Source organism: Medicago truncatula, chromosome 2 (genome assembly GCF_003473485.1).
Source record: "Medicago truncatula cultivar Jemalong A17 chromosome 2, MtrunA17r5.0-ANR, whole genome shotgun sequence".
Classification (NCBI taxonomy): Eukaryota; Viridiplantae; Streptophyta; class Magnoliopsida; order Fabales; family Fabaceae; genus Medicago; species Medicago truncatula.
In genome coordinates this window covers 37,687,421-37,758,124 of record NC_053043.1, presented here as the reverse complement: position 1 = coordinate 37,758,124, position 70,704 = coordinate 37,687,421, and the positions used below count along the sequence as shown (strand labels likewise).

Below are 70,704 nucleotides of genomic sequence, written 5' to 3'. Positions count from 1 at the left end.
TATTTTTCACATGATTATTGGATTGGGATCTGTCTTTTAATGTGTCTGACTGTCTGTAAAATATTTATGTTATTTAGTATAAGTGTATAAGGTGATAATATTGATATTTCTTAAGCGTGTATATGATAGCTTATGAAAACAACTTATAACGTACTATTAAATAATTCATCACTGATATGGAATATGTAGGTATGTTATATGTGATAGTAGTGACTTAGAGTTCAATGGCAAACAAGGATATCCGAATTACGGGTGCATACCGCAAAGCTAACATATGTGCAAACATTTTTGGTAATATAGGACGTACTCCTAACATAGTAACCTTAGATTATGCTCAACCTTCTTGAAAGGTGACACTAGTTCTAGCTTACTCCTAGAATGAAATATAAGCAAATAGGGTAGTTGAAAAGTCGATGTATATGGATGGAATTTTTAACCACATACATGGAAATTCCAATCACCTCTTTTGCTTATATTTTATTCTGGAAATAATATGATTTCAATCAACTTTCTTAAATATTCTAATAATTGATAAGTTTTATGTTGTCAAAGCCAAATTTTTAAGTTTCAAGATGTTGAATACATTGTGTTTTTAATAAAAAATTCTCTTTAAAATCTTAACAAATGCCCTCAACATTTTTCTTTATTGGACTTAGGCCCCTTTGTATTCAACTAAAAAATCAACGATTTTATAATGGAAGACAAAACTCTCACATATGATCTTTAATGCTTAGTGCACTTTTAAGATTGAATTTAAACTCATCGGAATAAATTTTGATTTTATCTCAATATAAAAGATAGTATGGTATGGTAACCAAGTTGCTTGAACTTCGGTGGTAAGGAGCTCATTCCAAGAACGTACTTAAGGAATACCAGATTCGATTATCAGGGATTACAACGCTTGGTCAGTGCGAATGCTTCTAGGCACGAGTCAGACTAGTCGTCCACCTTTGGTGGATCGAAAACTGGTGCGAGAGTAAAAAAAAAATAAAAAATAAAAAATGGTTTGACTGTGAATGAGGAGGAGTAAAAGCGTTTCCTTTTGATCACTGTCCTAACCTCCTCGAAAAAGTTAAATCACAGAAAAAAAGCACTTTTTTAGAGAGAGAGAGAGATGCAAAGAGTGTTGTACAGTTGAAGAAGAAGTACTGAAGAAAACTCCACTTGCCATAACTTCTTCTCAAACTAAGATGAAGAAGAAGAGTACAACTCATTCTCTACTCTTCTATACTCTCATTGTACTTGTTTCCATTTTCTCTCTCCATTTTCAACCAACTCACGCTGCTCCTGCAGGTAACTAATACAACCAACCCATTTCTTTAACTACTTCAATTTTTCATTTTTACCAAATGGGTGTTCTAAATTTCCAACCTTTATGCTTTCTGTAGCTCAATTCCAAACTGGGTCTGTTTTCATTTATTTATTTGTTTAATTTATTTGGTTAATTTAGTTAAACAATGTTTATGAATCAGGACCATTGATTAAGCATTTGTCTTCACTCATCAAATGGACAAGGTCTGCCACTACTAAGACACCACACTCAGGTCATTCTTCATTCTTTGCTCGTAACTTTTCTAGTCATAATTAGGCCATGTTTGTATAAATAGCTTAATTAAGCACTTTTAGTATAAGTGCTTATCAATACTTATGTATAAAGCTATTTCTATAACTAAAGATAAAATAAAGTCAAACTATTTTCATATAAGCTATAAGTTGTTCTAGAGAGCTTATGGAAATAATCTGAAAACAGCTTATGATCATGTCATGAGTTGTTTCTATAAGCAATCTCACAAGTGTTTATGTTAGTAGATAAGCTCAGGTGACTCAATGCAAATGCTTAATTAATGTGTCTGAATGTAATTTGTTGTTTCTTTGTTTTTTTTTTCTTTTTCAGATGGGAATGTTCTTCAGTTTGAGAATGGTTATGTAGTTGAGACTGTTGTGGAAGGAAATGAGATTGGAGTTATACCTTATCGGATCCGTGTCTCTGAAGAGGATGGTGAACTTTTTGCTGTTGATGAAATTAATAGCAACATTGTTCGAATTACCCCGCCACTGTCTCAATGTATGGTTACACTCTTGAGTTTATAATATTAACTATTATGTTTCTCGCAATAGCATTAATAGGTGAAAATTATCTGGCAAGTTAAGCAGAATTTTGGTTTGATTACAAATTAGGAAGAATTGGTTTTCGTTCATTTGGCTTACGGATTACCTCTTAATTTCGTCGGTTATTTTTTTTATTGTATTGCAGATAGTAGAGGAAGATTGGTAGCTGGGTCATTTCAGGGTTACACTGATCATGTGGATGGAAAACCGAGTGATGCTCGGTTTAATCATCCCAAAGGCATAACCATGGATGATAAAGGGAATGTTTATGTTGCTGATACTCAGAATCTTGCCATCAGAAAGATTGGAGATGCTGGTATGTGTTAATTTAGCTACATCATTTCAGAATCTAGTCTGGAGTAGTTAGGTGTATGTATCTTACAACATTAGAATAGTTTAATTTCGGTACACTTTTTACACGGTCAGTAAGACGAGAATGGTGAAAAGATATTGTTACTAATATCCGTAAATATTTTTTAGGTGTGACAACCATCGCTGGAGGAAAGTCAAATGTTGCTGGCTACAGGGATGGGCCTAGTGAGGATGCTAAGTTCTCAAATGATTTCGATGTGGTATATGTTCGACCAACCTGTTCCTTGTTGGTCATTGATAGAGGAAATGCTGCTCTTCGGAAAATTATTCTTGACCAGGAGGACTGCGATTACCAATCAAGTTCAATTTCAAGCACAGGTTTAAATTCTTATCTCATATTTTCTTATGCTTTAGTATTTAATGCAATAATTTGTTTTGATATTAAATGATACTATTTTGGCACTTTTTTTTTTATCTGCAAAGCGTGTGATACTATAAGAGTATTCTGAATGATTTATGCTCCACTGAAAAATAAAAACTTCCGCCCCTTTGCAACACGTGATTCTGATGTTAAAGTTCTGGTTTGAAATTTGAATAGCATATGCATACAGACAGAATGAAAGGAAACTAAGTGTTAATACTTCCAATCAGCAATGAAGAAAAGACGAAAATACTGTATGTTAATTGTATCACACTGTCTGTGGACTACTAACGTTCTTGCTATGATTACTTGCATGTCTGTCATGTCATGTTTTAGTAAAGTTAGGAACTATGATAGAATTGGAAAAGAATTGAAGTTAAAGGGAAGCCTTTATTGACAGAACCCACAATCTCTGAATTAGTGCCATGGTAACGATGTACAGTGATTAAGAAAGACATATATACAATGAATAGTTGAAACTCTCCCGTTCTAGGTATTCGAGAGCGAAACGGGTAATTGTCAAAACCCAGATCCGTTTTTGGGATACTGTTTAATTGGGTTGTGTTGTAAGAGAGCAAAACAAAAAGGGTCATAGTGAAAGTGAAAGCTAGTAGTAATAGAGCTACGAGAGGGTGGAGCTACGTTTGGTGATTTTCTTTATCATATTGAAAGGCGAGTTTATGGTTCATTTCATTGTGGTGGTGATGCCAGATTCTAAGCCGACCCATGATAGTTGGAAAATGTGCTGTGGCGGAGGGAGAAAATCGGTGACGACGGAAGTTGATCCTTTTGCAAAAATAATCAAAAAACCGGAAAGATCTCATGGAGAGGATAAAGAAAATGATATTATTTCTTTTGATCGGTGAGCATGGTGGTCGGAGTTGCTTCAAGAATGTTCTTGGCGGTGGTGGATTAAGAAGAGAGAAGGCTTTTTGGGTTCTTTGTTCTTCTTTCAATTTGAGTTTAGTGTTAATATTTTTTTAATTTAATTAATTTCCACGTGTGCGTGTAGTTGGCAAGTGTTGACCGAGTCAAAATCATGGGGGCCAGACTTGTGCAAAAGGGCTAAAGTTAGGGGCCTAGACTTTTTGAATAATAAATTAGGATTATTGTGCCTCTTGCTAACCTTATACATCCCATACACCTTATTTTATTTCTGCTCATATCAAAACCATTTAATTCCAAAGTTTACCTGCTTAGGTCAAACTTTCTATCTATTTATTTGCTCAACTCTTCAACTAGGACATTATCATTTGGCAAACAAATGCATTGTGGTGCTTGATCTTGGATATATGTTTAGTCGGCACATCCAACTCTCAAGTTCATTTCTTATGATCCCATTTCAAATATAAGGGAACATCTTTTGGCCATACGGACTAGATTTGTAGATAACACATCACCGATAAATGGAAAGGTTATCAGAGAAGTTATCTAAGTTCGATATGTTGTTCTTGTTGGATCTGATTTTTCTTTATCAGAAAATTATTAATTAAATTTGTAGAACATGTAATATTTAAAATTTATTTTTGTTAAAATAAGTGAATTTTCTGTTCAAAGAAGTGAAAACAATGGGAAACTTGTAAATTTGAGAACAGTGTATGTGACTGGATCTTTTTATTAAATGTATTAGATTCTCTCTTTCTCCAATTAACCGATTTAAGTGCATTGTGTTTTTCTGCAGATATCCTTATAGTTGTTGGTGCTGTTTTGGTTGGATATGCCACATGCATGCTTCAACAGGGATTTGGATCCTCTTTCTTCTCAAAAACAGTATGTTTTGCATCCACAGAATTCGTAAATATATGAATTTTCAGAATTACATGAGTTGCATGATGTAACCGAAGTTATAATGTTATAATGATGGGTACTGGGTAATGTTATTTTGGGGTATATGTAGCAGTTCTCCGCTTCTTGATGTGCCAAAACTTCTGGAGTTATTATAAACTGCAAGTAGTTCAAACTAAGTGGTTGGACTCAAGTAGTTATGAGTTTTAGTTAAATTTGAATCGATGGGAGTAACCGACCTTCATCCTTGACTAGAATAATCTTAGGTAAGATTTTACTTATTTTCCGGCCGAATTCCGTATTACTTGAGAAGCAGCGGGCGGACAAAAGAAACTGCAAGGAGTTCAATTCAAAGTTAAAACTTCAAAATTACTGTGTATTCATTTTTTAAAAGGAGAAAACTTCTTTAGTTTGTCTTTTCCTTTATTGTCAAACCTTTGGAGTTGTGGTGAAGAAAAAAGGGAGAACTTTTACCCCTCATTTAACTTTTCATTCTTTTGTTATGAAATAGCATTTTCTTTAGGCCTTAATACTTGTACTTTCATTGTTACATTATCTGATGTTCATATTTTGACCATGCTGGTTGCTAATTACACTGTATAAATGACGCAGAGATCATCAGGACAGGAGTTTAAAGGGCGAGAAAGCAATGACAAACGAATGCCAATCCCGGAGAGCAGTAAAGAGGATCCTGGATGGCCTTCTTTTGGACAACTTATTGCCGATCTTTCTAAGCTATCCCTTGAAGCTTTGGCTAGTGCATTCACTCAATTCATGCCCTCACATTTCAAATTTAACAGCCGGAAGACCGGACTAACACCGCTGAAGGATCGTCTTGTGATGCCAGAAGACGAAGTCCAGCCTCCATTAGTCAAAAGGAAAACCACGCCTGTGACTGTTACCGAGAATAGGCAAATGCCGCAGGTACATACTGCAACCATTACCGAGAAATATTCAGAAGCAAAGCCTCCAAAAGTGAAATCGAGCAGTTTCAAGGACCCTAGTAAGCACCGATCTTCAAAACGATCCGAGTATGCTGAATTCTATGGTTCTGGTGAGGTTCCATCATCATATGCTAAATCTAAGAGCCAAAAAGAACGGCCTAGACATCGGCACCGAGAAAAGAGCGGAGAAGTTGTTTTTCCGACAAATGGAGCTGAGGCTAAGCCTGTTGAGCCGAGGGCAGCTGTTGATCATAGCAATTCAAAATTTGATCGTTATAGTATGAGGACTGGTGGGTATGTACCAGGAGAGTCCTTCCGATTCAACTCTCAGTAACAAGTTTTGCATCATATATTTTTCTCTAGTATTCTGTTTTCCATTACATCGAATATGTGCACTTGCATCTGTTTGAAGTTAGTATGTAATTGTAGTTGTACAATCATATGTTCTGTGCTTAATGTTGACCCATACCGGAACACTTGTGAGTTGTGATGAAAATTGTATCCCCCTGTTACGAAGCTGGGTATGACCACAATGGACAGAAGAACTCTCCCTCATGAGTTTTAAAGTTGCATTCTTAGATTTGAATTTGAATTCAGGACCTTTGGTTAAGTTGAAAGAGACTCAAGTCATCTCATTCAAACGCTCTCGGAGTCACAATTTTTGTTTGGCATATGCATCCAGTCAATATCATAGGTTTCTGTTTGCAATGGGAATTTTTATGAGATGTTTATAGCAGTGACTTTACTCCCAGCATGAGTAAATGCTTTTGTATTAACTGAGTTATGATATTATGAATATATTATGGAGGAATACAATGGCATATTTTAACTTTACCTTGTGAGTTTCTCCTTGATGAGTGGTTGTTTTGAGTCAACGTGAGTGCCCATTGGGTTAATAAGTGTAGCTATGTCCTTAGTGAATGTTCTAAATTCTTCTCTCCAATCAGATTGCACATAATTATGGAATAAAATTGACTTATGATAAAGTTGTGAGCTGATTGAGTGCAGATAGTGCATGGAAACAAGAAATGCAGAATTCTACAAAATCTTTCTTGGAAAAATGTTTACTTACACAAGGAACTGTAATATTAGTAAATCTGAAATCATATTTTTGTAGAAAAAAAGAAGAAAGAATAAAAAGGTGAAAATAAAAGAAGGGTGGAAGCACATTATTGTGAAATGATTAAAGGCGCCGCATAAAATAAAATAAATGGAATGGAAGGCAGCTTGTGTTTGACCCCTACCCTTAATAATGAGAAGTTTGAGTAGCCACCCTTCTCAACTCAAGGTGGCAATCCACTATGGCACGTAGATAGAGGGAGAGAGATACACATCACACTCCATTTCACAAAAAGATAGTAAATGTTAATATACTTCAATTTACTTTTTAAATTTATTTAATAAATGATATATTTAATTTATATGGTAAAAAATATTATCAGACACAATCATATAACTAAGATTGTTTTATTTTTGACAGAACTAAGATAATTTTAGATTTTCTTTTTTAGGATTAACTTAATGGTTAGATAAGATTTGTTTGATTTGAAATTTAAATTATGATTAGATCAAATTTGATTTGATTCAAGCTTAAAAGTAGGATAAAGTTCAATTATTTAGTTAGATAAAAGAAGAAGAAGATAATATTGTAATCAAGAGAGTTTAGATGAAGAAGAAAATTGAAAGAAAAATTTACGCTAAAAGTTGACATTTTCATTATACTTTTTTGTTCTTAATTATAAGTAAAAATTCAATAGTTAATATTTTTTGGTTTATAATACAGATAAAATGCATTAGTTATTGAGTGAATCTAAAATACATATATTTATTTATAATTATAATATGAGGGGTCTTTGTGGAGTTCAACAAAATCATTGATGATTTGAAGAACATTAAGTTGCGTCTTGAGAATGCGGGTGCTCTGATGGTGTGGTGTTGTTTGGAGGATAAAGAAGGTGATGTTTCTCACCTTGGGAATGATGCCTAGTGGAGCGGTGGTCGTCTGGAGAGACGTTAAACACTCAACATCAACCTGGAGATGTGGTGATAAGAATACTCATGATCAGTCTGGAGAGGCGGAGGTAACAATACTCATGATCTACCTGTTGAGGTGGAGTTTCAAGGTTGAAGACATAGTGGGATGTACGCATTTGCTAGTTGAGGTAGAGTACACTCAGCTTGAGGTGGAGTTGAACACATCGGTAATGGTACGACTATGGAAGACCTTGGGTGCTATGCTCTATGGTGAGCAAGTGATTTCTTCATGAAGACGAAAGACATTCCGGAGGTTGAAGAATGTATAGCACGACTTGCTAGATTACCCTAAAAAGCCAAAGGTGATTGGATGCAAGGAGATCTTCAAGGAAGCGGGAGATGTCCTGTGTTAAAGATTTTATGGTGGATACTTGTGGAACTACCTCAAATTTCTAGCGTAGTTGGACTGCAAGGACCTTTGAGAAGGAGGAAGACATTCCGATGGCTAAAGAAGTTAAGATGTGTATTTGTGGATTACCCTAAAAGCCAAGGGTGATTGGGCACAAATAGATCTTCAAGGAAGCGGGAGATGTTCTGTATTGAAGAGGTTATGATATAGTCTTGTAGAACTACCTGAAATTCCTAGTGTAGTTTGGATACAAGGTTCTTCGAGAAGGCAGAAGACATTCCGATGGCTAAAGAGGTTAAGGTGTGTACTTGTGGAGCTTCCTAACATTCTTAGCTTAGTGGGAAGCAAGAATCTTCAAGAGGCGGAAAGCATTCCGATGGTAGAAGAGCTAACATGTAAACTTGTGGAGCTACATGGTGTAGTGGAAAGCAAGGGAAAGAGCAGCAAAATGTTGATGTTAAATTGAAATCATCACTAGTTTAGAGTCAAGGTGGAGATTGTTGTGAAAGTGACTCAAAATTGGAGAAATTGAAGTTTGGTGAAGCTGTCAAAATTGGAGTACGATTTTTGAAGCAGAATTGACACTTTCCATTCGTAAAAAATCGGAGCACGATTTTGTGCAGAAGAGTAAAAATAAAACGTATTTTTATGGGCCTGATTTGGTTCCAATTTATGAGGGATGCTTTTACTATAAATATAGACTTTGTAACAGAGTAAACATTGAGATAGAGGGGGCTGAAACAAGGGTTTAGAAAGGCAACAACAAAACTAGAGTTTGTATAGAGTTTGTCTCTTGGCAACAAACACTAAGGTTTGAGGGTTGATTCACGTTGGGAAACACTGTTAGGATTGAGTCTCTTGGTTTGGGACTTTGGGTAGAATTAGGTGGGAGACTTATTCTTGTAACCCATTGATATCTCTTTTGTAAAGTTACTCATCATTATTGTGAAACGGAGGACTGCTCTCTCCCCCAGACTAGGTCAATTTGGACCGAGCTGGGTAAACAAATTCGTGTGTTCTCTATCTTTTCTCTCGCTGTTTTCTACTTTTGGTTTGTGATTATAACTTCCATACACTCTGTTTTGGTTGCTTGATTATAACTTGCTTCACACATCAAATTATTCGTGTGATTTTTTCATCGAATTCACAACATTATGGTAAAATTTAGTTCGATATTTACAATTGGTTTGATTTAGTTTCAGTTCAGCTGACTCATATCAAGGACCGTCTACTTCAATTTGGATCTTTGGGTGGATTCTAAAAAAAGAAATTTGTTCTGTCCTTAACTTAATTTGGTTATCCTGTGTCCGGACCGTTTGACGCGAAAGAAATATAAGAGTTTTTTAACAAAAGAGGATTCTTTACGACATTTTCTTATGCGGAAAGACTATGATTTTCGGTTAATACGTTCCATTTGAACTTTTTTTTAAAAAAAAAACTATTCTAATTATAATTTTATCTTTTTATAGTATCACTTAAATTTTAATAAAAAAAATAAATTATATCTCATTATAATAAGGATCATTCCACTAGAAACAATAAATTAAATATCTATTTGATTATGTTATATTCCAAAATATTTATAATCAAATACGATCATTAATGAATTTTGACCAAATAAAATATCATTAGATTTTCTCTAAAAAAGAAAGAAATTTGAATTTATTTTTTTGAGGTAAAATTTGATTAAATTTTGTATTGGGTGACGTGTATAATGATTAAGTAATGAATTAAGAAGAGGTTCTCCATTTCACAACAACAAAAAGCGAGCTTGTAGAGTGTACAACCGATTCTTACTCCTTCTCAAAACCCCTTACGTCATTGACTCTCTCTCACTCTAAACAAAAACTCTCTCTCTCTCTCTAGAGCTTCATCTTCTTCTTCTTCTTCAATGGGTTGTGCTGGATCCTCTCAAGCTAAAGCTGATGGTAACTTTATCTTCTTTCTCTATTTTGCATTGTTATTTGCTTAATCTGAACTCACATATTTCATCTTGGATTCTTTTCAAAATCTCTTCTTTATGAATTATGTTTCATAATCAGTTCTTTCTCAATGTTGGGTTGCTTTCAAAATCTGAATTTGATGATAGCTTGAAAAATTTCATTTTTAACATCAAGAACAACTCAATTCTATAGATTCTTGTATATTTACTTTATTTTATTTTAACAACTTTATTTTTTTTAATATTTAATACTATTGAAAATTATACCCTTTGTGACTATATTGATAACATTTCTTTTTAATGTTCATTTATTTATTTATTTATTTTTTCAATCTAATTTTGTTTGGTTGCTGCTAATGGTTTTCTTTGATAACTTGCAAATATTTGAATTTTATAATGTGCTAAAATTAACCGTTTTACTTTGTCTATTTCTCTTATTTGTTTTTTTGTAAAAAATAAATAAATCTGATTGGTAAGTTTTTAGTTAATTGTGGATTGAAATTGGTTTATCTTGATTTTCATGTGAAACAGGCATTGAAATTTGGATTAGTGTAATTGGAAAGGGTAAATATTATTGATTAGTTTAATACCTTTGATATTCTAAATTATTGGTAGTTTTCTGGATTGGATTTTTGATATTTTTGTTGAATTGCAGTAGTTTGTTTTAAGCATTTCATAAGAAGAAGAATGACGATGATGATGATAAACAACTTTCACATTGTGTAAAATGTCTTTAGATAATGATGATGATAGCGATTGTTCTTGTCATTCGTTAATTCAAATGCTTGTTCCTGATGCAATGTTAGTTTTTAGAATAAAGTTTAATTTCGGCTTCCTTTAACATAAACTTGAAACAATTTTAACAGGGACTGTAAAGAAGATCCGTAAGCCTAAGCCATGGAAGCATCCTCAGCCAATAACAAAGACTCAGCTAATACAACTGCGCGATGAGTTTTGGGACACCGCTCCTCACTATGGTGGTCGGAAAGGTACTAAATTGACTTATTTTCAATTCCTATTTGTAATTAAATTGACTTGGAATATAAGGAGTTTAAATAGAAATGATTGCTTGCTATGAATTAGTTCACTTCTAATGGTTAACTGCATTGCTCTGATTTCTCTGTTTAGATTACTTTTCCTGATTAAAATTCATAGCTTGCCGTTTCGCTTCGATCTCATCAAGCATGGTCATCTCTTAAGTTGCCTCTACCTTTATAGACCTGATTTTGTACAATAGGGCAGTGTTTTCAATTGGGGATTACAAAAAATAACGGTTTGTTCAAATTCTACCGGGCTACAGTGCTACAGTGCTCTGCTAAAGCCACTAATTGACGATACATTGTACTAAATAGTATGTCAGAAGAACAATAGCAATTTCTTCAAATTGATATTTGACAACTCTGCAATAGGGCTGGTAACTATTAAAGATATAAGTTAACATGTAATCTCAACCACAACTGGTAATTCTATTAGTTCATATTCCAATCAGAGAATGCATAGAAAGCTGACCCTTAATCTCGAGTTATATTTAACCAACAACAAGAAATATGTCAAAATATAATTTTATTCGTAAGATTTTTATTTAGAGTCTTCACTATTGTCTGCTGTTCACACACATGATAGTGTCATGAATTTGGAATAAGATTGAAGTGTTTTTATCTGGAAAAATAAGTTGGACATGAAGCTTCAGCTTAAAGAGACTAAAGGGCTGGTTGTGTTAGAAGAGATTGAAGTTGAACTTTGTAGATTGATTAATTTGAAGTTCTTCATGTTGCGTTAGAACTGGGTTTCAATATTTTTTTTTATGGCTTATTCTTTTTTTTAGCAAAAGGGGTCCAAGTTTTTTTGTATTTATCAATTGCAAGAATGACCATGGTGTTCACTTTGACTTGAGTTGAGTTTTTTCCACTACAAAGGTGAAAATTGGCTTCCATAGCCACGGTGATGAGGAAGGAACGAGGGATTATTTCCTTTGGGTCAGTGTTCCTTTTGAAGCCATAACTCTCACTTTTAAGATGAAAAAACGAGAGAGAAAATCAAGAAAACAAGTAATCAGCCTTTGTATTTGGTTTTCAAAAATTATTTTTTTCAAATAATCAACTCTTCCTGTAAATAATAAAGTATTAACCAGTATATTTCCTGTAAACTATTTTGTGCGGCCAACCATTTCGCTTTGTTTCATTTGTACCATAATTACTGTAAGTAAACTGAAATCTGCATTTGATTTTCCGCACGCTAGAGATTTGGGATGCTCTTCGAGCTGCTGCAGAAGCTGATCTATCTTTAGCACAAGCAATTGTGGATAGTGCTGGGGTCATTGTCCAGAGTTCTGATTTGACAGTATGCTATGATGAAAGAGGTAAGTAATTAGTTCATCTTGCATTCAACTATTTACTATGTTTTGAATAAAACTATAAATAAAAACAATATAACATGATTTGGTTTCTATAATCTAAATCTGTCTTTAATAAAAAGTTTAAGAATTCTGTTGATTCAATTTTCTTTGATTTTAAAAGTTATTAAGAAATTGGTAATTAAAATGAAAAGGCTGGAGCAACTTTTATGCCATTCCTATGAATCATGTGGGCTTCCAACAGCACCACCATACTTTTCGCCTTAATTAAATGTGGTCCAGGTATGCTGGCTTGGTTGTATCATGTGACACCCTTCTTTATTGTGGATTATGGTGGTGGAGTACACTGCACTTTTTCAGAAATCCCGGTAGCCCGAGACTCAGATTCCCTACAGTCGGGATAACCACGTATTTATGCAATAACGAATCTGATCTCAAATGTCTGATCATAATCATACAGCATGAATTCCTATTTTTGGAACATGGCTTGTCTGATGTTGATCCACATAATGTGATTGTGTACAATCCATTTCCCTGGAGCCCCACCATTACCTTTCTCACCCTGGCTGCCCTACCACATAAAACATGTTTTCTCACTATCAGAACTCTTTCATTTTAAACGTCTCGTCAGAATTTATTACCCAAAAATGTAAACCAACCATTTGGGGGGTCTTTAAGATTCTTTTACAAATTCCAAACAGGCTTTTGAAAAGTATAATCAGGAGAAGTACAGTAAAAGTGGTAACACTAGCTTGGCTTGAGAGTAGTGAAACTACAAAAGCAAAATTCTTTGAAATTTGGAAATACTATTGCGCCTTGTGTTTGTTATGATAGGGCTAGAAAAACATGTTAATTTCTTGCAGTATTTTCCTTCATCAATGTTTCCTTGTTCTGATTCTTGTTATAATATTTGCAGGCGCAAAGTACGAGCTACCTAAGTACGTTTTGAGCGAGCCAACTAACATGATTCAAGAAAGTTAATAACAAGGAATAACTATAGTAACATTCATCTGAAGCATATTGTAAATCATGTATATTTTTATCTCATTGATTTGGTAACTTTCATAGGGTAGCAACTTTTTTCATGTCCAAATTTGACTTTATGTTTCCTTATTAAACAACAAATTATGTCTGTTCTGTATGAGATGATGTTGATAAGTATCATCACTCTTTGGCAAATACAAACTCCATCTTGTATCTTCCTTGATGAATTAAGTGAAATTTGACCATTACTCAAAACATTGGTTTTATCTGTATTTGATGAAAAAAGACTTGCTCAACAGCGCTAGGCCAACACAATTTCCCAAATTGGGTTTCTTGCCATAATCATTTTTTATCAAAAAACTAGTTTAAAAACATTCTTTTTCTTTCCAAAATCATATTTAAACTTGAAAATTTGGTTTTAAAACCAGATTTGTAAATTTTAAACCAAGTTTAAAAACTAAAAGAACGATTTCATCACTCTTATATATTTTATTTTTTATGATAAAAAGGTTGCGTGAGATTGATCATGCTCACCCAAGCTAGGGCATGACTCAAGGTTTATAGAGTGCTAACGGATTATAGTAATCTATGAAGCATGGACGCTCTTTGGATTAGGCGTGTGATTTTCTCAAATTATTAGTAGTGTCAGCGTGTCAGTATCTGTGTCATGTTCGATGTCTGTGTTCGTATCAGTTTTCGTGTTTCATAGATAGCAATTGACAAGTACAAATATTCAGGTAGACGATACATAAATACAATACAACAGAACTATACATAAGAATAATGTTGTCTAAATCTTATAATTATGCAGTTGGATAAGATGGTTGCATTGCAATGCCACATAGTCCTTCTGAAGCATCCACACCCCTTTGCATCCTAATGTACCCTTCTTCACCCCATTGAGTTCCCCATGAATTCTTCACCAACCAATACTCAGTCTCATCTTCACCAACACCATAACCTACAACAGCTACACCATGATCCAACTCAGTTCCACATGAACCAGTAAATACACCACTTTTGTAAAATTGGAAGTCAGAGCCACTAGCATCAATGGCCACCGAAACCGGTTGATTAGCTACGGCTTTTTGCAATGCCTGCTCATCATTTACGGGGACATTCTCGTACCCGGAAATGGTTGCAGCAGAGCTGCCTACTTCAGTTTTATTGCATGTTCCATCAACACCTTGATAAGGGTATTCAGCTTCAGTGCTAAGTCCATTATTTTGGATGATGAATTCAAAAGCATCATCCATAAGACCACCCTCACAACCTTGGTCTTCACCATTTGTGTCACAATCAACAAGTTCTTGTTCTGATAAAGAGACCAAATTTCCTGTGGTCAACTTATGAATTCCTTCGGTTGATGCAACCGCAGAAAACGCCCAACAACATCCTACAAATATAGTTATATGAAATTGTTAGGCCAAACAATGTGACCAAGCTTCGAACCTCGACTCATTCACTAGTGTGTGCAAGCCATTTTGTCTATCTATCCAAAAAAAATTACTATTTTTTTAATTGAGAAACCGAATTTACTTATTGTATAAATTAAAAGGATATAATAAAGTAATCACATCTATTATCACTCCCTCTGGCCCTATATATTAAAGAAAATTGAATCAACAAAGTTTATGTATCTGATATAAAATTTGAACAAGATACATCAACTTTTGTTGACCTAACTTTATCTTACATATAAAATTGGAGAAAATATTAAAAAGACACTTACCACATTGGCCTTGATTTTTCACAGGTGTCACTGCTCCTTCCTGCCTCCAATCCACTGCAGATGGAACATCACTCACATTTTTGTACTTGAAAGTAGTTATGATTGAGCCATGCAAATATCCATTGAATTTGTTTCTAGCTGCTATAAACTCATGGTTGGTAAGATCAGCAAAATGGTTAAGTCCTAATTTATAAGATTTATTTCCAACATTGTTGAAAGCTTCAATGTAATTCACATTTTCTTTGAATATTCCAAAACGTTTTTGCTTTTCATGTGCAGCCTTATAGACTTTGCCATGTTGTACCATCCATTGCTCATGCATTTCATACATAGGGTCATTTTGGAGAGTTCGAGATGTAGCTTGAAAACTCAACAATCCCAAGCAAAGAAACAATGCAAATGGAATATAATGCAATTGATTATTCATAACCATGGTAGCTAGGGCAATGTGACAATAATGGGAACAAACAAGGTTGAATAATTGGTAGATGAATGTGGGAAACAAGTGTTGTGTATTTACCAAGTTTTTTCATGTATTTATAGCTAAGTTAATGCTGAATTGTATATTAGTTAATCTTTTAGTGCTTAAAACAAATTTCTTTTCAACGTTCATGTGAGAATGTTCTGAATAAGACCCTCTTGTGGCAAACGTAACGCAAAGGCTTTTGTTTATTTGTAATATAAAATTGGATGGTATATCACAATCAACACAACGGCATTTAACTCAGATTTTTGGTTCATGGTAACCAAACCAGTTGAATAAACAAATAAATGAAATAATTAAGGAGATTAAGTTAATGAATAAATTAGAGCATTTTTAAATACGAAAGGAAAATGTATAAATTATTCTTAGTTGTGTACAGTGGACCCATGTCTTGTCTCAGCAAGACTCACAGAATTAGAGTCAGAGTAAGTTTTGTACACTTGTAAGTGAGTGTATTTGGAGAAGACAAAAACAGAGAATATATAATTTTGGAAAGCATTTTAATGCATTTGAATAGATGGACATATTCATCACCATTAATGAAGTAATTATATATTCTCTGTTTTTGTCTTCTCCAAATACACTCACTTATATATTTTTGAAATATATTTTTGAACACCACTTATATATTTTTGAACATATTTTTGGACATATTCATCACCATTAATGTCCAAAAATGCATTTGAATAGATGGACATATTTGAAGTCCACTTATATATAATTACTCTCATATATTTTTGGACATATTTAATTTTTGTCCCAGTTTAATGTGTTTTTGTCATCACCATTACTGCATTGATGTGTTTAAGAACTACTACAAACTTATCAGTTTAATGCAGTAATTCAAAGAAAAAATAACTCTTAAAAATAAATTTGTACTAGTACAAACTTAAAACACTTTGAATGCGACACTTTTAATGTGTTTGTACTAGTACAAACACCAGTACAAACACATTAATGCAGTCGCTTGTTAGCAATTTTATCCAATCTCAATTAACTGCTGAAATCACTTACTGCAGTGACTGTTACCCTGTCCGCTCTAGACTTTTACTACCATCACACCACAACTCATTGTACATAACAAGAAAAGGGAAATACACAACACATTTAAGGTATTTCAGCTATTCAGAATACAGATTACAAGGTAACATCCAAACTAAAATAGAACTAGATCTACATAACGCAAAATCCTCACAATCACAAACGAAGTAACATTGATGAATTATCCTACTAGAAGGATCGTCTCTTGAATATCGTAATTCTTGGGGAAGATGCCTTCATACTTTCTTTTTGAAAAATGAAAGAATATTGCCCTGTTTGGGATCCTTTATGTTTCCTGCTTTCTTGCTTCCTCCTCTTCCAGTAGTATTTGATGTAGCTGGTGGCTTCTTAGTTGCCGGTGCGCTGGAAGTAAAGTTACAATGAATAAAGTTAGTCGTCAATCACTGTCAAGCTTTAAACTTACAATAAAACAGTAAACTTTTGTTTCAAAAATAAAATATTTGAGTTTAAACCATAAAATCAGATTGAAAGTACAGTTGGGATGTCTACAAACTTAAAAGTTTTAAAATGTTATTGCTGGCCAAAGTGGACAATCAGCTAGTAAGAATGAGCAATGAACTGCCTATACTCATGAATTGCTCATATCAATGTAAAACTCATTTTAATATCATGAAATCAGGAATTTTTTTGTTAAACCTTGAAGCAACTTTAGAAACAAGACTGTGCAAGTTGCGAAACAATACTTCAAGGGACACCTAACAAGGAGTCATGCAGCCTTTGAAGTATTGATTGCTTCCAAAATTTCATCCATTCAATTCAAATGTAAGAATAACACTAACCCGTTAACAGCTTTGGTAGATATATTGTCCGCTTTCTTCGCAACCGTATCAGCTTTCTTAGTTGTATCCTTATCATCTTTCTTTGGCTCTGTCTCCTCCCCCTCCCAGACTACTTCAGTTACTGAAGAATAAACATAAGTAAGAAGAGACAAATACAAATATATAATACAAAAGAACTTATAGTGAGTGAAAATTTTGATAAGGATCACCCGATAATCATGCATATATAAGTGAAATTTTTGTAAAGAACTAGGTTCAAAACATAAGTGCAGAATTAACATATTATAGTCATACATAAAGGTGACTTCTACACTATAATATGGAAGAAAGAACCTGGTGAGTTAAAACAATGCATTTAAGGGTACCTTCTCTTCCTCGTTCATCAATCCTGGTCTTCATCACTTTTCTCCTCTTAGGTGAACCTGGAGAGACCTTTTTTGCACTATCCTTATTTACACAAATTTCTGGAGCACTGCTCTGCAACTTCTCAGTAGATGATTTCCCAGTACTTGTGCACTTGCTGATAACTGATAAATCTTTTGGTGGTTGGAAAACTTTTTTCTCAGTTACTCTTTCTTCCTTAACCAATGGTTTAATTTCTACCGGTAAATCAAAATTCAAAGCAACTTTCTCTAATGACTTTTTGTCATTTTGTTTGGAATCTTTAGATGACAGTTTACTAGGGACCTCAGGTGATGCTAAACTGATGACATCTTCATCTTCATCTGAGAAATCAAAGACAACCTTCCTTTTCCTGTTGGATGATCTTCTTAAGGCGACACTTTGATTATCATCGTCATCACTGTCACCCAGTACTGCTTCATGAGCACAAGTTTGGCCATTTTCAACAACTTCTGAAGGATTTAATTATGTCAGTAAAAATATTGGAGATGCAATGTTACATAACTACTGCTATCATAACTATAATCATCGAGAAGGATTTGAAAATTCTTAAAAAAAATATATTCAATAAACCAGAATGGAAACCAACCTGCAGGTTTTGAAATCATGTTACTATTTTCCTCTGGCACAGCGCAAGGCTTGGGTTTTGCAGATGGACGACCCCAGAAGCTTGCCAATGAACCTCCATTAACAGAGCCACTTTTATCAGCTTGTCCTTTCTTTTTGCCTGCGGGCAAGGGAAGAGACTTTTCTTTCTCTGCAATAGGTTTATTGATGTTATCATGAACTCCTGCATTTCCTGTACCATTGCTTTCACTCTTGACATCTTTCACCACATTCTGTGTTTTGAGATCAACTTTAGCAATAGAATTGTGTGCTATGTTTTTAGGAGGTTGGTGAACAACATTACTCTTTGTTGGTCCCAAGCCTACTACAGATTTTACTTCTGGAGTGGCAGAAACTGCCGGTTGTCCATCCACGTTCCTTTTTACCCTTTGTACAAAAGAATTAGAGATCCCACAGAACCTGAAAAATATGCTAGTTAGCCACCAGGAATTAGGAAACCGCAAAGACACATATAAGACAGCAACGCATGCGTGTCTGTTCAGAGTTCAAGACTGAGCACCTGGCGGTAAAAGAAAATTCTTATGATCATTTTCAGTGACCACATTCTTCATTAATGAAGTTATTGAGGAAATTAAATCTTACAACAGTAAAAAGAAACTGCCAGAAGATTGAAATATTAGATTGATTATTTTGGTCAACTCATTGCACATACATACAATGAATTAAAAACTGCAAAATCAAACCACCACTTTTTTTTTTCTGGCTACAAAAATCAAATACATTTGAATGACATTGATTCAGAAGCTTTATTGGAAGCACTTTTTGTTGATCTGAAACAAAACAAAAAAAAAATCCCCTACTTTTCAAAGCAGCTTTCTCATCTCTTTTTAAAATGTTGTGCAATTACATGTCCTGGAGAGATGCATCACACATTCACATCATTCTATCTTTCACTCTTTCATATCAAAATAGAAACCAAAATCATATCATATTACATCCATTCTACATTTTAATATCAGAAGACTTTAACAAAACAAATATATGATAAGAAAATAGCACAAGGGGTGAGAAAGAGGTCTTCCAGCGAACCTGAAACCCCCACAAAAGCAATGGAAAGACTTAATGCTAATCTTTTTTTATGAACACTAAATTGGCGCTCTATCATTCCAATAGTGGAGAGCATATTCCAAAAGCAGAAGATGGAAGGATCTTGGTTTGGTTTCTTGAATTTCTACTGACACTGAACCATTTTTTGGTCACATGAAAGAAACATTATTAGGGAGAAAAAAACCAAGTTTTGGAACATGTAATAGTGATAGTTTGTCACTGCCGACAAATTTAGTCAAATCATATAGTTCATGAAAAATAGATTCATTTTTAATTATTGAATGTATATTACGGTGACACTGAGTACTCCTGCTAAAGCAATTCACAGAAACGTTTCCCAAAATATTTTTGGTCTCTTTTCAAGTGTACAAAATATATTAGTGTTGTAATCCCCATTGGCAAAGAGAACCAAACAGAAAATTTGTCATTTCAGTATGAGTGGCATCAAGTCTGCGGGCATAAATTTTATAAAGCAATCAATATTCATTATCAAAAAATTAAAATACTATATACATATTCTGAAGACATAGAACCTACCTATTGTCTCCCAAGCAATTATCAACTTTGGAAAGCTGCTTGAAGAGCTCTTCTGCTTGAATGAATTCTGCATTCCAAAGCACAGCTGCATCCTTTGGAATACTAGCTTGCACACTATATACCTGGACTGAGCATTTCCCATCAAACTCTTCCTGTGCTTCTGCATAAAAAATGAGAATCAGTTTCATGTTACTCCTACTTCCTAATGTTTGTAAGGCACTCCATAGTGACAGGAAATTTTTTCTCAAAACTCATTTGACAACAATGTTTCCAATTTTTTTTAACTGAACATCTAAATTGAGTTTGTTGATAAGCATTTTTTCAAATAGAGACAAAATTGACTAGACCAAAATGATGGATCAGAAAAACACCAAATTGGTTCATGTCATGGTTTCATATAGGAGAATTAATAAACACCAATTACTTCAGTTTCTGTACAAAAAGATGCTAAAGGACAATCAACAGTTCGCTTGAAAAATAACATCCATCACCATCAGTTATGTTTGTTTTCAACCTGACCCCAAAGCTTGACACTCAAACCAAACAAACAAGCATAAACTCAACAGCCACAAAACTATGAAGAAAACACACCAAGTTTATGAGATAAAAAATAAAGATATAGCAAAAGCTAATGATATCACATCAAATCAAAACATCAAACAGTAAAGTATTAAGCAGTAGGGAAAAAAAATACAATTAATGGAAAGTCAAAATCATTTTTCATGATCTATCCAGCACCAACACTCCTAATTGAAGGCATGTCTAATGTCTGACAACAATACGACACTGACACATGTGATAATTACACTTTATCACTTTAATTTTCTCACATGATTATGAGTGTCCATAGCAGTGTCAGTATTGTGTCTCTGTCTGACATGTCCGGTACCTATCCTATATAGCACCGACACTTCAAATTTAAGACATGCCCAGTATCTGACACCGATACGACACCACGGCATTTACTCAAAATCATCATCAGTGTCGATGTATCAGTGTCAGATTCGTGTCTAACTGTCATAGTTCAAAATTGTCGCTACAACTATAATTATTATACATAAAAAAGATGATAGTACCTGCAAGCATTGTCCCAGTAACAAGCCTTACATGGTAGCTAGGAATACTACTCTTTAACCAACCAGACAAAGCATACACCACTTCCAACCCATCCTCATGTTTTTCAACAAACTCCCGAAGCAACCTATATATAACGAAATTTTCAACTTTTCACATACTCATACCATAGTAAAAAAACCCATCAATTTCACAAAGTAACAAAGCTTTTTACACAAAAAAACCCATCAATTTCAGAAAACTAAAAACCCTACCTTTTTGCTTCATTTGATGATATCTGATAACTGCGACTTAGCCATTTATATGAAACCTGAAATTAAACAAATTTTCATGAAATCAAAGAAATATAGGATAAAAGAAAAGGGGAATTTGATAAAAAGCGTTTGAAATTGAAAATTGGGGGAAAATAAGTAAGAGGAAATTGAAGAGATTTGATTGGAAAGAGAGAGATGAATACCACTTGAAGTTGATCTGAGACGAGAGATTCGATTTCGTGAATTAGGGATAGGGTTTCAGTGTTCGACATCGGAATCGGAATAGAACGAAACGACAGAAAAAGGCGCGTTTGGGGTTTTCTTATACTTTCATTCACTTTCTTTTCCCGCCCAATATATTGTGGAATAAACGATGATGATGACGACTCTATTTATACCTGGGGAAATATCCGCATTTTTTTTTTAAGTTGGATCGGTTGGTGCGGTTTTCTTCAAACAATACAATTTTTTGTTTCCAACATTAAAATCGAGTTAAAAAGGTAAAACAAAACATATTTTCGACAAGGTTTCAATGTTTCTAATTTCATTCCACATTACATTTTCATTTTCACCAAACCACATAAACCAAGTTAAAAACGTGGACAAAAATTAATTATATTACGTAAGAAATGTAAAATACTTAGATTTATCATTCTCTAAAAGTTCAAGTAGCATATAAATATATTTTTAAAATAAAAAGCAGAGAAAAACTTAACAAGAGAAAAAATATGTCATTTTACAAAAGTTTCCACTGAGTTTCTATAAGTATTGGTCTAGGTAACATATATTTTAATTAGTGGTTTTATTATGTTGCGGTTTGATTTGGTTTGGTTCGGTTAGTAAAATGAAAACACGCAAACCAAATCAAACCATGCAGTAGAGTAAAAAAAGTGATCAGAATACATCCAAACCAAATGCAGTTTTTTGTGATTTTTGGTTGATTCGGCTTGCGGTTTTTCAATTGGTTTGGACAATTTGGACACACAATTTCTCGTACCATATTTTGAGACCATATATTTTTTTTTACAATCTCAACACCATATCCTAATCCATCTCATTTTAATTGTTGCTTGATGGTTGTGTCTGATTTTTAAGGAAATTATTAATTAAATTGATTTTGATGATGAATTTAGTACTCTATCTGATCAAATTTATAAGAATTTTTTTTTTTTTTATAGAAATGAGGGCCTAAGCCCTCAAAAAATAACTTTTTATATTCCTTGAGTAATACATTTATGATTAATTGAATCTATATATAGTCCAAATACATTTGTTATTCAATGAATCTAAAAAGTTGTTTTTTACTTATAAATGTGACCATATAGAGTATTATTTACCAAAACATTTTTATTAATTGAGTTAGTGGAATTATTAAGTGAAGTGAAATTCATAGAGAAAAAAACACTAAAGTGACACATAAAATTAGATTGAGAAAATATTATTATTAAATGTAGACATCATGCACGAGGAGAGTTTTTTTTAAAGAAATCATTCCTAAGGAGAGATAACAAGCACGAGTTGCACTTGGATGATATTAAACTTTGGCGACATTGTATCTATCTCTCTCATAATCAATCATTATCTTTCATCAAAATACACTAATGTCATCAAAACAATGTCACCCAAATATTTTACTAATAGACACAAGATGAGTGAGAAAAATATAGGGTTTGTTTTTAAGGTTGATAGTATGATTATCAGGAATGTGAGATTGAAAATGCATTATTCTCATGTTTGTTTTAAGTTTTAAGAATGTATTCTAAAAAATGTTATATTTCCGGAATGTTATTTACATGGAAATAACATTCCCATGGGAATAGAACTCAATTTGTTAAAATTTTCCACTACCACTCACATTTATTTCCATTTTTATTTTTTTAATTAAATAACTTTGAATACATTCCCAAAATATTTAAATTTTTACGAAACATATGAGTAGAAATGTTATTCCTCCTGACCAAAAAAAAAAAAAAAGAAAAAAAGAAATGTTATTCCTAAAAATATTATTAGGAATGTTATTTCTTATCTTGAAACAAACACACCCATGCAATTTAAAATTTGGAAACCATATAAATATATTATTTGTATGAAAATCTAAATTAAAAAACATTTCTCATAAGATAAAAAAAAAAAGGAAAGAAAAAGAAAAGAAAAGAAAAAGATCTTAAAATGAAGACACACGTACATTTTAAGTCTCTATTTTTGTTGATTCACAATTTCTGCTTCTTTTTTCTAAACCTAAAAATATAGCTCCTCAATTTTATAAATTTAAAAAAAATTCCCCGCTGCTAAATTTTCAAATGAATAACAAAACAATTATTGACAAAAACAGCAGGGCCTTTGTGATTTCAAATCCTTTAACAAATATATGTTCCAATGACTAACTTCTGTGTCTTGATTATGCTCTATTTAATTTGTTATCGGTTGATTTCTCCAGCATTTATAAAAATATATAGACTTCATCATATGCTTTCCTACAAGTAGAATAATTAAACATCAACAACATTTGCAAGTTAGTAACATGACATGCAAGACAGACCAATATCAAAATCATAAACACATCTTAGGCTTACCCTGCCTTAGCATTGAAAATGGGACTATTATGGTAAATAGGATTGTCGAACAACTATTATGGTAACTTATTGCGGGGAATCTGTTTCCGGTTGCATTGGAGCTTATTTGAATATATTTGCGAATGCAAATTTATGATACTACAATCACAGATTATGAACATAATTTTTTTAATAATTACCTCTGGATGCCACTGGATGCCATTGGAAGAGAGGGATAATAGTATAAGTCACTTCTATATGTGCATATATTGTATACCTTTGAAAAACAGTTCCTTCTATATGTGCATTCTCCACAAATTGAAGAGTACTTGCCTGATTTTTTGCCTTTAATTCTTCAAGAATGTTTTTGTCCTATCATCAAGAAAAAGAACAGCCAAACTTGGAAACAATCGATAGAAAAAAGAAACTGGAATGTGTTGTACTTGTCACAAGTCTTCAACTTTTTATCAAAATTTCATTAATATCGTTCAAAATGTTTAACATATGCATAGAATAATATTTGACATTGATACGACTGCACTAATTAATTATAATTTAACACAAACACACGCCAGACACCATACACATCTTTAATATGAAGTATCAGTGCTACATAGACTACTAACTAGTGAATTATTGTAGCTACTATACTTGGTGTTCGGATCAAAGCTGGAGAATTCCTTGATTTTTTTTTTCTTTTGTAGTTTACTTGTAATGAAAATAGGGATCCCTATTTATAGAGTTATATGGACGTTGTGGACCACATAAACTGTCGGTGCAATGTGGATCACACAAAAGAATCCAATGATGAAGCTTTCTGGAATATACAATCCGAACCAACCCTCACCCTACAAAAAGAGCCAAGTTTCTCGTAGTTTCTGAAGTAAAATAATTTCACAAGAAAGGGGGGTTTGAATTGTGACCTGTTAAAAAATTGTCTGATAATAATTTTCTTATTATTTAAAAATCACGATTAGTTTGTTAGTAAATTAATATTAGCAATAATAATTGTAAGGTGTGTGATTTCGAATAAATAAATTAAAAGTAGATAAGTAGAGAGAAATGACATAAGCAAATTATCGTGGTTCTTCAAACACCGGCTACTTCCACTTCCCACACAAGTGTGAGATTATCCATTAGGTAGTTGCGTTAAATAACGTTAACCACAACTCCTCTTTTGTTTTCTTTTTCTTGTTCACAAATGAGTAACCTTTACCCTTGCTAGATCCTACTGATCTTTCCTGCAAACGAGTAATTCTACCTTTGCTTTTACAACCAAAAATAAACGAGTGTCAATCACCTTTGCTAGATCTTCTTGATCTCTTCTTGCAACCGAGTGATTCTACCCTTGTTTTTACAAACTTATTATCAACAAGCTTTTATAATCCAATAAAAAATAAATTCTTACTTGAATCAATTATCAAATAAAAATTAGTAATACTTTACTAAAAATAGCTCAAAACAAAAGAGCAATTTTAGTTCATTGGAAATAAAAAGAGAGAGCTTTGTGAATTTTTTGCTTGTGTGTGTATATGGCTTGCTTTCTCAAAAAATTCGATGGTTTTCTCTTGCCCACACCATGTGTATTTATAGGCCAATCTTGTTTTGTTCCCAATATATTTACTTATAATATGTTTGCTTCTTGTTGTTCCAAATTGTGTGCAGATAAAAGCCAGCTAGCATCCTTTACAATTTCTCACGTGTGCCAAGCTTAAGGCTTTACAGCCAATCATCTCTCATGCAAATCCACGTGTGGCGTTGTGTATGGTTGCTTTCTATAAAATATCCACTTTGTTTGCTAACATCTTGTTTCCTTGTCCATTTACGGTTTAAAGTAATAGTTTGTTTGTACTTGGCTCCTTATGATTGATTTGATCTTAAGTGGTTTTGAAGACATCCAATACCAAAGATAAAAACCACTTGTTGTATATATGTGCCAACGTGTCTTCTTTTGCTTGGGCAAGTAAAAATAACTCTTTAGAGAACAAATCATTGTATCCTTTATTTGGGACTATCTTCCTGCAACTAAAAATTTCTCACACAACGATGTTAAATACAATAATATTATAATTCATTTATAAAATAAAATTTAAATATTTTTTTTTTCATCTTTAAAATCTAAAATAGAGATATATGAATATTATCTAAGAGTTTTACCCATGATCATATTTTTTCGAAATATGGAATCCATGCGTAATCCGAATTACATAATCCGGACTGCATCAGAAGCTTTTGGCCGGTGGTCTGCACCACATAGAAAACGTTTTCAAAGGTTGGTCAAGTCAAATAACGTGTTTTTACACGTTTTTTTGACTGAATTAATGACTTTCACACCTTTTTTAATCATCCATCCCTATAAATAGGCTTCATTTTCTCACAATTTCTCACACCCTCTTCTCCTCTTCTCCTCTTCCTTCTACAACGATGTGTTTCTATCGTTGGCCTTTCATAGAAAGAGGCCTATTTGGAAATCCATCAGGGGTTATATAATTGGTCAACGGGGAAGGGGCCAGTCTGGGTGTGAGGTTGGTCTGTCTGGGTGTTATATTGACCATCATGGTCTCTTTTTCCCTAGAGGCCCCTGTGCTTCCGCCAACATTGTTTTCTTCTTCCCCTCTCTACCCTTTCCTCCCCCCCTCTTTCCTCTCCACCAGTGGCTGGAGCCACTGGTATAACTTACCCCATTCCCCTTATAAATAGTTTTAGGTTCTTGTGTAATAAGATTAGAAATAGTTTTAGGTTCTTATGTAATAAGCTTAAAAAGTTTCATCATTATTGTAATGTATTATTCATATATCAATAAAATGAGTTATTTTTATCTTTTTGTCTTTTTATTTCTGTTTTATATTTCTATTTGCAGTTATTTTACGAATTTGAAAGCTTAAAATGAAAAAATTATGAAAAAAGATCATTCCGGATTTTAAAATTCGGAAAATACTAACAATACAGTTTGGAAAACATAATCCGGACAAGGGTATTTTTGGACAAAAATAGGGTGCACGAGAATTCCATAGGGTGGGAAAAGTAATACTCTAATACTTAAGTGTGCGAAATATTTTTTCGCACAATGACCGTCTGATATCGCTCTTTCTCATTTACTATCCACTAAGAAAATTAATCCCTGAATATTTCACCATGAAATCATGGGTGCTATACTGTGTTGTTGTTGCCACCGCCTCACTATTCACTGAGAAAATTTTGCCTCTCCAGTAATTGAAAACGGTGCTACGAAGTCGAGTCAGACAAAAATAAACATAGGAGTGACATTTTGTCATCTTTGCGCAGAGGTTGTAGTGTTAGTAACCACGGTGACGGATAGCCGCAATTTATAGACGGAAGATTGTTGCAACGACAGCTATCAACGGCGGAGACACTGTCACGACCCAAAAACACTTATCGTGACCGGCGCACAGACTTGTACATTTTAGTCCGGCAAGCCTAACGACCAAACTCGACAAATGACATAAATAATTTACAGATATCCATTTTTTCATCAAAATAATGTTTACAAAAATTTGGACAGAGTATCCCTTGTATTTTTAACGTTACCAAGATATGAATCCTGTCCATAAACCTGTCACATCATCCAGAAGCTCAAAAAGACAATTTTTACATAACTGTACAACTCAAAATGAGGCACTCTAACTCCATATAGCTGCAGATACATTGACTGAATATTTACATAAATAAAGAGCCATCCATCAAGGAGGCCTACCAAAAATAGAAATGATGGACTTCGGATCTACTTGCAGCTTCCTACTCAGCTGCTCGGGAATCTGAAAAAAAATAGAAAAGAAAGAGTAAGCCACAAGGACTTAGTGAGGAGACAACAACCACCACCGACTAGAAGGGAAACACACAAGGGCACGATTATTTATTTTTCTCAAATCTAATTTTTAACTTACAAAGCTAGTACCCGTATAAAAATATGATAAACTCACAATCGAGTGTGCCATGAAAATTCGGAAAACATCGTAACTTAATCAAACCAAATAAAAGTATATTAAAATTCCAATGTTGTAAGGAAGTGAACCCAAATCCACAACTTAAAGAAAATATAGAATCGCGTATAATGAAAAAGGAATCGAAATAATCAAATCCAAATAGAATATAAAATCAAATTCCATTTAATTAAAAGTAAGTATAAAATCCAACTTTATTGAAAATAGTCAAATGGGTGAATCGAGAACTAGCTCCATCTCGTTGATAGCCCTCTCCTCCTAATGGTGGCCTTTCCATGGGGCGGCTCCATCTAACGGATAGCTCTTTTCTCTCGACTCAAAACAAAGTGTAAAACATTTTCAATTAGAGAGTTTACCACTCATTGATAGCCCTCTCCTCCTAATGGCGGCCTTTCCATAGGGGCGGCTCCATCTAATGGGGTAACTCTACCTAATTGAAAACACATACTAGGTGCACCTAGGTCGTCATAATGATAATCATTTTTCTCGAACACAGGTTTAAAAACCATGATTTTGTAAAACATCAAACTTGTGTCAAACGTACACAATCAAATTCCAATTTGCAATCCTTTGCTTATAAGTTACAGATAACATCCAAATAGAGACCACAATAATATCAATGACTTTTAAAAATGTGTCAAAAACGAGAAAAATATTCGAAGGGTGTGTTCCCCATTTTTGTAGATACTTTTAACATATAAAATCATAAAATATCAATAATAACGATATTGAAAATAAGCGATAATGATCGTCACCAACTCACAGTTACGATGAATCAACTAAGCGTGCTCTCCAACCATCCCGGGAGAAGCATGTGAAGCATCCGGCATCGTATCTGAGCATTAATAATGTTTTCACATATATTAGAAACTCATTCCAGAACTTTAGTAGCACTAGATGACCATGAAATGCAAGTTGAATATGTGTTATCGCATTATTGATAACATATAGGCTTCCAGAACTTATTAATTTATTCCCAACTTTTGTTTTAGACCGAATATGACACAAATGCTTATTCTACAAGGAACGAATAGCAGAAGCAATATGCCTACATTGCTTAAATTATATATAACCATTCAAAGTAAATGAAAGTCCATGTCATATTTATATGTTGAAATCTTTTATACTTTACTCTCAAATTAATTTCTAACTCACTAATCATGTCTAAATATGCATTAATTGAAATATAAGTTGATAAATATACCTTAAAAAGTCTCAATGAGCAACCTTCACAAAATGGGTATTTTTCTTCTCAGAACCCTAACCCCAATCTCCAAAATCAAACCCAAATTAACTTGTAATATGAAATTGTTTTACTTTGGTGAATAATTTCTCTTATGGGTGTTTGATTAGTGTGTGGAATTGGTTGATTATGGAAAGGGAAGAAGCAAAATGGAAAGAAAAGTGAGAACAGAGAGAGCTACGGGAGGAAAAGAAAGAATGAGGGAAGTGTTATGCTTTTCTTTTTCTTTTTTCCACGTGTGTCTAGTAACTTATATATATATTTTATTATTATTATTATTATTATTATTATTATTATATGGATTTTAATGAAACGGTGTGTTTCAGACACGGTGCTTGACGGCGGGGATGAAACAAACATATTGCAGAAAGGTTATATGTGGTGGTTGTCCAGCTACTATCCAAAAACCGCCGTGCAAAGAGGTTGTTGCCAGAAAATGAGTCTTTAGTAGCGATCCCATAATGGGAATGTTATGTTTTGAACATTTTTTTATTTATAAAATGTAACATTAACATTAATAATGAGTTTGCAGTGCAGTTAGGATCTAGGGAAGAATAGATCACTATGCTGCTGTTCATGTTTAATTAAGTATTTCGATGTTTAAAAACTCTGTTTTTATTTCTCTATTTATGCTTTAATTATGTCTGAACAAGGATCAAAACTGCTGCTAGTATATGTGCAGGTGAACATTGCATTTTGGTGAATCTCTCTGATGTTTTGATATGAATCCTTGTATTGATCTTTATGATCTTTTTACCTAAATGAATTATGTTGTTTATGTTCTATATTCTCATTTTGCATATTAAATCTTGAATGCATTAATTGAAGGGGAGTTCTTTGATAAAATTATTAAACTCAATTGTTCATAAACAAATTCTGGAAAACTCTAAAAATGGCACAAAATTTTAGTTGCTAAAATTGAGGGGGAGTTTTTAACAAATTTTTCAAAAAACTCAAAATCAAAATCAAAATAAATTAAATGTTTGTCATCATCCAAAAGGCTACGGTTATGGTGCATAAGAAATCCTCATGCACCCTGCATAAATTCAGAAATGGTTTTTGTGAGTTGTACTCCAAAACCATTAGATGTATTTAATGGTTTCCAGCACTCTGCATAAATCTCAGCCCAATTATGCCAAAACCATTTTGCTGTGGAAATGGTTTCTGTGAGTTGTACTCCAAAACCATTTCTGGATTTATGCAGGGTACATAAGGATTTCCTTATGCACCATAACCGCACCCATCCAAAAGGGGGAGATTGTTGAGACAAAATCCTTATTTGATGTTTTAAAGATTACAAACATATTATATTTATTTAATCTTGTTATCTACTAATTCGTTTTGTGAGAATTTGTTTCATGAGAATGAACTCAGAACGTTCTGGCAAAAACGATGAAAATAGAACAATACATCAAAAGTGAACAAGTCTGCACAGAAAGAAAGCATGACTGATTATGTTTTAATAAATGTCTATTGGGCCATAAGAAAAGCTTTAAGCCCATTTGAAAAAGAAAGCCCATTAATATCTCATGAATAAGATCACATGGCTTATTTAAGCATGACATCACTAAAGCAAAGGGACATGACATCATCAGCATTGGGCAACAAGTTATACAGCTCATTACAACTGGTTCTCTCACGCGCAAGCAAGCAACAGTGCTTTCAAAGCCAGGAAAATCAGAAAGAACATTCTGGCTATTTTTAAGAAGAAAAGAGAAATCAATTGAGACTTTGGACAACTATCAAAAACGCGTCCAACAACTCTATTTTCTCACTTGATCACCAAGACACTCCTCACCTATAAATACAAGGGCCTTTGAAGGTCATAAGTAAGAGTTTTGCAAGCTAATATCTCTCTAAGTGAAAATCATCACTACAAACAAAGCTCTTCGCAAACAAAGCAAATTCCAAGCTCTCTCACTATATCTCTTGGATCTTCTCTTTCGAGTTTGCTATTGTAAAACTCAAACAAAGAATTGAGTATTTATTTGATCCAAACAAATCTCATCATACAAAGTGTGTTGTATTTCTCAAAGTCTATTGGGCTTACTAGTTTTGAGATAGAAAATTCCAACCTTTCTTTTGCTAGTGTGCAAAGAATTGTAGAAGTCTGCTGAGGTTGATAATACAGGTGTAACGGACTGATCTGGTGTGATCAAGATCTTATAGTGCTAGTCAGAAGTTTCTGTTAGCAAGACAACTATAGTGGATAATCTCACACGAGGTGTGGGGACTGGAAGTAGCCGGGTTTGGTGAACAAGGATAACTCTCATGTGTTATTCTTCTCTCTCTCTCTCTCTCTCTCTCTCTCTCTCTCTCTCTCTCTCTCCCTCTCACACGTTATTTCATTTATATTAATCTCTAGAACATTCTGGTACAAGATAAAACAATTGCTTAAATAATTGACTAAAGATTAAAATCAATATATATTATTGTTTTATCATTCTGTCTTATATTAATCGTTCTCCAGAATATTCTGGTCCTTGTTAAAATAATCTTTTATTTTTAACTTAACATCATTTTTCTCATTCTGCTTATAATCATTCTTCAGAATGTTCTGTTCTAAATCAATTAATTGTTATATACTCTAATCTTGTTAAACTAACATACACCAAGAACATTATTGAGTATATAAATCTAAACTTAACTTTCAAGAATAATTTTTAAAAGGGTCACAATTCAAACCCCCCATTTCTTATGACGTTTATTGCTACTTTTGGTTCATCATACATAAGACTAACAAGAAAATAAAATAAATGTAATTTATGACAAGGTTCAAACCTCCAATTGTTTCACCATTCATTTGCATTCAAAATGGATATCTTCGATAGCGTCGGTGAGTCATTTAGAACCCATCATGACTATGCATGGACGGATATACCATCTAGTTAGCCTTGACACGCGCCGGGCTCAACCCATACTTTCTTGAGTAAATTACACTCCCCTTCCCTCAAAGATGCTTAAATTACACTCCTCTCCCCTCTTATGTTAAAATATACATTTTCCTCCCCCTCTTTTTCAAAACATATTAGAAAATATTTTACCCCCCTCCTTTGAGAGAAGCTTGAATTACATTCACCTCCTCTCTTATGTTAAAATCTACACTTTACTCCCTCAATATTTTTTATTTTATTTTAATAATCTAGCAGAAAAAATAATAATCTAACACAATTTGAAGAAAAATAGTATTGTGGATCCATTTTAATATAATCAAATTTTGAATACATATTTTTCGCTATTTTTTATTCAGAATTTCATCAACATATATTTTTAAACCCTATTATAAAATATGAAACAACCCAAAATAAAATTAAAATATGTGAAAAATTATGAAAGTTGATAAAGTATGATTATTTAAAAGTGAATTTTATACTCTAAATTATAAATAATAACAAAATATTTAAATTTAATTATCATTGACATTTAAATTATAAAGAAATGAATTTATTTTTCTTAAATGATAGTTCAAAATTAATATATATCATAAAAATATTTATTTATGTTAAAATAGATTAAAGTGTAGGGCATATTTAACTATTAAGGGAGGGGGTTGCAATTCAAGCATCTCAAATGGAAGGGGAATATAAATTTTACTTTTCAAGGAAGGGAAGTGTATATTTTAACATAAGAGGGGAGGGGAGGGGAGTGTAATTCAAGCATCTCTTAGGGGAGGGAAGTGTAATTTACTCTGCTTTCTTTGTATCGCTACAAGAAATTTGATTTGTAGTGACAACCAAAATCCGTCACTATAGGGCAAATTTCCGTAGCTAAATCCTTATGTCATTGCCAAGCGGTTGTCACTGCAAGTTTTCCACCTTTACCTAGAGACAAAACGTAGGTAATTCTAAGGAGACCATTTTAAAAACATTATGGATCTCTACCTACGGTTGTGGCTGTCAATAAACTTATCATTGTTTTTTTTATATTTTTTATATTTTCTATTCTACTATAAATTCTAAAAATGAATAATTCATAAAATTAGTTTAATCAATATAATAAAATATTATAATCAATATCATTGGAATTTAAAATTGATTACTATAATAAATTTTTAGAATAAATTCTTGAAGTGACTTAACTAGAATAATTCTACCTAACTATGACGATGATGTTCATTGTCTAAGTTTAAAATGGTAATTAATTAAATTTCTAATATGTCTTAAAATAATGAAACATCATAAATTTTTATATAATATTTAAAAAATAATTTATTTTTTAGAAAATAGATACATAATACATAAATATAATAAGAGTTTAAATTTACCTTCACTTTGTATTTTTAATCTATAATATTCATTATCACATGACATACATGACTCTAAAAGTCATATTTAATATGTTGGTTGTGTGGTGCATGTAGTTGATGATGTTCTTGACACTTAACTTGTATGACTCAAAAAGTCATATTTAATATATGATAGATGAAGGAGAATCAATAATGTATGATTTATAATTTATCTAGTATTCAATTTTTTTTCATTTAAATTTAATATTTATGACACTTAAATGTCTAAATTACTATTCAAATTTCATCTATAATTTATTTTTGTTGAAGAATTTCATCTATAATTTTAACAACACTAGTGTTTTACATGAATCATATCTAAGCAGATGCTAAACAAGCGGGTGCCAAATCATATATAAGCAGATGCCAAATAAGTGGGTGCCAAACAATATAAAAAAGGGCTTTATATTTAACTAAATGTGATTAGTTGCAATGTGATAAACAGGGCCGACCCTATGCATAGGTCGGTGGTGCGACGGCCTAGGGCCATGCCAGTAGGGGGTTCAATTTTTTGTATGGACGGGGTGTATAAAGAAATATATTAAATATGACTCCTATAACCCTAGTAGTTTTATTCTTTTAATGATTGTAATGCAATTCTAACGAAAATGGAAAGAAAAAGTAGGGGTGGCAGTTCTCGTAAAGATGATTTTGTTTATTTCAAACAAGTTTATGGATAATAATTTGTTGATTGACTTCTCTAAGAACATTGTAAAAGTAATAATAGTTATATAATTTTTTATGCAAAAGTTTTACGTTCAATTGTTCAAACAATATTCTAAATGTTAGCATTTTTTAACCTTCATGTAATAAAGAAATGGAGCTCTAGTTTTTCCGAGTTCACATCACTCGTATACATTGCTGAACCACACATATGCTAGATTTCATTGATTATCCCACATCTAACATTTTAAGTCAAAGTCATACTTTTCAGTGAAATTGAAACTTTATATTTTAGAATTCGTCTGTAAGATAAATAAAAATTAGTTGATAATATTTTTTTCAAGAATTATTTTAACCAATATTCAAATTTGGTTCTATTAATAAGCTATTATTTTTAGTGAGACAAACTCCAACTTTTCTCTAAGTTCTCTTTTACTCATTGTGGAGAGTTGATTTGAAGTAATTTTTTAATCTAGAATCACACATGTGCATCTTTATACGTGTTAGCACAATAAGAAGACGTGACAGACAAGCGCGGAGTTTCCGTCTACATGCTAATATTAATATGAAGTTTTCAACGCCGCTAAAATTAACTAATTTTCGTTGAAAAATCCGTAGGCGACATAAGGTGGATTCTCCATTGTCAACCTAATTTTTTCTGAGCAAAAAATTGAACCTTGTCACATGTTTTTATGCTTAACGTATATTCTATAAATAAAAAAGAAATTTGGCAACAATTTACGATGATATGTTAAAATGTCAATAATTTTGAGGATAGAGGTCTTGCTAACAATTGAAAAAAAAAGAAAAATGATATATGTACATCTATTTAGTGACAAGTTTTGTGATAGCTTTCTCTCTTATGTACACATTATAGTTTTTTTTTTTAACCCACTAGGTTTGACTTGACAGTATTGACTTTGAAATTTGGAAGTGTGCTTCTCCTAAAGTTCTTATATTTGATTATCTCTAATGCTAATTTAGATGGATTAATTTAACTTCTTAAATGAGTGATGTGGAAATGAGGGTTGCCAATCACCACATTACAAGTACAACCCTTAAAAAAAAAAACAGCACATTACAACAAAATCAGATGATGACAAATCATCTTCTTTTCTAATACATGCCTAATGAGATGATGACACTTCTGACTTCACATGTTCTATTAAAATATATCAAAATTCCCTTTCATTCATTATTTTTTTTATTAATTTTTAGAATTATTGGGCTAACAATTATATCTATATCCATAACAATATATAAAAGGTTCCTTAAAAAAAATTATATGAAAGGGATACACCCTTTTAAGTTGGATTTTTTTCTTCTTCTCATTTTTACCATTCATTTAAATTATTTTATAATTATTTGTAATTTTAAACGATCTCAAATATAAACTAAGGGTTTAAATTATATTATAAGGATTTGATTAATTGAAACCTTATATAAATCAAACTCTTATCAGTAGATTTCTCCAGCATTTAGATTTATACAAATATATAAATTTCATCATATGCAATCCTACAAGTAGAATGAACATCAACATTAGTAAGTTAGTAACTTCACATACAAATATCAAAGTCGTTATGAAATCTTGGGCTAACCCTTCTTTTGCATAAAAAGTTGGACTATATTGTAAATGAGATTGTCATACAGTTCTTGAGCAACTGGTCTGTTCAAGGATTTCCTAGCTTCACTGGAGCCGCATTGGTGAAAGTAGAAAAACGTCAAGTTAGTCGTGAGAGAAAATATCACACATTGTGTACAGAACTTTTTTAATCACCTCTGGATGCCATTGGAAGCCGGTCACTGGATAGTTTCGTGAACGTACCGTGGAAACATAAACCTAAAACAATTACAAAGGCTATTAGATTTTCATTTTTGAAGCAAGCTCGTTACTGTGTTATAAATACGTGACATGATGAATATATGAACCATATCACCTCATAAGATAACATATCATTGAATACCTTGTCTTCTTCGTCGTTGCAAGTTGTTAAGATCTCGAAAAAACTAGAAACTTTATTGGGGATATGCCTTGCTGTCATGAAATCAGATATAACGAAACATTTAACCGAACTTCAAACATGTATATCTGATAAACTTCATAAAAATTTGTTTTTCAAGAACTAAGATAGGTCCAAATTGATATATTTTTTTTATCAATAATATGGATCTAGTATCTAAATACTCAAATTTGTGACAATAAGAGCCTCGTATTGAAAAATAACTTATTGATTATATTTACTCACAACATGATTTTGCATGACAAGACAATCTGTACTCAACTTCTTTAACAACTCTGGAGGAAATCTGCAGGAAAAAAAGTGATTAATAACTTTGCATATTAAATTCAGTGACAAAGAACCTATAAATTTAACACTTTTGAATGATTAAAAGTTTCAGAATATAAGTTGCATGGAAGAGGAAGAAAAATTCTTGTATAAACACAGGCTTCTCAGACTATATTAGATTATGTCATTGTTACTCCCGTCCCGGTGCTCTCTGGAATCCCCTACACTTCAGAAAATTATTGTTTACCTTTCAAATACAGTTCCTTCTATGCTTGCATTCTCCACAAATTGAAGAGTACTTGCTTGATTTTTTGCTTTAAATTCTTCAAGAATATTTTTGTCCTATCATAAATAAAAAAGAATAGCCAAACTTGTAAACAATCCAAAGAAAAAGGAAATTGGAATTAATGTGTTGTACGCTTCAGAAGTCGTCAACTTTTCTCAAAATTTATGAATATCTTTCAGAATGTTCAACGTATGCATAATTTTTTTTCCTAGTCGATTGTGTAAAAAAAAAAAGGTTCCTAGTCGATATAATCTTTCTATTGGATATAATAAACTTTGACCCTAAATATTGATACATTGATACCGGTAATAATTTTATACGACATGTCAATATCTGACTCTAACACATGTCAAACACCAAACATATCTCTATTTGAATTTTCGGTGCAACATAGACAGTGGAAGATAATACTTATACTCATCTTATACATAAGACTAACTAGTTAGTTATGAACTTATGAGAGCTATTTATCTAACTCACCTGGAAACATCTCTTCTTAGAAAAGACAGTTTACAAAGAAACTCATAAATGAGAAAACGATAATAAGAAAGCTAACTCACCTCGCTTATGATAACTGATATAAGCTCAAAACCTAAGCAGATAGCATATAATGGGAAATGGTCACCGGCGTCATTTTTCGGTAAGGCTTTCAGCATGAAAAAATGCAATATTAATTTCATATGTAAAATTCCAATTCAAGAGAACTCCATTGACCAATTCAAGCTTCTGCAATTAGTGAAAAAATGTATTCAATACCATCACCAACATTTCTAAATCACCGTAAGTGAAAAAAGAATAGTTAAGGTTACTACTGCATATAGCAAAAGATTGCTATCTTCTCCATTTTTTGCCACAGAAAATGTTATTTGACAACAAAAAGATTTTCCAACAATGTATATACACACAGTTTGGTAATTGTGTTTGGTTTTCTATTACTTTTTTCTTATTCCTCTCTTATTCACAACAGTTATATCTGATGTTAATTTATATGATGATACTAGAGATTCGATGGATGTAAGAGCTATATTCCTCCCGAATAATCAATCAAGAAGTTACTAATTATATGAGCGCCGAAGTTGAGATGATTAATAGTTGGAAGCCGCAAGGCAGGGATGGCATTGAATAAACACGGATGGTGCCTCGTGTTGTATCGACAAAAAATGTTAGCAATGAGACTTTTTATAATTCCATCCACACAAAAACATTTAGATATAAAGACAATTTAATTGAATCATTTGAATTGACTAGAATTCTAAATTATCTAAAATTTTCCAATTACCTCATTCAAACACACTCTAAAGTTTGATTCATAAAAATTGTTGCGAAGTTATGAAAATTGTGTAGGTGTTTTTTCAATTACTGGCCTTTTCTGATACCTTGAGAATCTTCTCCTCCGGTTCGTTGTAAATGAGAGGAACTACTCTAGCGCCAGCAGCCTCCACGAATTTCACATAAGAGGCGTGAATGAAGGAAGCGCCCGTAGCATTACTGTGGCGGCCTGAAGTGCCATCGCCGGGGTGGCTGAGAATTCCAATGACCGGCTGGTAGTAGAGGTTCGGATTAGGCGGTGGACAACTAATGGTGAAGAGAAAGCAATGGAATATTGCAATATAGAAGAGAAACAAAATGGCATAGTTTAACATATTGGAGAAGTGAAGTGTGAAAATGAAAATGGAAGTAACCACATTGTTGCTTTATGTATTGGAAATCATTGTCTTTTTGCGCCCTACGGAAAGACAATGAAGCTCAAGAACATCACTTTCACTTGACACATTTCACTGAACCTTCCAAAACCATCAATGTTCCAAAGTATATTCCAACCCCTTCTAGTCTTTTAAAGGTCGTTTCAAACCAAAACAAAAATGATAAAAAGAAAAATTAATATTAAAACTTATCAAAAGTTATATAGGTTAAAAACATGCAAGCAACAAATGGAATTTACTTTAGAGACAACCATAGGATTGGTGGTTTTCTAGGAAATGGTCAAATAATGTTTTTTATTCCATGGTGAAACCAATCAACAATTATTAATAGCATAGCATATCTTAGTCATGGTTTATTAATAGCAGAAAAGTCACACAGGCCAGGTAATAACAGATACAATACAAAGGGTAATAATAAGATTTTTTTTTGTTTATTAATAGCATGTTTTTTGGTACATCTTTTGGTACAATGTTATCATACAACAATTATTGTGCATAGTATTGGATACATACATACTCATCAATACGACAATGTCATTTGCCAGTTTTCATGCATTCGGATGCACGTTCAACTGGAAAGCGAAAAAATTGAGCTCAGGTTTTACGCGCCTCCAAACACGTTCAACCACCAATACAATACAAACACACACTGAATTGACATGTGCAATGATATCTCCAGAATTTAGACTTTATTCAAATATATAAACTTCGTCGAATCCTTTCCTACAAAAAGCATAAACATCTACATCAGCAACTTCACAACTTGCAAAACTTAAAAATGGCAAAGTTGTAAAGAAAACTTGGGCTTACCCTGCATACCCACAATAAGTGGGTCTGTAATTGTATATGAGATTGTCTAACAATTCCTGAGCAACTGGTCTGTTTAAGGACTTCCTCGCTTCACTGGAACCGGATCCATGAAAGTAGAAAAATGTCAAGTTAGGTATTGATAAGTAAAAGAAAAAAACGTAGCAAATGGAATTCGATCATTCATAGCTAGCAATAGTGTCTCAAAGAAAAGCATAAAAGGTCAATAATACTTCTCATCACTGTATATGGTAAGCATAAATTTAGTAAGTAATGGATGAAGATATTATAAAATTCTTGAGTCCTGACCTGACCAAATAGTTTGCAGCATACTGAGTTGTTCGAATGGCATCCTCTGTGTGTGGAATGCTTGGTGAGCCCCATTCGAAGGCATTTTTCTGTACGCATCATTTAACAAGGATGTTACGTAGCTAAAATAACGATGAACTAAAAGTTGTGCATGATTGTAGTTCTGAGCTTAATTAAATAAGATTTTGAAATGAAAATTAACAATACTGCAATCACAGAGTCTGCCCGTGAAAAATCAATATTCACCTCAGGATGCCATTGGAAGCCAGTCACGGGATAGTTACGTGAACGTACTGTAGAGACATAAACCTAAAACAAGTACGATAGGTATTAGACTTTATTCACGAAGGAAGCTAGTTAAAGGTTATTATATGAAAAAAATCGATTTACAAACCATATATCCTCATAAAGGGAACATTTCATTGATTTACCTTATCATCTTGATCGTTGGAAGTTGTCAAGATCTCGAAAAAACTCGATAGCTTTTGATTTCCCAGGAGTTTTACTGGGGATATGCCATACTGTCATGACAAAAACTAGATATAAAAACATAGTACTAAGATTCAAACATTAAACTTTGTTTTTGAAGAACTAAGATAGAGTCAATAATGACAACTTTGGAAACATAAAGCGTTCATGTAACTGAAGAATGGAAGAGATGCCATGAACTATCTACAAAACCAAGTCATGCATTAAGTTAAATAATAGGGCATTTACCGATGAATCACTCTCAACACTTTGGCATATGGTTTTCCTTGGTCTCTCTTTACCTCTAACCAAATTGATTATCAGTTGTGTGGATCTAGCATATGAATATTCTAACTTATGACAATTTATCATGTTGAGGAATAACTTATTGACTGTGTATATATATACTCACTTGATGATTTTGCATGACAATACAATCTGTACTCAACTTCTTTAACAAGTCTGGAGGAAATCTGCAGGAAAGGTGAACTGGTTAATATCTTGCTAAGTGACAAAATGTTAAAGAACGTATAAATTAAATACTTTTGAATGATTGGAACTTTTAGAACATGAACCACACGGTTTGTTGTGTAAACGCCGACTTAACACGTCTGAATGAAATCTACAGGTTTGATTAAGAGAATTTCTTGTACAGTGGCAAGGCAATGTTCATCTTCTAACTTCTCATTATGTGTCTAACGTACTCCCTCTTTTCTGTCTTACTTCTTGGCCATCTTTCTTTACATATGCTTATATTTTACATTTATTTTGTTTTTCTTCTCTCTTGCTTCATCCATGCGCTAAATTGAAAACCATTTCTTTTGTCACCAACTAAGTCAGAAATCAAGTTACACGATATGTTTTATAGGAAAAAAATTTCAACTAACGGGTTGTTGGGTCTTAATGCTATGCCTTAGGTCAATGTCAATACTGTTAATTAGGCCCAACCACGATTTCTAAGATGGTATTAGAGCCTCTCCAAGATCCATTGGGCCACGTTTCCGTTATCGGGCCACCCGCCATTTATGTCCACGCTTTAGATGTCCAGTCCTGAGCGTTACAGGGTGTGTTAAGAGTTACACATCGGATAGGTGATGGCCTGACAATGTGTTTATAAGTGAGGGCAATTCCCACCACCTCACAAGCCGGTTTTGTGGGTTTGTGTTAGGCCCAACCACGATTTCTAAGAAATACAATAAATTCTCTCTTAGATGAATACTATCATTGATAATAGTGGTATTATGAAGACCAGGAGATAAGAGTTATGTTTCTTTTAAAGCAAGAAAAAAAAGATCTCATTTAAGATGAAGAAATGAAAAGTAGAAGGAATTTAATGGACAAAGCATTATCTGTTGCAAAAAAGGGTAAATCAAACAGCATACTTTTTTTTTTTTTTTTTTTTTTGATGTTCCAACTTCTTTAAATTAAACAGTAGAAGGAGCCTGAACTTGGCCTACAGAAAAGTTACAATTAGGAAAAGGGAATAGATTTGGAGGGACATTTCCCTGCCAGCATCTAGATCCAAGATTCTTTGCCAAAGAGGCTAAATTATGAGCTTCAATATTCAGCTCTCTACTAACATGATTAACCATTACAAATGGGATTTGTTCTATTAAATTCCAACAATCACTAATGACAGGATCTATGGCTGCCACAATAGCACACCTGTTGACACAATTCACTACATTCAGAGCATCACTAGAGAGTTTGAGCCTACGGATTCCTAAGCTAACACCTGTACTTAAAGCCCATCTCACCCCAAGTGCTTCAGCCAAACAAGGATCCACCTCCACAGTATCCAACTTGCATTCACTGTGAACAACGGTTCCTTCATTGTTCTTCAAAATCAGTCCCCATCCTGTTGTCCCATTAGGAAAACATCCTGCATCCACAAACATGTGGTGGCAGCCATCCGGCGTTGGCCCTTCTGCAGTCTGTCTTCTGCTAGGTTGTTGCGGTCTAGCTTTGGCATTGGCTTCATTAAATTCTTGAAGAAACTGAACAGCTGTTTGAGCTAAGTTGACAGGGTCAATAACGGACCCGTTGAAGACAGCTTGGTTTCTTGCGGACCAAATCTTCCAAAGGATAGTGCAGAACAGTTGTGAACCTTCCTTATCAGCGCAAGACAACCATTCTAACAACCAGCAATTCAGAGCAACATTAAAAGGAGTATGGGAGCCCAAAGGCGAAGCAAACAATGCCAGTTTGGATATATTGCAATTCATGAACAAATGTTCCGCAGTTTCGGTTTCAGAGTGACAAGAGGGGCAAGAGGTGTCAAGAGCAATACCTTTTCTTTGCAGATTGGATCTTGTTGGGAGGATATTCTTAGCCAGCCGCCACATGAAATTTTTAATCTTATTTGGAATCGAAGCTTTCCAAATTGCTTTCCACAATCTTTCGTCTCTGTGAGAGGACGGCCCAGGCTGAAGATTTTCTCTATGATTACTCATCAGATGGTATGCAGACCGAACAGAATAGCATCCATCTTTCTCCCAATGCCAGCACAACTTGTCTTTCGGGAATCTTAGGGAAATAGGGATACTAACAATTTTGAGAGCTTCCTGCCTGTTAAAACTGTGGTAAATTAGAGACCTATTCCATTGCCTAGTGTCTAGATCCAGAAGCTCCTCCACTAAAGCATCTTCCCCCAACATACAGTTATCACTCTTTGACCTCAACAGTTCTAGGTTGGGCATCCAGGCATCCTTCCAAATTTTTATATTTTTTCCATCACCGACTAACCATCTCCCTCCTTTCTCAACCACCTCTCGAGCACCAAGTATACTCCTCCAACCATAGCTCGGTTGGTATCCAACCTTTGCCTGCATGAAATTTCCTCGGGGGTAATATCTGCTCTTTAGCACTTTCTCAAGCAGGGAATCATCTCCATTTGAGAGCCTCCAACAGTGCTTCCCTAACAAAGCTTTGTTAAAATCACAGAAACCTCGGAATCCCATACCTCCCTTTCCTTTGGATTTCGAGAGTCTTGCCCAACTCAGCCAGTGTATCTTCCTCTCTTCCTCCTTTGATCCCCACCAAAACTTTGCCAACATGGAGTCAATCTCATTACAGCATCCATCAGGTAACTTGTAGCAGCTGAGAATGTAATTCGGAATCGCTTGAGCCACTGATTTGATGAGAGTTTCCTTCCCTGCCCTTGATAAGAATCTCTCTTTCCATCCCTTCAATTTCTTCCAGACCCTATCCATGACACCAGTGAATATTACCTTCTTAGATCTTCCATAGGGGACGGGAAGACCTAAGTATCTTGACTGAGCTTCCACTGCCTTAACTCGCATCATTTCACAGATCATTTTAACATCATTGCTTGGCACATTTCGGCTAAAGGTTGCTTCAGATTTGTCAAGATTCACCACTTGTCCCGAGGCACGCTCGTATCTGGCTAGGATGGATAGGACCTTACTCGCTTCCTCTGAATTAGCTCTCGCGAAGAGGAGGCTGTCATCTGCGAAGAATAAATGAGATATTTGGGGGGCAGTCCTTGCTATTTTCACACCATGAATGTGTTGCTTCGATACATCGTCTCGTAAAAGCCCCGATAGAACATCTGCACAAAGAACAAACAAATACGGTGAGAGTGGATCCCCTTGCCTTAAACCCCTCTCAGGAGTGAAAGGAGAGCTAGGTTGACCGTTGATGAGAATTTGGTATGAAACCGTTGTGATGCATCTCATAATTAACTTCACCAGTCTTGTAGGAAACCCCATAGTCTTCAAAACATTTTCAACAAAAGACCACTCAATTCTGTCATAGGCTTTCGACATATCCAGCTTAAGTGCCATGACTCCTTTTTTCCCTTTCTTCTTCTTCTTCAGCCAATGGAAACACTCCATTGCTATCAGTGCATTGTCTGTGATGAGCCTGCCTTGGACGAAAGCGCTCTGCTCCACATCAATTACATCCGGGAGAGTCTGCTTAACTCTGTTGGCTATAACCTTGGTGATGATTTTCATGACAACATTGCAAAGGCTAATTGGGCGGTAATCCTTTGGAGTATTCGGATTCTTTCCTTTAGGGATAAGGACAATGAAGGTTTTATTAAGCTCTTCAGTTTCCATACTGTTGTTGAGGACTTGGAGGACCATTTGTTGCACTTCCTTCCCCACAATATGCCAATACTTTTGGAAGAACAATGCAGGGAGGCCATCTGGACCCGGGGCTTTGACTGGGTGCATTTGGTTAATAGCTTCAAGGACTTCTTCTTCAGTAAATTCTTTCTCACACCAAACTATGTGTTCATGGGACAACTTTCCTTTCACCACTTCACATGTTTCTTCTATAGCAGTGGGATTAGAAGATGTGAACAGGTTATTGAAGTAAGTGATCAAAAGTCTTTCAACATTTTCTTCACCCTTGCACCAGTTCCCGGTTTCGTCTTTCAACTTCTTTATCTCGTTAACCTTCCTCCTTTGGCTAGCTTTGCTGTGGAAAAATTTTGTGTTCTTATCCCCATCTTTCAACCAAACAGCTCTGCTCCGTTGTCGCCACATCGTTTCTTCCAATTTAAGGAGTTCCTCATGTTGTTTTTCCATCATCTTGTATCTGCCCATGGCCTCTGCATTTTCTGCCCATAAATTACCATCATTTAGACACTTTTCCAACTTATTAATCTCCTTCCTGATTGTACCCACACTATGGTCATTGAATTCCTTCCCCATATCTTGTAATAATTCAAATTTCTCATAACAGGACAGTTGTGGTTTTGCCCAGCAGGACCTGATTATGCTTTCACATTTCTGCTCACTTGTCCAGCTTTCTTCAAATCTAAACACTTTCTTTCTACGCCTGGGTGGTCTGTTAGATGGTGTCTCTAGGATTGTGAGAATTGCTGCGTGATCAGAACCGAACCGAGGGAGGTGGAGGACTTTTACTGGGTTGAATCTGTCGGTAAAACTTTCAGTTGAAAACACTCTGTCCAGTCGACATTGAATGTTGTCAATCCCTTCTCTTCCATTTGACCACGTGAATTTATAGCCATCAAACCCCAGGTCAATTAGGCTACAATCAGCAACAGCTTGACGCCCTAGAGATAGTTGAGGCAGCGTCCGGGGATTTCCTCCAATCTTTTCCTCCGTCGAAAGAACATCGTTGAAATCGCCAAGGCATATCCATTTCCTTCCAACTTGGGAAGACAATTGATTTAGCAGCAGCCATGTCTTCTTTTTGTTGTGTTCCTCCGGATGTCCATAGATACATGTGATGTCCCACTTCTCATCTTCTTCTTCATCTAGACATTGACCATGGATATGGTTCAGAGAGTACGACTTAATGGTAATGTCTATGTTTTCGTGCCAGAATAATGCAACACCTCCTGCTCTTTCTCTACCAACTCCCCTACAATCAACTATCAGGCCACTTTTGTACTCCCATTTATTTCTCAAAGTAGTCAGCTCCGAAGTCTTTAATCTAGTCTCCATAAGGAAGACAATTTGGGGATTTTCTCTACTAATGAGCCTTGACAAGGCTCGAACTGCCCGAGGGTTCCCCAACCCCCTGCAGTTCCAGCTTAGTATTTTCATTGGGCTAGGCAGTGTTGGTCATCCAACACCACCTTTTCACTTTGTAAACTAGTACCTCTCCCCTTGTTCCTTCTTTTCTTTTCACCAATGCATAGCTCCATTGGGTCTGCCTCCACAACATGAACATCAGCAAGTTGCCTCTTCCCTAACTCAATCACCATTGTTTCTTGTTTCTTCGATTTCCTTAGACCCGATTTCCTTGCCCATCTCTTCCCTGTTTTTAGGCCTGGTTTTGTCTTAGTTTGGGACCCCAAGTCAAATAGAGGAAGTTTCTCTCCAGAAATGGCCACATTCCCTAAAGACTCTGCCACACTCTCCACTTCCCTTTGTGTCTTTCCTACTATTGCTCTCTTCCCAGTTGCCTCTGCCAGTACCTCAGCCAGTGTTTGTTCCACTTCCACTTCCAGATCACTTCCTCTCGGTGTTATTTTACTGTTGCTTCCCTCAGTGAATAAACTCTTACTGCATGATCCTGAACTCTGTTCCATCTTCACTTCACCAGTACTTCTAGGTAAAGGGGAAGCCCTCAACCATAAGCCAAAAGGGAGGTTCTTTTCTTCAATTTCGTCATAGTCCACGTCTTCTTGTCCATCCTCCTTCTCACAATCTTTGATTTGGTGACCAATCCTTCCACAAGTGTAGCAGAAATTAGGTAACCTCTCGTATTTGAAAAAAACTCGCAGACTTTTCCCTTGAAACTTGATAACAGTGCCTCGTTTGAGAGGTTTCATTAGGTCAATCTCAGCTTTAACTCTTAAGAACTTTCCCATACGGTTTCCGTCTTTGGTATCCACTTCAGCAAACTTCCCAATCGTGTCTCCTAATTTTCTCGCTGTTGCATCCGTCCGAAGCTTCAACGGTAAATCATAAACTCTAGTCCAGAACTCTGCCGTGTTCATCGCCATCTCCGAAGGCTGTTCTTCCCCCGACGTTCTTTTAAGCACCAGTAAGTTCCTGTCGAAGCTCCAGGGACCATTTTTAACGACATTTTCGACATCCCGCTTCGATGAGAACCGGAACAAGAACAAGTTCTTATTTAGATCTTGTACTTCAACCGGATTTTTAAGCCTCCATGCTTGGACTATGACCTGCTTAAACACTCTGACGTTGAATGAGTTTGTGGTCCAGAGCTTACCAACTAGTGAGTTCTTGAAGACCTCATCAGCGCTGACCTCTGTCTCCTCAAGTGCGAATCCTTCTTCTTCATCCTTTGTCAGATCTACGTTTCTCCAACCTTCCATAGCTTCGTCGTTCCTGGATCTAGGTGTTAGATCTCGATTCTCACCCTATCTCGCTAACCTCCTATGAACAGTGCCAAGTTGAGCTGAGCCGGAAAGAAAAGCTCCACAGACTAGTTAGGATTCTCTAGAGATGAATCCCATGGAGGATGAGCTAACCAGGAAGTTCTGGGATTGAGACCAACATGGATTGGGATCGGCCACCACTTAGATGTTAAGAGAACCTAACAGAGCTCGGGAGGAAATTCAAGAGTCATACTTAATACATGAAGAATCAATCAAACAGCATACTTGATATAGAGAAAACATCAACAAAATAAAGTTGGCCGATTCCTCAACATGTCCATTGAGGGATCCAAGACAATACAATATACACAGATTGTTTTGTTTACCTTTGAAATACAGATTCTTTTATATTCACGTTCTCCACAAATTGAAGGCTGCTAGCCTGATTTTCTGCTGCAAAATCTTCAAGAATATCGTTGTCCTATCATCAAGAAAAGGAACAACCAAACTTGTAAGCGTACAAAAAAATGACTGGAAACTGTTGTAATTTGTCGATATAATATGCTGTGAATTTTTGATCCAAAAGAAACTATGAATAACAAGGTTTACAGTACAAGGTAACAAAATAAGACATCATATACGCTGCATCCTCTCAGAAATCATAAAACTATAAGAAAGCGAACTCACCTCGCTTACAATCATTGTTATAAGTTCAAAGCCTAAGCAGGTGGCATATAATGGGAAGTAGTCTCCAGCATCATTTTTCTCTAAAACTTTCTGCACCAACAACCAAATACAATTTATGTAAAATCAAAAAATACATAAATCAATACATCAACAAAGCATTCCTTGACATATTGGAAACAAACTCATCTAACATAATTACAAGTTTCGATAACAACACTTCGACCCTCTATTCGTATTTTGTATCTAACAAATGCATGTATATTTGACTATGGGAAGTACTTCGACCCTCTATAACAGTAATAATAGATACCTTAAATATTCTTCCAACAATTTCAAAATATAAACCATCATTAGCCACTCCACCAGTGAAGAGAACTCCATTTACCAATTCGAGCTTCTGCAGTGAGTGCAAAAATGTACTCAATATCATCACAAATATTTCTAAGAATTAAAAAATAACAATTTTTAATCAGTTACTGGAAAATATTGGATTTTTTTTCAATTTCTTTGAAGTTTCAATTTCATGAGACATGGAATGGTTCAGCCACGACAAAACGAGACTGTTGCATCATGTTTTCTTGCAGCAAGGAGAGAATCATTTGTCCGGTGTTTCTTAATGGAATCATTAACAAACTTAAGGTTTAATATCGCGGTCACGTTGTACTCAATCATTAATGACATGGCAACTAAGTGCCATATGGCAAGGTCCAGTCATCAAAATTCCTTCGTCAGCAATAAAAAGTGCGGGGTGAAATCAATTTTATAGACAAAATCAATTACTCTCGGTAATATTTAAACATGTCAAAGAATCAATAAAAGTGGAAGCAAACATCTTAAAAAAATGTTTTATTGTAAGAGGGATACCTTAAGAAGTATCTCCCATGGCTCAGTATAGATAAGTGGAACAACTCTAGCACCACCAGCCTCCACAAATTTAACGTATGAGGCAGCCAAGTAGGAAGCGTCAGTAGCATTACTGAGGCGACCAGAGGCACCATCACCAGGATGGCTGAGAATTCCGATAACCGGCTGGTAGTATAGGCTAGAGTCCGGTGCAGGACAATTGACCGACGATGAGATACGGCGGAGTTGAGTTGGGAGAAGAATTTTCAAGTGAGAGTTAGAGAAGAAAAAGCAATGGAAGATTGTGATAAGGAAGAGATACAAAACAAAGTGGCTTGACATGTTGGAGAAGTGAAGAGTGTGACAATTGAAGAAATTAATGAGAGTCACCAATCACCATACTATATAACAAATAAGAGACCTATACGTTTCTACCTAATGCAACTAGATATAAAAGATCTTTTTTTAATGCAACTTGTAGAAGATCACGTATACAAGTTCTTTCTTTAAGATCACATATTCTAGTATTAAAATATATAAAAATTCAATTTGATTAATTTTAAAAATGATCATGCTAACTAATGCTACCGAAGCATTTGTTAAAAGGTTGACTACATATGTTTCAAAATAATTTTACTATATTTAGTTTCGTAACAAATGTTCCAGAGATAAGGGAAATGTTAAGAAACTTCTTAACTTGTGATTAATATTTTAAGCAAAATGCTAACTTGAAAAATAGGTGTTAAAATAATTCATGCTCAGGAATACAAAGATCAATTAAAATGATAAAAAGGGTTGAGAATAAGCAATAAGTTGTCACTTCATTAAATTGGATGGTCAAGACAATGAATTAGTCAAAATTTCTGAAATAATAATAAGTCAAAATCGCGCAATTAAAAATGGTTATGCCTATTTCAATAGCCAAAGTTTATCTTTTAAATATAAAAGATGTATTTCATCTTAAAAGTAATATTTAGAATGTATTTGAATAGCTTTAAATCTCATTGCGCATAATACAACATTTTATTAAAAAAAAGTAACTTATTTTCCAACAAGTCATCTTCTGCCATGCATTGATGATATAAAGAGCTAATAATCAGCACATCTTTTGGTACAATGTTACCATACAACAATTATTGTGCATAATAATGGATACATAGTACATACTCATCATATCCTTTCCTACAAGAAGCATAATAATGGATGCACGTTCAACCAGAAAGCTACAAATTTCGGGTTTAACGTGGTCCCAAGTTCGCACAACACCAATACAATTATTATTAGGGCCATGCTAGTGCCCCGAGACACTAGTTAGCATTTCCCTTATTATTTGACAGACATACGTCAACTTTGCATGTGCAATGATATCTCCATCATTTAGAGTTATTCAAATATATAAACTTCATCATATCCTTTCCTGCAAGAAGCATAAACATCTGCATAAGCAACTTAAAACTAAAAAAATAGGAAAGTTGTAAAGAAATTTTAAGCTTACCCTGCATACCCACAATAAGTGGGTCTGTAATTGTAAATGAGATTGTCTAACACATCTTGAGCAACTGGTCTGTTTAAGGATTTCCTCGCTTCACTGGAGCCGGATCGGTGAAAGTAGAAAAACGTCAAGTTAGTCATTGATAAGCACGAGAGCATAAAAGGTGAATAATACTTCTCACCATTGTAAAAAGTAAGCATAATTCAATAAATGGATGAAGATATTATAAAATACTTGGTCCTGACCTGACCAAAAAATTTGCAATATACTGAGTCGTTCGAATGGCATCCTCCGTGTGTGGAATACTTTTTGGTCCCCATTCGAAGGCATTTTTCTATAAGCATCATTTAACCAAGGATGTTACATAGCTGAAATAAAGATGAACTAAACGTGGTGCATGACTGCAGTTCTAATCTTAATTAAATAAGATTTGGGAATCGAAATTAACAATACTGCAATCACCGGAAAAGTTATTAATCACCTCTGGATGCCATTGGAAGCCAGTCACGGGATAGTTACGTGAACGTACTGTGGAAACATAAACCTAAAACAAGTATAACTGGTATTAGATTATATTCATGAAGGAAGCTCATTAAATTATGATATGAAAAAGATCGATTTACAAACCATTTCACCTCATAAAGGGAACATATCATTGAGTACCTTATCATCTTCATCGGAGCAAATTGTCAAGATCTCGAAAAAACTAGATAACTTTTGATTGCTCAGGAGCTTTCCTGGGGATATGCCATACTGTCACGAGTCATGACCAAAGTTAGATGTAAAGACATGATACTAAAATTCAAGAACTAAGATAGAGTCGATAATGACAAGTGACAACTTTGGAAACCTAAAACCAACCGAGTAACTAGAGAATGGAAGAGATGCCACAAACTAGCTTTAAAACCTTAATGCATTTAGTTACAAAATAGCCCATTTGATTTACCTATAAACCTCTCTAACAGTTAGACATATGGTTTTCCTTGGTCTCCACTATCATCTATATAGTCAATGGCCCTCCTTACATGCCCCAAACCACCTAATCTGAGACTTTACCATATTGTTGTTCGTAGGCCTCCTATTAATAATGTTTCTGTAAGGCACATACGGCCAATGGGCTGGCCAACCTATTCTAGAATAATGTTGTAATTGAATAAAAGAAATTTGAAGAATTCAAATCGGCCCTTATTCAAAGATTTCAACCTTCAATGCTTCAAAGTCCTTACGAATTATTGTTGAGTAAAAATAAAACTGGCTCAGTAGAGGAAGGTAATGCCCAGTTCGAATTATAAGTGGGACCACTCAGGGGATGAAAATATCTCAAATTAATTTTCCTTAATGGTTTGAAGGATTTGTGAAGGCTTAATTGAAATTACATCCTGTGAGTTAATTAGTAGAAATGGTGGAATATGCCCAGCGAATTGACGAAATGAATTTGTTGTTGAATAAAAACAATCCGGGAACCAATAGAAGTGGGAATGTCTCCGAGAGTTATCCATCTTCTAAAGCCGTGACTTTGGAATCAAGAAATAAGGGAAATCACTCCAAATCTGTGAGTAGTAGTTCGAATGGAGACTGTAATAGTATGAAGACTATTGGTTCTTATCAAGGCAAGACATTTTAAAAACTGACAGATGCTAAAATGAAAGAAAAAATCAATGAAAACCATGCATATGTCTTAACCTCAATATCTCTCCATTGGTCACTAAAGCAAGTGTGTAACTTAAACGGTTGATCTTCCCAACATAAAACCGATTTGATTCAAAATGATGTCGATCTAGTAGGTTAATACTCCAAATTATCCGGTCTAAGATGATGTGAAATTGTGAAACTTAATAAGAGCTTCATGTTATGGAATAACTAATTGACTATGTCTATATATGTACTCACACGATGATTTTGCATGACAAGACAATCTGTACTCAGCTTCTTTAATAAATCTGGAGGAAATCTGCAGCAAAAGAGAAGTGGTTTGTAACTTGCATACTATACTCAGTTACAAAATGTTGAAGAACTCTAATTTAAAGACTTTTGAATGATTGAAACCATTTCTTTTGTCACCATCTTCTCATGTTTCGTTGCTGGTAAAGGCTAAGGAATCTGATAAATCTGATAATGTCTTATAGGAAGGAACTAGTTGAGATTTTCACTTATGCTAAAAGTAATAATTTGAATTAGGACAACAAAAACACACTTCCTAAGTTAGTTTCAGCCTTTATTTGATTGTTCATATGGATATCCAATAGAAAAAATAGAATTTCTTACACTTTGGAAGTGTTTGATGTTGTACACATGGGAAACCAATTGAGAAGGGAATGCAACAAGTAGATTTCAACACGCGATAAAAAGGACATATAGCTCACATCAGCCATACTAATCAACCCATTGAGGGATCAAATTGCAACCTCAGAAAAATACAATTACCTTTGAAATACAGATCCTTCTATTTTCGTATTCTCCACAAATTGAAGGCTACTTGCCTGACTTCTTGCACTAAATTCTTCAAGAATATCATTGTCCTATCATCAAGAGAAAAACAGCCAAACTTGTAAATGTAGAAGAAGAAAAAAGGACAGGAATGTGCTGTAACTTGTCAGAAGTCTTCAATTTTTTTCAACATTTGAAATCATAAAATATTGTTCAAGGTGTTCAATATATGCATAAAATATATCAAGTCAACATAATAGCTAATCTTTCTATTTTCTCCATGGTAAGATTTTGAAATCCAAATGAAACTATGACAGCAATGTCCACAGCACAACGAAACATAATAAGCGATTTTGATTGTATGCAGTGTGACTGCACGCAGTAAGCCACATGTGGACTGTATGATCTTTGATCGGACAGTCTAAATTCCAATGCAGATTTTGATCGGATGGTCCAGATGTGGCTGAGTGCGGGGTTGTGACTGCACACAACCGATATCCCATAATTAGATATCATATAAACTGTATCCACCAGAAGCAAAATTTATCTGACTTATCTGCAAACTCTTTCTCTTTGGAAATTTTCTTATAAAGAACGTCAGACATGATAAAATCTATAAGAAAGCTAACTCACCTCGCTTACGATCATTGATATAAGTTCGAAACCTAAGCAGACACCATATACTGGGAAATAGTCTCCAGCGTCATTTTTCTCTAAAGCAATCTGCACCAACAAACAAATACAACTCATGTGAAATTCATAAATGCATAAATCAATTCATCAACAAAACATTCCTTGACTTCTTGAAAACAAACTCATCTCAAAAAGCTACAAGTAATACAAGTCAACAATAATAACTTTTCCACCTTCTATTCATATACTGTATTCTAGAAGCCTCGGAGAAGCAAAAAGACTCTTTTCACTAAGGTGTACTCAGGGTACTAACAGATGCATGTATATGAGTATGGAACTGTTAGAATAAAATGATAATAATAAACCAATACCTTAAATATCCTTTTAACGGTTTCAAAATATAAACCTTCTTTAGCCCATCCACCAGTGAAGAGAACTCCATTTACCAACTCGAGTTTCTGCAGTCAGTGAAAAAATGTAATCAATATCGTCACAAACATTTCAAGGACTAAAAGATATAACAGTTAAGGTTAACATGGATTGGAGAATAAAAAATATTTTTTTTTCTTCGTTTTTTGCAATCCAATACTTTTATTTTGGAACGGCAAATGTTAGTTGTTATTTTGTTCGTAAGGGGAATGACCAACCCCTATATCCGGGATATAATATCCCTCCCTCTGACCACCAAGCCATCTTATCACTACCAAGTAGTACAAACTTGACAGAATATAAGTAAAATCAAATTGAAGAAGATACACACACCAGTTCAAAGTTTTTATCTTTGTATGTCTTCCTATTCTCATTGTGGAATTTATATATCACCGATTTAGTCTTAACGTTTTACTCTCTCCAATTCAATCTCTAAGATATATAAAAATAACAAGTAACAAAACTGTCACTTTAGTTCATGCTCTTAAGAGTTAAAATGTTAGGGACCAAGATATTGATTTCCATACACTAGAATAACACTAGTAACTTTTTATTATTTGTATATATACTTTTTGTCATAACCTTCTCATGTTTTGGAGAAGGAGCTCTTGTAATCCGGAGTTCAACCGAAAGGTATGTAAGTCTAACCAAGACCAAGGATTATTCCGAGATTTGAACTTCGGTTCTCTGAAACAATTTGTCATTAACTTAAATTCATAAACTACTTCAGCCAAATAACATTTGGAAACAAAAATGGAGAGTGTTATATGTTTGGTTCTGCATTGACAAAATTTAATTTTGAAACAAAATTGATTTTAACTGAAAAATAGTTGAATGTAAAGTCAAATATGCTAAAATCAACTTTAACGTTATAATCAATTCTAGACAATAACCTCCCAAACATGATTTTACCTCCACTTAAAATAGAACCAAATTTACACCAGTGTACATTTGGTCTCAGTAAACTTGTCAACCACTGTGATTTTGCAAAAGATACAAAATGTTGCTTTTGCATAAGCTACAAAGTGTAGGCTCACCGTGACTCTGACAAATCTAATGTGATATCAAACCAAACATGAACTAAATAGCTTATTAATTGATACCTTGCGAAGGATCTCCCATGGCTCAGTATATATAAGTGGAACAACTCTAGCACCACCAGCTTCAACAAATTTAACATATGAAGCAGCAATATAGTTAGCTCCAGTTGCATTACTGAGTCGACCGGAGGCACCATCGCCGGGGTGACTGACAATTCCAATAACCGGACGGTAGTAAAGACTAGCGTCCGGTGCCGGACAGCTCACCAACGATGAATCACGGTGGAGTTGACTCGGGAGGCGGATGCCAGAGTGGGAATTGGTGGCGTGAAAGCATTGGAAGATTGAGACAAGGAAGAGAAACAAAACAACTACGTTTGACATGTTGAAAAAGTGATTGATTTTCATTACTACATCACTGTTTTGTTTTTATAGTAACTAATCAGTGTCGTTTTTTTGACTCCATGATAGAAGCTAAAAAGCACGTTTTATTTTTTTTTGTTACAAAAGCTGAAAAACACGTTAAAACATCACTGTCATAGGACCCACTTCACTCTTTGGAGTACATAGGATAAATCATTTTCGTTTTTTCAAAACAAGAAATGCCTCTGTTGGTTTGGCTTTTGCAAAGCCAGAATCAATTCTGGAGCATTTCAAAAGCAATTCTGCAATATTTAACATGTTTGGTTTGGCTTTTCAAAATAGCTTTTATCCTCCAAAAGCAATTCTAGTTGAAGCTACAATTCCTAGCTTCTTACTTTCCTAGAATCAATTCTACACCCTCAATTCTATTAATTCCATCCCTGCCCTCATTAATTTTTCTAACTTGGATCAATCACAAGTTTTAAATGTAGTTTCGTCGTCAGAGATGGATCGCGTTCGAAACATAATCCGCAATGAAATTATTGAGCACAGGCAAAATAATTAGTATTGTACTTTAAATTATTATATCAATATTTTAGTACTATAATACACATTATGTTAGTTTTGTAATAATATTTTAATACTCTATTGCACTTTAAATTCTATTATCTATTTGTAATTTTTATTTTCATGATGTTAGTATTGTAATACCTTATATTTTAGGACTATATTGCACTTAATTATCTTAATTTAGTAATTTCTATTTATTTGTATTTAACTATGTCTATTTTGGTAATTATACATTCAAAAGTAATTTTGATCAAAACTATCCAAACAACAATCATTCTGTTTAATCAATTCTGCATTATTGCATCCAAACATAAATCAATTCTGTCAGAATCAATTCTGTCAAAATCAATTCTTTCAGAATCAATTCTGTCAGAATCAATTCTACACACCTCAGAACCAAACACACACAAAATCTCCCATCCCCCGGCAGAAGATCACAATTCTATTAAAATATCAAAATTCGTGGATCTTGTGATACTCGAGTTTAGAGAGTTATAAAATATATTTGAAAGTGTTATTGGACAGGTGTTAATGTTGCTTCTTGTTTGGTTCCATTTTAAAGAGGATAAGATTAAGTGTAGAGTTTGTCATGACATGTTCAAATGAATTTGAATATACTTTAAGTTAGAAACTATAGTTTTTTATTTTAAAATTGACTTTTACATACAAATTTATAGTTCAATTTAATTTCACACAAATGCATTCACCAACTCATTTTTAGTCATAATCAATTAATTCAAAATAAATTTTTGTCACCGTAACACCAAACAAACACTTAATCTAACAACTTAAAATAAGACGATGTTTCAATGCATTCATATGTATGCTCAAATCTGTTATAATACAGTTGGAGTATTATTTGATAAAATACAATAACAAAATCGTCCTTCTCGTAAAATGCTGCAGTTCAGGGGATTGAGCAATCATCCTAAAAAAAGGCATATATTGAAAATGTACAACCTGCCTAAGAAACAAAATGACCAGCATTCAACAAACTCTCATGCACTAAAATGAAATCAAACTCCAGTCCACACTTGATGTGAAGCTTGAGCAGACACCTGAGACCCAATTTTTAAGAGTTGAAAATTTGTTTCAAGAATAAAGAACAAGGCTTGCGCGCATGACATGCTGCTAATTTGCATTGTTTTATTTGATTTAAGTTGTAATAAAATGTGTGGCCAGAGCTTTGTTTATTTAGACCAAACACTGAGGCTAATTTTTTTTCCAGAGAATTTCTTTTTCCATCCTCCGCCTTTTTCGTGTGCCCTCCATTCGAATTATATAATACGAAATACACTTACATATATGCTTTCCAAAATCAAACATCACCTTTCTCACCTTCCACTCCAAACCCCTCAAAAAAAAAAAACACCCTCATTTACAATGTTATACCTTGGCATACATATATAGAAAACAATAATCACATGCTACAAAATAGTCTTCAACACTAAAACAGTCCTAAAAAATACACCATGTTATTAAAAAGTTGCTTAATCCCCTACAAGCTATCTTCAGCCATGCATTAACAGAGGCCAAAAACTAAGCCAATAACAGGATACAAAGGGGTAATGCTGAACCTATATGGTACAATGTTATCATACAACAATTATTGTACAAAATAATGGATACAGACTTGTGTATACAATATTTACCAGTTTTCATGTGTTCGGATGCACGCTCAACAGGAAAACAACAAATTTGAGCTCCGGTTTGATGTGCGTCCAAACTCACTCAACACCAATACAATTATACAATCATATGCCGGATTATCGTGCACAATGATATATTCAGCATTTAGACTTATTCAAATATATAAACTTCATCGAATCCTTTCCTACAAGAAGCACAAACATATACATAAGCCAACTTCACATGCAAAACATAAAAATGGCGAAGTTTCAGAGAAATCTTGGGCTTACCCTGCCTTCCCACAATAAGTGGGTCTGTAATTGTAAATGAGATTGTCTCGCAATTCCTGAGCTACAGGTCTCTTTGAGGATTTCCTCGCTTCACTGGAACCAGATCAGTGAAAGTAGAAAAATGTCAAGTTAGCCATTGATAAGATGAGAAGAAAAACATAGAAAATGGAACTGAATCGTTCACAGCTAGTAAGTGTGTTTCAAAGATAAGCATAAATGGTCAATAATACTTCACATAACTGTAAACAGTAAGCATAAATTTAATAAGAAACAGATGACGATACTATCAAATTCTGGGGTCCTGACCTGACTAAAAAATTTGCTACATACTGAGTTGTCCGAATGGCATCCTCCGTGTGTGGAATACTTGGTGTGCCCCATTCGAAAGCATTTTTCTATTGCATCATTTAACAAGGATGTTACATAGCTATAATAAAGATGAACTAATAGTAGTCCACGACTGTAGTTATGAGCTTGATTAAATGGTATTTGGGAATTGAAATTAACAATACTGCCATCACAGAATCCGCACAGGAAAAACTATTATTCACCTCTGGATGCCATTGGAAGCCAGTCACCGGATAGTTACGTGAACGTACTGTGGAAACATAAACCTAAAACAATTACAATTGGTATTAGATTTTATTCATGAAGGAAGCTCATTAAAGGTTATGATATTAAACAGATTGATTTACGAACTATATCAACTCATATGAGAACATAACATTGAATACCTTGTTATCTTCATCATTGCAAGTTGTCAAGATCTCAAAAAAACTGGCTAATTTTTTATTGCCCAGGAGCTTTGCTGGGGAGATGCCATACTGTCATTACCAAAATTAGATATAAAAACATTGTACTAAATTTCAAACATGTACATATTATAAACTTCATTGAACTTTGTTTTTCAACTAAGATAGAGTCAATAATAAGACATGCCATAAACTACCTATAAAACCTTGTCATGTATTAAATTTAAAAATAAGACTATTTACCCCTAAATCTCTTTCAATAGTTTGGCATATGGTTTTCCTTGGTCTGCCTATACCTCTAACTATTGCACTATTATCTGTATACTAAACCATCTAAGTTGAGACTTTACCATATTGTTCACAATGAAAGCTGCCCCAAATTTCTCTCTAGTGATTGCATTTCCAAGTCTATCTTGTCTTGTATAACAATAATCCATCATAACATTCTCATCGTCCTTGTACATTGACAGTGTAACTAAACTAAGATTATATAATTTTCATGAAGTATATATGGAGGCACCATTTTGGATATGTTCAACAAACACAATCTAAATGTAGACAAATAAACTCATTTCTTCTATAGTCTTTCACATTACCTTTCTAGATACTCTATCATACACCTTTTTCTAAATCACTAAAAACCATGCATATGCCTCCACCCCTTCCATACCCAATATCTCTCCATTAGTCTCCGTACCAAGTGTATAACTTCAATGGTTGATCTACCCAACATAAAACCAAATGGATTATCAACGATATGGATCTAGTAGATGAATACTCCAATTTATGACAATTTATCATTTTGAAGAATAATTTATTGACTAGGTCTATGTATACTCACACGATGATTTTGCATGATAAGACAATCTGTACTCAACTTCTTTAACAAGTCTGGAGGAAACCTGCAGGAAAAGAGAAGTGGTCCATAACTTGAATATTAACTCAGTGACAAAAATGTTAAAGAATGTGTAAATTAAAGACTTTTGAATGATAGAACTTTTTTAGAAAAAAAACCCGCATGTTTTTTTGTATAAACACAGACTTAACAGGTCTGAATGAAATCTTAAAAAAAAACATGTCTAAATGAAATTTACAGGTTTGATTGAGAGAATTTCTTGTATACTGACATTGTTAATCTTCTATCGTATCTCTTATTTATCTTTCTCTAAATATGCTTATATTTTTCATCCATTTTCTTTTTCATCTCTTACTTCATCCATGGCTAAATGAAAGCCATTCCATTTGTCACCGATTATGTCAGGAATCAAGTGTATTTAACTAATATGATGTTTTATAGGAATCATCTTCAAGCTAATGAATTGTTGAGTCTTAATGCTGTGTGTTAGGTTTATGTCAACACAAGAAATTCTCTCTTAGATGAATGCTATGTCATTGATAATAGTGGTATAATAAAGATAACAAAATAAGACCTCTGTATTTTTTTTAAAGTAAAACAAAAGAAGAAATTCATCAAAATGAAGAAATGAAAACTAGAAGGAATTTAGTGGATAGGAGATTATCTGTTGCAAAAGAAGGGTAAATCAAACACCAGAATTGATATAGAGAAAACATCAACAAAAAAAAGTTGGCCAATTCTTTAGCATATCTGTTGAAGGGAAGATTGAGACAACAATTTAAGTTTAAAGTCCACCTTCCAACCTCATTTTATGTCGAATGAGAGATCCAAGTGCAACTTCATAAAAATACTATTTACATAGATTGTTTACCTCTGAAATACAGATCCTTCTATATAGGCATTCTTCACAAATTGAAGGCTACTTGCCTGATTTCTTGCACTAAATTCTTCAAGAATATTATTGTCCTATGATCAAGAAAAAAAAGCCAAACTTGTAAATGTAGAAAGAGAAGGACTGGAATGTGCTGTAAATTGTAACAAGTCTTCAACTTTTCTCAACATTTCAAATCATGAATATTGTTCAACATATGCATAAAATAAATAAACAATACCAATTCGGTATAATAGCTAATTTTTCTACTTTCTCTGTGTTGGTAATTTGAAATCCAAACGAAATTATGAACAGCAACGTTAACAGCACGTGGCAACATGATGAGACATATAAACTGTATCCACTTAGAAGCAAAATGGTGGGTAAAATGTATCTCATACACAAGACTAACTAGAAGGCGAACTCACCTCGCTTATAATCATTGATATAAGTTCAAAGCCTAAACAGGTGGCATATAATGGGAAGTAGTCTCCAGCGTCATTTTTCTCTAAAACTTTCTGCACCAACAAATAATACAACTTATGTGAAAAGAATTTTTCTCTAAAGTAATCCATACATTAACAATGCATTCCTTGATATCTTTGTAACAAACACATCTACCAAAATTACAAGCACTACAAGTCATCGATAATAACTCTTCCACCCTCTATTCATATTTTGTATTCTAGAAGCATCAGTACACCCCCGGTGCAAAAAGAACCTTTGCACTGAGGGGGAGTACTGAGGCTTCTGACAAATGCATGTAATAATATTAACAGTAATAAACAGATACCTTAAATATTCTTCTAACAGTTTCAAAATATAACCCATCTTTAGCCCATCCACCAGTGAAGAGAACCCCATTTACCAATTCGAGCTTCTGCAGTGAGTGCAAAAATGTACTCAATATCATCACAAACATTTCTAAATATAAAAATAATAAAAGTTTACGTCAACACAGAATCTAAAAGAGTTTTTTCTTCCCCACTTTTTGCAGTTCAACACTAAGCAGTACAGACTTACCAGAACATCTATAAGTAAAATTAATTGAAGAATATAACCTGTTTTCTTAAAATTTTATCCTCACAATGTAAACCTCTTCTCATTTCAGATTTATCTACTAGTTGACACCGGGGGGAGAATCGAACCTGAGACTTTGAGGAGAAGCACACTCCAAGGTCTCAAGCCAACACCGGCAACGTTGCTAACAAGTTACCGTTTCATTAATCTTTTGTGCTCAATACAAAGCAGTAATTTTGCTACCTCTCCGAAATTGGAAGCAATCACACACTAAATTGATCGTTATCCTAACAAACTATTTTTGTGAGGGTAAGAGTAAATTGAGAGTGATACCTTGAGAAGTATCTCCTCTGGCTCGGTATAAATGAGGGGAACAACTCTAGCACCGGCAGCTTCAACGAATTTAACATACGAAGCAGCGATGTAAGAAGCGTCAGTAGCATTACTGAGTCGACCGGAGGCGCCGTCGCCGGGATGGCTGACAATTCCGATGACCGGCTGGTAGTAGAGATTAGGGTCCGGCGCGGGACAAGTGACCGGTGATGAGATACGGTGGAGTTGAGTTGGGAGAAGGATTTCGGAGTAGGAGTCAGTGGAGAGAAAGCAACCGAAGAAGATTGTGATGAGGAATAGAAACGAAACGGCGTCGTTTGACATGATGTTGGAGAAGTGAAGAAATGGAAAAGAGGATCAACGCCGATGAAATAAAAATTAGTCCGATGTAATTTTGAGTCAATGATCCTTTTAGGAACCGTAGGTTTCACTTAAATTTTTTCCTTCTTTTGAGTTGAGTTAATGATCATTTTGTATTCCCTATTGTCATTTTTATAAGAGATATTTAGGTAAACAAAATTTGATGTATTTAGTTTAAAGTTTAGATCATATATGTTATTTTTTGTCGAATCAAATGTCTATTATAAATATGATCGGAGGGAGTACACGGTATGCATTTCTTTTGAATATAAAGTAAGGGTATAAATGACAATGCATATTTTATTTGGGTGACACTGAGCTTTGGTGATAATGGTAACTTTATTTCTGCTAACCAATCATTTTTTTCTCACCAAAAATAATTTATTTTCATCATTCTCCTTCCTCAAAGTACACTAATGTCACCAAAACTTAATGTCATCCAAGTATTTTTCATTCTTATATATAATAAACTCAGATATACACCTAAGTAATTGAACTTAAGCAGTCAAAGGACAATTATTTGGGAGAATCGAATTCGATTCTTGAGTGAAATAATTTTTGATTGGACTTTATTTACCTCTCACCTGAACTTTAGATCACCGAAGGCCCTTTCGCCTCAGAACCATAGATAGTATTTTTTTTTTTTTAGGCAAACCTCACTCATTCAACCATTAAGCACAACATTAACAACCGATTGGTCACTTTCAAAAATTACTTAATTCAAAGCTCATGTCTACAACTATCGGAATGACTAATTTGAAGAGCAATATTTTTATTGGTTTCAAGTGTGAATGATTAATCATTTATGAATGTGTAAAATGTTGAATATATACAAATTAGATGACTCGTATACTTAACATCTTAAGGTTTTTGGCTAAGATGATTAGACACTTCCAAACTCTCCAACTAACCCCGCATTCAATCACATGACAAACAAGAGAAAAATACAAGAGAAAAATGCACCGTAACCCAAGTTATCACGAAAACAATACCGTCTCCAAAGACCAAAACAGCCTTTGTTAGTTAAAAGAGCGCAATCCACATTACACTTCGATAAAATAGGAGGAGGTAGAGGCGTGTCTCCATGATATAGGATAAAGCTTGAGTTGAGCAAACCATTGGTAATCACAAACAGCTTCTGTCACAACCCTGCAAATTGCAAAGTACAACATAGCAATGTTCACGGGAGGTAGTATATTATGTTGAGTTCAATTTTACGTAGATATAAGTTATTAGAAGTAAATATATATCAACTCAGAGCTATATAAAATTTTAGACCTAATACTGCCTATAAATTTTCTTATTTCTTTGGTTACAAACTTGAAACATGCCAAAAGAAGAGAAACTATCACTACACCTAATCCCTAACTTTGGTCAAAAATCAGCGGAAGATTTTCCTTTTGATAGCAAATAATACTCCTGAATTTCAGAGACCAACACAAACGCCATAATAATATTTTTTTTATGAAACATAACAATTTATCTTTAAATTACAAGGCATTATTAACTTTTTACATAATCAAATTCAAAATTCAAATGCAATTGAAAGACAATTTTAGAGAATAAATTGCATATTTCTTAACAACTGACATATTCCTTAAATCACCATACAAGACTTACCTAATTTAGGTCACTAAAAACCATCATGAAATGGAACAGATTTGGTGGATGATAGCATAGTAGCATGCCTGAAATTATCAAATTCAAGTTTATAGTCACATGAGAAAGGGTAGTCTGATGATGTTAATTGGTTATGATAGGGATTAATAGCATCTATAGGCTCTTGTTTTGTTGGTACAGAAAGTGGTGATGAAAATGCAGGATATTGTTCTTTGATTTGGAGGTTGTCATTGAAGCTAAGAAACATAGATGAAGTATTATTAGGTTCCAATAATGTGATCTCAGAATTTGATAAAGAGATTTTGCAACTATGATGGCCATAATATATGGTTCTGTATAATGGAGGGTCCTCTTGAATTCTCTGCACATGTTTCATAGCTTCACATTCTTCATCACTTTTGTAACTGCATCTGTAGTAGCTCCTATAATATGAATCACATTGAATTATGATCATTCATCAAGAATAAATAGTGTCATAGAAGAAGGAAAAAAAAGAGAGATTTTGAGTAAGTTATTATAAGTTGAAATTGAATATATATACCTGAGGTATTTTGCATTGATTATCTTCTTTTGTCCATACTTTCTCCATTCATAACCATCTTCAATCAAAATTGAGCTATCCTTCTCCCAAGTAAGTGCTTTTGATCTTATCAAAGTGAAATACTCTACCAGTAAATATCATATTTCTTTGTACAACTAACTCATAATCTGCTGAGTTTAATAAATGTTTTTATGAAATCAATAACATGACATCACAGTTATAATCCAATAGGGATGACAAAGTGAACCGACCCATTCCGTTTAGGCATGCCCCGTTTAAGCCCGTCCAAAAATGGGAAGAGGCGGGCTGAGTCAAGTTAGGTGGCCGAGTCCAATACTTCGACTCAACCTGCCAAAAATGGTGGGCTAAACGAACTGGTCCGGCAGGTAGGACCTGTTTTAGCATCCCTATAATCCAATGATTTTATGATTATGATAAATCTATTTACTAAACCTAGTCAGTTTGCTAATTGGAACATAATGAAATTAATAGACTAAAAAGTTTTGATATCATTCAGTTGGCACTGTAGCAACTATAAAAGGAAATTAGGACTATTGTAAGTTAGAAACAAAAAGGAAATCAAAATCAAAGGGATATAGTTTAATTTAACTAGAACAGTAATTACTTGCAAAAAAAAAAGGAAAAATAGAGAAGTTTACACATGTTCACTCCAGCTAAATATAGTAATCATACCAACAAGATGATGTGACATAAATAGTGATACATTGATTTTTAACAATTTGATCAGAGGTCTAATCTCTTAACAATGTACTTGAAAAAACATCAAGTTGGGAGAAGTCAACTTTTAAATGAGTTCCTCTTAGGTTTTTACTTCGATGAATTACCCTCCACAATTGTGATCAGATAGTACGTTGGTAAAAAAAATTGTAAACTTTCATTAGTCCTAACCTAAACATTTTGTTTCCTTTCTTACATGTTAGGCTATACCGCTAATTGTTAGAGATAGTTTGAGATTTGTTATAATTAGTTAAAATATTATTTAAAATAGTTATAAATTAGTTATGATTAGTTTAAATTTGGTTATAATTAGTTAGCTTAATTAGGATCCCTATATAAAGTGATATACACATTATAATCATGTTTTTTGGTTCTATAAATTTCAATTAATCAACCTTTATCCCAAATTTATCTTAATATGCTTCTCAAAACTAATTGTTGTCCGCATGAATGTGGGTTGGGGTAGTGGATCAGAAGTTATATGACTATCAGTGTAATCATGTCAGGATGGGGGTGTGAATAGTATTGATGAATCCCAAATCAATATGGATGGATCCAATAATAAGTGAAGCAAAATTTGGAGGAAGTGGTTCTAAGTTCCAACAATTGCTCTTTATGCACCTCAAATTCGTTATTTTCAACAAAGCGAACAATTTTAAAGTGCTTAAAGAGCAATTGTCCTAAGTTCCAACCCTTGTTGTAGAGCTGAAACACTTAGAGAATAAGAATTCAACAAAAGTTGTTAGATATACACACACATTTCCACTACTTGAAAGAGAAAGATAGTAAAGGAAGACTAGGGTTGGAGCACTCCAAAAGTGAAAATCAAGTGGTAGACATTCTAAGTAAGGAATTAAAGAAAGAGATGAACCTAGTGTTTTGGGTCGACCTAATCTGAATTACGGAGGATTATTGAATTAATTAATTCAGTTAGGATACTTAGCTGTTTTGTAACTGTTTTTGTAACAAACTAAATGTGTAGCCAATGTTTGTATAAATAGCTTGCCAAACAAGCAAGTGTTTATGTGTGTGCATTCAAAACAAAATTTCTCACTTACAATTTGGGCTAATTCTTTTGTGGTTTTATAGTGTTATCCCTCCTTAACCCGGATTACCAACTCCTTATGCCTAGAAGCAAATTGTATCACTTCTTTATCCTCTCTTATTATCTTTTCATATACTAAATTATCTTCATCTTGATGTTTTTGGGAGATGAGTTTTGATAAAACATATGTCGGTAGAGTTCAATGTAAGGTAGCTTGGGTGCTACGAATAGCAAAATAAGTACAAGATTTTATAATTTTTTCCACTTTATAAGACATGTCTTTTTTTACCCTCAAAAGTATGCATTTTATGCAATTGTATATATCCATTTTATTAGACATTTCTTCCTATGACACTCACCTCCAACTTCATTAGATCATCACTGATTGATGATGCTCTAATTATGATATTGATAGAGGTAAAGACTATTTATTAATCTATTTATCTCACTAATATAAGTCATTTTTAAAAAAAAAAATATGTATCATATTTTATATGTCATTTTACAATATCAATTAAGTATTAATTTTTTTTTCTATTATACTCTTTACCATTTTCTTACTCTATATTTTTTCAAGTCTTGAAATTTTGTTCACGAGTTGTTAGGCTTGTGGTAACAGATTAATATGTGATTTCATAGGTTCCTTAGGATGTGTTCTTTAAATGTTGTTTTGATGATTTTCAAACATATGCATTAGAATGTTTAATTGTATAGCTTTAGTGGTTTGTTCATACATATAATTTTCTCAAGATTCACAAAAGTTTGAATGCCCGTTAAAATTGGTTAAAATCATCCATAAGGATAAATGTATATTAGGGTTGCACTTAGAATCCTAAGCATATTTTGAAAATGTTTTTGTTGCATTTTAAAGTGTTGGAGAGTCGATTAATGAAAAACATTGAACCAGTTTATGTGTGATCTAATAATTAATTCAAGCTACGAAAACCATGAATCGATTCATGATCTACTCAAAAAACAACTCTTCTTTGAATCGATTCATATAAAATAAATGAATTTGTTCATGCATAAATCTAAAAAACATGAACCAATTCATGCTGTGGAAGGAAATTACTTCTCAGATTTATTGAAACTAGATGAATCTATTCATGCTTAAGTAAGAATTAGTTCATGCGAACCCTCTGTCATATTTTCTGTGTTTTTACATAAAACCTATATCATATAAATAACATTCATTTAGGGATTTTAATTCATTCACATTCTAAAAATCATCAAGATCAAAAAATTTCTCCCACTCCAATTTTCTTATTAGTGCGTTATCGAGAGAAAAAAAGTGAGGGATCCTTTCTAAATGTGTTCTTGAGAGAAAAGTGATGAATCTTTTCTCTTTTATTGCGACAAATCCTTAGATTATTAATTGAATTTTTATCGAAGAAGGTATTCTTGAAATATTTCCTCCTCTATAAGGATTTTGTATATTCAAATTCAATTTTAGTGAAAGAAAATCTCTCTTTTTTTTTTTCATTATGGTTGGATGTAAGTCACTAGAGAGGATATGGGTGATTGAACCAATATAAATTACATTGTCATCTTTTTACCCTTATTTCTTTTGATTTTTGTAATTTAGTTTCGATTGACATTGTTTTGAATTTCATGATAAATTGTTAGGCTCCAAAGATGTTTCCTATAGGGACAGCCTAATAGGGCGAACAAAATCCCTCGGGTCTGGTGGTTGGATGTTTGCATGCCTAAGTCTACGGGAGATCTAGGAGTGATTTACTTGCATCAAATCAACCTGAATCTTCTAGGAAATGGCATTTGAGACTCTTCATAGGTGGAACATGCCATTGGAGGGATATCCTTTGTGTGAGTTACGATTCTAGTTAGGTGCTTTCCACTAGGGTGGGAGAGGAGGTACTCTAAGATATGCCTCCCCCAGGTGGAAGGAGGTTTCGTTACTTAGTGAGAATGTGAATTCCACCTCAAATTGGTTCATATAGGGTGTGGTTGGTATCACTACATCCTTTAGGGAAGTGTTTAGGTGGCCCAAACCTCCTTTAGGACGATGTTTTCTAGACACTATCATCTTTCAACCCAACAAACTTTCTTGGTGGAAAACATGGGTTCGTGTGAAGAAGATGAGTGGGCGTGGGATTTGAGGTGGATGCGAGGCTTGTTTTTTGGAAACATGATTTAGTGGCACAAGTATTGGCAGTGTTGGAGGGGTGTCCGCTCTTGGAGGAGGAAAATTCTTGGTCATAGAGTCTTAATCTAGAGGGGATGTTCTCAATGAACTATGCATATAAATCACTCTCTTGGGTGGCTTTGTGAGAGGAAACCCCTCGGTTGTAAAGGTCCACGTTCTCTGTAGGGTCTAGAAGGGGTGGAGGCCTTTTAAGGTTCAGGATTTTCTTGACAACTTTCCAAGACTGGGTTCATACTCCCCAAAATATTTTTAGGCGAAGAGTGATTGTTGACCTAGCTGGTACATCATGTGCTTTATATGGTGAGGTCATTGAGTTTGTTAGTCATATTTTTGCCACTTGTGTTGTTTCTTTTATGGTGTGGTATAAAGTCTTTATGTGGTTATGTCGGTTGGTGGTTCTTCAACGGGATCTGGTATGTTCAACTGAGGGTTATCGGGTTTTAGCCGGTAGAGAAAAGATTAGGCGAGATTTTTTTGTTGGTCTGATATATGGTTGTGTGGTCCATCCCGAAGGCTTGCAATGATCTCGTTTTTTCAGGTTAGATAGTAGACGTTAATAAACTGGTTGACAAAATCCATTTCACCTCTTGGCACAAGTTCTCTCGAGCACCCTAGTTATCCCTACTCTCATTATGAGTGGGTGGTAGACCCAAATTTATGTAGGTGTCAGATAGTCTCGTTGTGTAGCTGGCATGATTGGATGCTTTTGAGCGGGGCTTGGACTCATTCCCGGTTTTCTGTGATGCTTTTCTTTGGTGAATTAGGCTCGGCTCACCATCTCCGTAAGTTTCGTCCTTTAGGTGTTTTGTTCATTGGTGGTTCTCCCATGGAGGTTCTTATCTAGTGTTGCTTTTTTATATGTGTATCTCTTCTTTATATGTAGATCTTTTTGCCATTAAAAAAATAAAGTTTTTTCATTGATTAGTTTTTGAGACTGTCAAATTGATTAAAGATTGATTGAACAATAGTTTATCTTTCTTTTCTTAATTTGACATAATGTTAATTCAAATTGTGTCAATCTATTTAATAGTAAAAAGTGATTTTTCTCGAATCAATGGAAAATTCTTCATAGAAAGTTGACAATAATGCGATTTATTTACAAGTCTCATATGACTCTATTCAAACTCTCTTGTAGAGTCCTTTTAGGCCGTTAGAATAACATGATAATGTAACCTCAAGGGACAGAGTTCAAAATGAAATAATTTCCTTCCTCAATTTTAAATATTAAAATATGCTTGTAATTTCTCTTTGACATACCATTGATAAAGAAAATAATAATTTCTCTTTTTCTTACAATTAAAATCAACTATGTTTAGCATAGTCGTTTACTAAAGTGACATGATATTTTGGAAGAATAAAGTTTGGTGGACACCCCTAATAGGCCTATATACATTTTAAGAGAGAAAGAGATAAAAAAGAGTTAAGTGATATATGATAGATTCATGATGTGACATGATGAGAGACAAAGAAATAAAACGAGGTGTTGAATGAATGTTTGAGAAATTTGATGATCTAAATATTATTGTTGAATTTGGAAAGGAGAAACACGTTACACATATTTAGAGGAGAAATGTTATGTTGACAACATTTTCGGTCTCCAACATTTTTTAATCGGTTGTTTCTCTTCATAATCACAACAATAATGATAAATGATGTATTTTTATGTTATCAAATAATTGTTGATTTTTTAGATGTTCAAATAACACAATTCGGTTGTACATATGTTCATTTGGTAAGGGTAGTCCTAGCTCTGGCTCATATTTTTGAGGTGTGATAAGTGTCTTTTTGGGTACAAAGGTGTGGTCTTTTTTATTTTTGTATTAGGTTTGAAGTATCTTTATACTCCTATGCAAACCATTTTATATGTTCTCGTGAACTTAGCTCAGTTGACATGGACATTGCATAAATTAATTTAAACTTTCATGGTTCTTCTCTATTACTAAAATTTGCATCTTTATATTTCATAATATGTGTTATATACTATTTAATATGATAACAAAATTAATAATTATAAAACATGACTTTCTACGAAGGCATGCACATATGACTTGTAAATCTTACTTTCTTTTGTAGCACCCTCTTTGAGTTTTAAAACTCTTGCAAGCTTTATCTGTATCTTCATCTTTTGGGCAATTTGCTGGTGACAAATCTATGATAGTAACAGGCAAAACCTCCTCATCACTAAACACATCATCATTAGTGTTCAAAAGAAAAATAGTATTTGTGAATGATCTAAGTACCTTCTTAGCAAGATCTTGAGCAAAGGGTATTATTAACCCTTCTAAATCTCCATGAATATTCACTCTATGAACATTAATTACTTCAAGTAATTGCTTTGCTGTGTCACGCCCTCTAATTAGCTCTTGTTCCATTTCCTTTCTACAATTTGAAGGATCTTGATTCTCCATTATTATGAAGTTTTGTAACCTTGGTGTAAAGGGGTAGAGAGAAGGAGAGACTCAGTTTTTTTGGTTGAAAATGGTATTCACCAACAACCAACATAAAAAATTGTTGCCTAAAGTAGAGACAAAATTTCCAAATAATTAGGGCTAGTTTAGGAATCAACTAGATAAATGAATACCACAAGATTAAAAAAAAAAAAATTATAGTACTTCCTTAATAAAAACTTAGTTCTTCCCCTCACAAAAAAAAAAAAAAAAAAAAAACCTTAGTTATTTTGTTCACAAGATATAAAAACTTATAGTTCTGAACTTTAACAAATGTAGATACGGATGAAGAAAGTTTAGAAAATGAATATTATCTACATCTTGACAAAATTAAAATATGGGGGTTACTGACAATAAATATTTTTATGTTTAATTTTAAAAAATACAAGTGATGATTCACAATAATTTTATTTTTTGACAGGTATTATTATTTATTTAAAAACAAGAAAGACGCATTAAAAAAATAGTAACTAAGATCCAGTCAAAACATAACAAAAACTAATGTAATGAATTACCTATGTATTTAGTATTACCTTTGATTCACGTTGAAGGAGAGACATCGCTGTTGGACGTGAACGAGAGAGAAAAAACTTATGCTGGGTTTAGAGAAAAGACTGAACTCCTCCATTGTTTATGATTCCTTTTCGTACTTTACGTTCCTCTGTTAGAAATAATGCCTATGCCACCTTTTTTTTTTTTTTTGGTAGATAGACGAGACGGCAAAGTCATCATAAACTCACACATATAAAGTGGGGTAATCGGGGTTCGAATCCCGGTTATGACGTCCGGTCTAATAAATTCGACATTTTTGTCAGTAGTTAAGACTTATGAGACTGCGCTATGCCACCTTTATCACTTGCAATTAGCAAATAGTAATCCAAGTATTTGGCATTTTAAATCCACAGTCAAAAAATTTATTAATTAACTATTATAAAAAAAAAAATTAACTTGTATCCAAGAGCACATG

The 70,704-nt window shown here is 33.9% G+C and overlaps 7 protein-coding genes, 2 long non-coding RNA genes and 1 pseudogene across 10 annotated transcripts; 2 read left to right on the top strand and 8 right to left on the bottom strand.

Annotated features, from left to right (window-relative positions):
* The first annotated feature begins 1,052 nt into the window (after positions 1-1,052).
* On the top strand, positions 1,053-6,405 carry LOC11407246 (uncharacterized). Its single transcript, XM_003596269.4, has 7 exons — positions 1,053-1,293; positions 1,473-1,544; positions 1,895-2,065; positions 2,255-2,425; positions 2,590-2,799; positions 4,524-4,612; positions 5,240-6,405. Exons 1-7 carry the CDS (start codon positions 1,191-1,193, stop codon positions 5,903-5,905), a joined length of 1,482 nt encoding a protein of 493 aa, XP_003596317.1. The 5' UTR covers positions 1,053-1,190; the 3' UTR covers positions 5,906-6,405.
* Positions 6,406-9,704: 3,299 nt separating this feature from the next.
* Positions 9,705-13,488, top strand: LOC11405273 (ubiquitin domain-containing protein 1). Its single transcript, XM_003596267.3, has 4 exons — positions 9,705-9,882; positions 10,763-10,885; positions 12,136-12,255; positions 13,166-13,488. Exons 1-4 carry the CDS (start codon positions 9,846-9,848, stop codon positions 13,228-13,230), a joined length of 345 nt encoding a protein of 114 aa, XP_003596315.1. The 5' UTR covers positions 9,705-9,845; the 3' UTR covers positions 13,231-13,488.
* Positions 13,489-13,912: 424 nt separating this feature from the next.
* LOC11405272 (zingipain-2) lies at positions 13,913-15,484 on the bottom strand. The gene is made up of 2 exons (XM_003596266.4): positions 14,966-15,484; positions 13,913-14,629 (listed from the first exon to the last, which is right to left on the bottom strand). The coding sequence occupies exons 1-2, from the start codon at positions 15,396-15,398 to the stop codon at positions 14,037-14,039; spliced, it is 1,026 nt and encodes a 341-aa protein (XP_003596314.1). The 5' UTR covers positions 15,399-15,484; the 3' UTR covers positions 13,913-14,036.
* A 1,005-nt stretch (positions 15,485-16,489) lies between these two features.
* Positions 16,490-21,603, bottom strand: LOC11408397 (DNA polymerase delta subunit 3). Of its 2 annotated transcripts, none has more exons than XM_003596265.4 (8): positions 21,435-21,603; positions 21,232-21,287; positions 20,980-21,104; positions 19,904-20,063; positions 18,282-18,718; positions 17,656-18,144; positions 17,291-17,411; positions 16,490-16,853 (listed from the first exon to the last, which is right to left on the bottom strand). In XM_003596265.4, exons 1-8 carry the CDS (start codon positions 21,501-21,503, stop codon positions 16,727-16,729), a joined length of 1,584 nt encoding a protein of 527 aa, XP_003596313.1. In that variant the 5' UTR covers positions 21,504-21,603; the 3' UTR covers positions 16,490-16,726. The 2 variants fall into 2 exon arrangements, with proteins under 2 accessions (XP_003596313.1, XP_013464562.1); XM_013609108.3 differs by having other exon boundaries at positions 17,656-18,141.
* A 5,639-nt stretch (positions 21,604-27,242) lies between these two features.
* LOC11410826 (uncharacterized) lies at positions 27,243-29,212 on the bottom strand. Its single transcript, XR_003009638.2, has 3 exons — positions 28,950-29,212; positions 28,509-28,580; positions 27,243-27,559 (listed from the first exon to the last, which is right to left on the bottom strand). It is a non-coding gene; the product is annotated as an uncharacterized lncRNA (long non-coding RNA).
* A 6,208-nt stretch (positions 29,213-35,420) lies between these two features.
* LOC11409804 (gamma-glutamyl hydrolase 2-like) lies at positions 35,421-38,258 on the bottom strand (annotated as a pseudogene).
* A 366-nt stretch (positions 38,259-38,624) lies between these two features.
* Positions 38,625-48,540, bottom strand: LOC11415422 (gamma-glutamyl hydrolase 2). Its single transcript, XM_013609107.3, has 10 exons — positions 48,139-48,540; positions 47,585-47,671; positions 47,275-47,364; positions 46,974-47,068; positions 40,213-40,273; positions 39,764-39,853; positions 39,579-39,641; positions 39,333-39,421; positions 39,027-39,119; positions 38,625-38,939 (listed from the first exon to the last, which is right to left on the bottom strand). The coding sequence occupies exons 1-10, from the start codon at positions 48,457-48,459 to the stop codon at positions 38,906-38,908; spliced, it is 1,023 nt and encodes a 340-aa protein (XP_013464561.1). The 5' UTR covers positions 48,460-48,540; the 3' UTR covers positions 38,625-38,905.
* A 618-nt stretch (positions 48,541-49,158) lies between these two features.
* On the bottom strand, positions 49,159-54,624 carry LOC11416437 (gamma-glutamyl hydrolase 2). Its single transcript, XM_003596260.4, has 10 exons — positions 54,202-54,624; positions 53,041-53,127; positions 52,670-52,759; positions 52,034-52,128; positions 51,500-51,560; positions 50,273-50,362; positions 50,091-50,153; positions 49,855-49,943; positions 49,613-49,705; positions 49,159-49,534 (listed from the first exon to the last, which is right to left on the bottom strand). Exons 1-10 carry the CDS (start codon positions 54,544-54,546, stop codon positions 49,501-49,503), a joined length of 1,047 nt encoding a protein of 348 aa, XP_003596308.2. The 5' UTR covers positions 54,547-54,624; the 3' UTR covers positions 49,159-49,500.
* A 1,887-nt stretch (positions 54,625-56,511) lies between these two features.
* On the bottom strand, positions 56,512-61,264 carry LOC11415421 (gamma-glutamyl hydrolase 2). The gene is made up of 10 exons (XM_003596258.4): positions 60,823-61,264; positions 60,263-60,349; positions 59,898-59,987; positions 59,470-59,564; positions 58,584-58,644; positions 57,725-57,814; positions 57,542-57,604; positions 57,297-57,385; positions 56,991-57,083; positions 56,512-56,905 (listed from the first exon to the last, which is right to left on the bottom strand). Exons 1-10 carry the CDS (start codon positions 61,144-61,146, stop codon positions 56,872-56,874), a joined length of 1,026 nt encoding a protein of 341 aa, XP_003596306.1. The 5' UTR covers positions 61,147-61,264; the 3' UTR covers positions 56,512-56,871.
* A 794-nt stretch (positions 61,265-62,058) lies between these two features.
* Positions 62,059-63,507, bottom strand: LOC11416436 (uncharacterized). The gene is made up of 3 exons (XR_003009382.2): positions 63,344-63,507; positions 62,803-63,224; positions 62,059-62,331 (listed from the first exon to the last, which is right to left on the bottom strand). It is a non-coding gene; the product is annotated as an uncharacterized lncRNA (long non-coding RNA).
* Between the last annotated feature and the right edge of the window lie 7,197 nt (positions 63,508-70,704).

Coding starts and splice junctions, on each gene's coding strand:
- LOC11407246 (XM_003596269.4), top strand. CDS start 1,191: ATGAAGAAGAAGAGTACAACTCATTCTCTACTCTTCTATACTCTCATT. Junction 1,545..1,894: donor TACTAAGACACCACACTCAG/GTCATTCTTCAT, acceptor TTTCTTTTTCAG/ATGGGAATGTTCTTCAGTTT. Junction 2,426..2,589: donor CAGAAAGATTGGAGATGCTG/GTATGTGTTAAT, acceptor AATATTTTTTAG/GTGTGACAACCATCGCTGGA.
- LOC11405273 (XM_003596267.3), top strand. CDS start 9,846: ATGGGTTGTGCTGGATCCTCTCAAGCTAAAGCTGATG. Junction 9,883..10,762: donor CTCTCAAGCTAAAGCTGATG/GTAACTTTATCT, acceptor CAATTTTAACAG/GGACTGTAAAGAAGATCCGT. Junction 10,886..12,135: donor TCACTATGGTGGTCGGAAAG/GTACTAAATTGA, acceptor TCCGCACGCTAG/AGATTTGGGATGCTCTTCGA.
- LOC11405272 (XM_003596266.4), bottom strand. CDS start 15,398: ATGGTTATGAATAATCAATTGCATTATATTCCATTTGCATTGTTTCTT. Junction 14,630..14,965: donor GAAAAATCAAGGCCAATGTG/GTAAGTGTCTTT, acceptor CTATATTTGTAG/GATGTTGTTGGGCGTTTTCT.
- LOC11408397 (XM_003596265.4), bottom strand. CDS start 21,503: ATGTCGAACACTGAAACCCTATCCCTAATTCACGAAATCGAATCTCTC. Junction 21,105..21,231: donor TCATCAAATGAAGCAAAAAG/GTAGGGTTTTTA, acceptor CGTTATATATAG/GTTGCTTCGGGAGTTTGTTG. Junction 18,145..18,281: donor CATGATTTCAAAACCTGCAG/GTTGGTTTCCAT, acceptor TAAATCCTTCAG/AAGTTGTTGAAAATGGCCAA.
- LOC11415422 (XM_013609107.3), bottom strand. CDS start 48,459: ATGTCAAGCCACTTTGTTTTGTATCTCTTCCTTATCACAATCTTCCAT. Junction 47,672..48,138: donor CATGGGAGATACTTCTTAAG/GTATCCCTCTTA, acceptor CACTCACTGCAG/AAGCTCGAATTGGTAAATGG. Junction 39,120..39,332: donor GCTGCAAACTATTTGGTCAG/GTCAGGACTCAA, acceptor ATCCGGTTCCAG/TGAAGCGAGGAAGTCCTTAA.
- LOC11416437 (XM_003596260.4), bottom strand. CDS start 54,546: ATGAAAATCAATCACTTTTTCAACATGTCAAACGTAGTTGTTTTGTTT. Junction 50,363..51,499: donor TTGTCATGCAAAATCATCGT/GTGAGTACATAT, acceptor GACTCGTGACAG/TATGGCATATCCCCAGGAAA. Junction 50,154..50,272: donor GCTCCGATGAAGATGATAAG/GTACTCAATGAT, acceptor TACTTGTTTTAG/GTTTATGTTTCCACAGTACG.
- LOC11415421 (XM_003596258.4), bottom strand. CDS start 61,146: ATGTCAAACGACGCCGTTTCGTTTCTATTCCTCATCACAATCTTCTTC. Junction 57,386..57,541: donor GCTTCCAATGGCATCCAGAG/GTGAATAATAGT, acceptor ATGATGCAATAG/AAAAATGCTTTCGAATGGGG. Junction 56,906..56,990: donor ACTTATTGTGGGAAGGCAGG/GTAAGCCCAAGA, acceptor TGCTTCTTGTAG/GAAAGGATTCGATGAAGTTT.